The 51,675-nt window shown below is 41.5% G+C and overlaps 2 protein-coding genes across 2 annotated transcripts; both read left to right on the forward strand.

The window, feature by feature from the left end:
- Nucleotides 1–2,386: 2,386 nt before the first annotated feature.
- Nucleotides 2,387–22,979, forward strand: st8sia7.2 (ST8 alpha-N-acetyl-neuraminide alpha-2,8-sialyltransferase 7.2). Its single transcript, XM_084428554.1, has 7 exons — nt 2,387–2,527; nt 7,833–7,913; nt 9,237–9,323; nt 9,546–9,690; nt 12,585–12,697; nt 17,898–17,981; nt 18,673–22,979. The coding sequence occupies exons 1-7, from the start codon at nt 2,421–2,423 to the stop codon at nt 19,184–19,186; spliced, it is 1,131 nt and encodes a 376-aa protein (XP_084284680.1). The 5' UTR covers nt 2,387–2,420; the 3' UTR covers nt 19,187–22,979.
- A 4,407-nt stretch (nt 22,980–27,386) lies between these two features.
- LOC311302568 (alpha-2,8-sialyltransferase 8F-like) lies at nt 27,387–44,890 on the forward strand. Its single transcript, XM_084428557.1, has 7 exons — nt 27,387–27,460; nt 34,092–34,172; nt 34,256–34,342; nt 40,555–40,699; nt 41,497–41,609; nt 41,711–41,788; nt 44,296–44,890. Exons 1-7 carry the CDS (start codon nt 27,393–27,395, stop codon nt 44,786–44,788), a joined length of 1,065 nt encoding a protein of 354 aa, XP_084284683.1. The 5' UTR covers nt 27,387–27,392; the 3' UTR covers nt 44,789–44,890.
- The last annotated feature ends 6,785 nt before the right edge of the window (nt 44,891–51,675 follow it).

The following is a 51,675-nucleotide window of genomic DNA, read 5'->3' on the forward strand; positions in this document are numbered from 1 at the left end:
TAAGTTGCTTCGAGTGTTTCTCCAGAGACATGGCCGCATCAAAAACAACACCTAAGCTCCTGAGACTCGGCTGAACAGACGAACCTAAGGCACCGATATGCTGTTTTATCTGAGGGATGCTCTGCTCAGGGGCGATGATTAAAGTTTCAGTCTTGGCTGAGTTCAGCATTAAAAAGTTATAATTTAGCCACTGCTTGATCCTACTCAGACAGTTGATTAAAGATGACAGTTTATATAACTCAGTAGGCTTAAAAGAACAGTATAACTGAATGTCATCCACATACAATTGATAAGAGACATCCTGAAACTGGCTGATTATCTGTCCTAGAGGGAGTATATACAGAAGGAAAAGAATCGGTCCCAGGACAGAACCCTGAGGAACACCACTCGACAAACCTGCAGTATCTGACATGATCTGATTTATAAAAACACTAAAACTTCTGCCGGTAAGGTAAGGTGAAAACCATTTTAAAGCTGATCCAGATGTCCCTAATAGATCCTGCAGTTTATTAAGCATAATATTGTGATCAATAGTGTCAAAGGCAGATGTAAGGTCCAATAAAACTAACACTATGCTTCCCAGAATCAGCTGACATCAAAATATCACTTGAAACTTTCACCAGTGCAGTTTCCGTAGAATGTTTTTTACGAAAACCTGACTGATATTTGTCAAAAAATCTAAACTGGGCTTTTTAAGAACAGGTTCAACAATAGCATGTTTAAAAAAGTCAGGAACCACACCAGTTAAAAGAGAAGTATTGATCATTTCTACAACACAGGGGCCAATACTATCAAAAACCTGCTTAAACAGCGTAGTCGGAAGAACATCACTGTGGCCATAAGAGGGCTTCAACTTATCTAGCAGAATGGTAACATCATGTAATGTCAGTAGTTTAAAGGAGAAACACGGATGGGAAAGAGCCAAAGTGCAAGCCTTGTATGCAGGAGGAGGTAAAATGCTAGCTCTGATATCCTTAATTTCAAAATGCAGTCTTAGGGCCCTATCTTACACCCGGCAGGGCCAAGCGCGGCGCAAGTGTTTTTTGCTAATTTCAGCCCGACGCAGTTATCATTTTCACGTCCTGCGCCACGTTGATTAAATAGCAAATGCATTTGCGCCCGTTTGTGCGCCCATGGGCTGCTGGTCTGAGAACGAGGTGTGTGTTCAGGCGCTTTGTTGGCGCGGACGCAACAGAAATAGTCTGCGCCATTGACCAACTGAACCCTGGTCTAAAGTCAATGGCGCAATATTTTTTATTTTTTATTTTTATTTAATGAGCGCGTTAGTAATGTGCGCCTATAGGCGGGTCCGCAATGTGCGTACACTCTGCTTATTACACACACAGGGACGCACAGCAGCACACAAACATGCCAAATATTAAAATTAAAAGAATTACAATGTAAAAGTTTTTATTGTGTACATAAAGATATGGTGAATCCGGCTTGTCCCGTAGATGTTCTGCTTGCGCACTTTTACCTCGCGCACGAGCAGATCCGTTTGCGCTCTGGAAACGCTTTGGTCTTTCCACTATCAAATTCCGTCATGTAAATAGCGAATCTGCCATGGCACGAGCGCAACTGGCATTTAAAGGGAATGGGAGATGAGACTCTGATTGGTTTAATGCACGTAAATCCCAAAACACACCCATTACTCATTATGAGAATAGAGACAACGCTTTTAGACCATGCGCCGGGAGCGCCGACCATTTTCCCCGTCGTTAAACTAGCAGAAGTGGATTCGGACGCCCTAAGTGAACTTGCGCCCTGCACTTTAGACCATGAGCTTACATCGTTAAAATAGGGCCCTTAATGTCCTCCTTAGTAGCATGACGTGGAACAGCTATTTTAAAGAAATCAGCTGTCTTTCCTACAGCGATTAAACTCCTCAGTAGAAGACAAACATGGTTGAATAGAAAAATAAATTTATTTTTATTTATTTTAATTTTTTATTTATTTTTAATTATTTCACTTTATTTATTTGTTTTCCGGCTTGGTCTACCTAAAATGGCACAGAAAATGTTTAATAGAAAATTATAGTAAAACATCAAATTGTGTGTGTGTGTGTGTGTATGTGTATATATACAGTATATGTGTGTGTATATATATATTCTAATATTGATATTATAGTCAGGGACATCAGATTAAGACGTGAATGACTAATAGATGTAATGAAGTCTGTTTGTTTACAGAGACAGGATAAGAATGAAATTTATTTGAAGATTGTGCTTTATCAAACTTGACACATCATTCATCATTACTGCAGAATATCACTTTATCACATTTATGTAGTGAGGAAGCTTTTAAAGTGAGAGGGGCGGAGCTAAGAACAGGTCTGCATGAGTGTGTGTGTGTGTGTATGTGTCATTTTTAATCTCTCCATCTCAGTCACACACGCACTGGCTCCAGCACTCGTGCTTCTGATGGCAGTGGTGTTTCTCCAGTGGATCTTCAGGCTTCTGATGGTCCTGGTCATCTCTCAGAGTGTGTGTGTGATGTTCTACTACACACGTGACACACACTCGTCCAGGTGAGTGCGCACACTCAATACTTCACCTTTATCTCGGCTTTGAAGACTCGCTCGTATCTGGATATTTCTGTGAGTGCGATTGGATTTTTCTCATGAAAATTGAAATCTAATCATTACTTGCTTTTGAAGAAATAAGTCTAAGATATTGAATTAAAAAATGTATGAATTTAATGTTTCTATTTTCCATGACACTATAATAACAATCATCATTCTTCGCATGTTATTGTGAACGGTGTTGTCATTTAGATTTTTATTGAATGATTTAAGGATTTAAAATCAACTAAATTTGGAAAAGCCTGACAACTCAACTAATTAGCCTATTTATTAGGGCCCGAGCACCGATGGTGAGAGGAGCCTATTGTTTCTGCTCCGTTTATTATTATTCTTCTTCCGCTTCTTCTTCTCCAAAGTGAATCGCTTTTTAGAGGGCCTTAACATGCTCGAAAACTCATGAAACTTTGCACACGCTTCAGAAGTGGTGAAAATATATGTGTGATATGGGTTTCAGAATTGTGTGGGGCAAAATGGCTCAATTATAGCCCCTACGTTTTGCCCCGGCTCTATGTTTCACGTACAGGTATGAAATTTGGTATATACATGTAATGACCCAATACCTACAAAAAAGTCTCTTGGAGCATAGCCCTAAACACAACAGGAAGTCAGCTATTTTGAACTTTCTCCTAGATTTTGTGCAGTTTTCGCCATTTCCTGATGTTGTACTTTAATGAACTCCTTCAGATTTGATCTGATCCTCTTAAAATTTGGTGAGTGTAATCTAAAGGCCTTTGCGACGTTAAATTGCGAAGATCTTGAGTTTACGTCGAACAGTGTGCCCTCGGCGGCCTGACAAATGTGTGGGGCAAAATGGCTCAATAGCGCCCCCTACATTATTGCCACGGCTCTACGTTTCACGTATAGGTATGAAATTTGGTATATACATGTAATGACCCAATACCTACAAAAAATTATCTTGGAGCATAGCCCTAAACACAACAGGAAGTCAGCTATTTTGAACTTCCTCTCAGATTTTGTGCAGTTTTTGCCATTTCCAGACGTTGTACTTTAACGAACTCCTCCTACAGTTTTGATCTGATATTCTTCAAATTTGGTGAGTGTGATCTTGATGTCTTTACGACGTTAAATTGCGAAGATCTTGAGTTTTCATCGAATGGCGTGTCCTCGGCGGCCTGACAAATGTAGATGTGCACACCCAATTTCAGCCTTTGAGTGATATATGCATCATCAGATAAGTTCTATATTAAAATTGCTTGTAGTTCCGATGTTGCTAGGCAACCACACACAGCCTGCAGTAACTCAGGCATACAATGTCCAATCTGCCCCAAACTTCACTTGTTTGATAAGAGTCCTGTCCTGAACACATGACAATGCTCATATTCGGTTATAGTAATAGCGCCACCTGCTGGTAGCAGGAAGTGTGGCAAATACAAATTACTTTAACATACAGTGCTATGCATAAGTTTAGACACCCATGCTAAAGTTGACTAAAAAGAGGAATAAAAAATCATCTTTTGGAAATTGAACTTAATGCCTTAATTAAAAAAATTAGGAAAAATCCAACCTTTAAGGACACCAATTTTCTTTGTGAATGAATTATGTATCGTAAATAAATAAATGTTCTTCCTTAAAATACAGGGTGCATAAGTTTGGACACCCCTATGTTAAATTCCCATTGAGGCAGGCAGATTTTTATTTTTAAGTATTTAAAAAAAAATTTTTTTTAGGATACTATGCATCCTGATAAAGTTCCCTTGGCCTTTGGAATTAAAATAGCCCCACATCATCACATAGCCTTCACCATACCTAGAGATTGGCATGGTTTTATTTCAGGTAGCCTAATAGCTAGTTTGATTTGCATTGAGAGATGATCTTATGGAAAGTACCCCATGCCAATCTATAACAGTTTATAACAGTTATAAAAGGAATTAAAAGAGATATAAAAATGATAGATAAACTTCTCATCTGGCTAAACACTGGTGTATCATATTCTTCACAACTGTATTTTGAAAAGCTTAAGCAAATAGAGTCGCATTGCTTAGTTCACACAGGTGTTCATCACGAACTATGGAAATAATCTACTAGCCACAGTCAACATTGACTAACTATCTTCCCTTCCCAAACACACGTTTGGCGTTTCAGACCTACAAATTTATTCTGTGTTTATATTTCTTCCAATCAACTCTTCAAATGACATTCAAGTGTCCACACACTTCTTGAGACCGATGTACATCACATCCTTTGTGTTAGTTATTCTGTCAAGAAGGACTGGAGATTAACTTGATGTTTTGTATTTGAGGTGTGTTTCTGTATTTAAATACAGATGGTATTCCTTGGAAGCACTGGGGTGAGGTTTACTTTTTTTTAAACAGTATTTCCTGAAGGAAAATTACTTTACTGTATTAGCAGACGTGCTAGTGATTTAGACAAGATGATTTAAAGGGATACTCCACTTTAAAATGAAAACTCTGTCATCATATACTCACCCTCATGTTGTTTCAAACCTGTATGAATTTCTTTCTTCTGCTGAACAGAAAGGAAGATATTTAGAAGAATATCAGTAACCAGACAGTTTCTGGTCTCATTGACTTCCATAGTATATTTTTTTCCTACTATGGAAGTCAATGAGACCAGAAACTGTCTGGTCTCAGAAGGCGAAGCACTGCTACTTGGGCGGAGTTTCGCCAATATTATTTTATTACGGAGCAAACTGATCCTAGACCAGCATTTATGGACAGCTTTTCCCTCTAAAAGCAATCAGGAAGCATAAGCTTGTTTTCGTTTTCTTGTTTTCGTTTTTTTAAATTAAAAGATAAATGCGACTTTTTATCTCACAATTCTGACATAAATTTCTCACAATTGCGAGTTTATCTCACAGTTCTGACTTTATAACACGCAAATGCGATTGTATATCACGCAATTCTATATATATTATATATATATATACTGTATTATAATAATTTGACACTATATAAGGCCGTGGCCACTCCGGGGCATCCGCTAGTATGCCTGTTCCCCGCTGGCACACATCAACTGAAGTATTTGGCTTCTTCCATTTCTTTGTCTCTGTGTAGAAAAATAGAAGCACTGATTACTGTAACTGCAACATATCCTTTTTACAAAATGTAAGCATTCAGAAAACTCTATCTCTGATGCATTTCTTTTTATTACAGTAGTATAGAGCTACAGCTACAGTACATAGTGTTGTATGAGCACAGTGTACAGCACTCAACAGTTACAGTAGAGAGCAGTCTGAAGCACATCTACTGTACCTGTGTTTCTCCATGAAGGTTCTTATGATCGAGGCGACGGTGAAGCGACTCAAGTTTGGCTGAACTCATTGCCCAGCCTCCCTCATAGTCATACCATGGACAAAGACATGGGCAAGAGAGTGGCACTGCTTATCTCTTTGGCCTTGCCCTTCACCTTCCTCCTCCTCCTCATCATCCTCTTCAATATTCTATGGCAAATATTCTGTGAACTGATAAGACAATAGTTGAACTTTTTGGAAGGGTGTGTGTCCCATTACATCTGGTGTAAAACTAACACAGCATTTCATAAAAAGAACATCACAACAACAGTCAAACCTGGACGACTTGCCATCATTTATGGAACCTTGAATTCTGCGCTGTTCCAGAAAATCCTGAAGGAGAATGTCCGGCCATTAGTTCGTCACCTTAAAGCTACACTGTGTAGGATTTTCTCCCATCTAGTGTTGAAATTGTTTATGACTACCAACTGAATATTACTTTCCAGCCCCTCCGATTCCGAGGGCGTTTTAACTCCTACGGTGGCCGTATTTCAAATCTACCGGCAGTCACGCGTAATCTCCCCCTCGCATTCGTCACGGCGCCACTGAGTGTCAAAACGCAAAAGGCGAAGCTTGAATTTCCAGGTATGTCCCCCTCTTTGGCTAATTTATTTTCAAGATGGAGGTGCAACATGGCTGCCGCCATTCCAGCGACTCGCTCGTATGTATTCTAAATGGCAGATTCTACGCTTACGAGAATACTTGATTAGTTGGTGTAGGTAATTACACATTAATGAGCACATATGATTTTGAAAGAATAAAGTGTTTTTTGCTAAGAATCAACTTAAAAAATTACACAGTGTAGCTTTAAGCTCATGAATGGCAAAAAAACAAAAACATAATTAAGGTTTTGGAGTGGCCTAGTCAAAGTCAGAGGCGTCGCCAGCCGATTTTGCCGGGGCTTCAGCCCCGAATGTTTTGAGTGTAGCCCCAAATGTATTTTGAAAAGTTGACAGACATATGAAACCGGACAATAGCCTATGTAAATCATAAGTTGCCTTATTTTCATTGTGCTTTGGCTTTTGCATTACAATGTATTCCTATTTAACACAAATGTTCTTTGCTAATTACAGAAACTATTAGCAAAATTCATAAGTATAAATATATATTTATATTTACAAGTTGATGAATTTATAATATTTGTATGGTCCTCGAATGTGTTTGAATATTTCACCTGTCATCTGCTTGACAAATAATTTATGCTACTGCCCACTGACATGCTTTTAAAGCTATTGTTATCCAATTTTTTTTGGCCTTCAAACACCTTTAAATGCACATATGTAGGTCAGAGAAATCCACATTTTCACGGGGGAGCATACCCCCGAACCCCCCTAACTACGTCACATTTGAGGTAGTGTGGGCTGGTGTGGCTACAGTGCCAGGGCTGAATTTTTAAACCAGTCTGCCCCCTGCATACAGGCCTACAATATACATTATTCTCTGTATCATGTTATCTAATTACCCACCCCCAGCCCCTGATGTTTTTAAAACCTAGAAACGCCCCATGTCAAAGTCTGATTGAGATGCTGTGGCGTGACCTTAAAGAGTCTGTTCATACTCTAAAACCCTTCAATGTGGCTGAATTAAAACAATTATGCAAAGAAGAGTGGGCAAAAATTCCTCCACAGTGATGTAAAAGACTCATTGCCAGGTTTAGCAAACACTTGTTTGCTGTTGTTATCGCCAAGGGTGGCAAAACCAGTTATTAGGTTTAGGGGGCAATTACTTTTTCACATAGGGCAGCTTTTTTCCCCTTAATAAATGAAATGATCCTTTAAAAACTGCACTTAGTATTTACTCAGGTTATCTTTCAGTAATATAAATCTGTTTTGTAATCTGAATCATTTAAGTGTGACAAATATGTTGAAAAAAAAAAAAAATCAGGAAGGGGGCAAATACTTTTTCACAGCACTGTATATGTTTGATAAAGACTCTGGTTTAGTGCACAAGACAATTCATTTTATGCTCTTTTTCTTTCAGAGATGCGATGACAGAGGCGCTTCAGCAGCTGCGCTGCGCAAACCTCAGACGCAAGTTTTCCGTTATCAAACCGGCCAAAAGGTGCGTGAGAATGAAGATCAACCAGCGATCCTGATAATTCAGAGAATTACCTTCTTAAAGGAACATTCACGCTGCTCGATTCTGTACAATAAAAGTGAATTTTCTGCCCAAATTTCTGACTTCCGATTATAAACTCGTTTAATTGTCCGATGCTCAGTAGATGATGTTAAAATAAAAAATAAAAAAAACTTTTTAGCTTTACAGCTTTTCATTTTGTGAGAAAAGAAATCATAAAAGTAGTTAGTTTTGAAAAATCATATAAATTCAGTACTTGTATAGGCCTACTGCAAATATATATAATAACTCAAATGCGGCGTATTATGAAACAGATTAGAAAACTCTTAACTATTTCACATGGAAACCTGTAATGCTATGATGGAAGTGTTTGATTGTTGTGCTCTTTTTTACCCCAAATTGTATCACATTAGATATTCTTAAATTACTGAAAAACTTGATTTAATTTGACGACTTTGAACTAAAATCATTGACAGTCTTGCAATTGAGGAAGTGTAATTTGACTATTACCCTTCAATGTAAACAATGAAGCTTTATCTTTTATCTTTTTTTTTTTTCATCCTGGCAGATACTGTGCTAAATGAGAATTTGTTCATCATCAGCTGAAATGTATTTCACTTCCACGCCCCTGCAAACATTTTAATCTTTATTATATTTGCTTTAAATGTGAAGTTTATCATTAACTATGTACTGAGCTTTGTATGCCGTCATACACATGCAATTCACCTAACCTATAGACCTGTGGTGCAGTTAATGTAGATCAGACGGTTAGTCACGGAGATCACAAGACACCCCCCTCCACACGAATAAATATTAGTGAAAAAATAAATATCACTAATAATGGCTATTCGGATGAGAATCTCTGGGAAAACAAATAAATACTGGCTATATAAGAGGTTTTTACGGTACAAAATATTTACCTCTAAATTATGCACCATTTTTCATCTGTAATACCATAGTGTAACCACTAGATGGCTGTGTAACCATATAAATATATAAACCTGACTGTGTAATCCCTAGTTGCTGGAAACATTATTTTCAGATTCAAGTAACTATTTAGTCATTGTCAAATTTACAGACAACAATGAGCAGTGTAAGGCAGTGATTGACAGTGCTCTGATCCAATGGCGTTGTGCATTGTCCCTGTTCTTGCCTTGCGGCAGTTTAAAAAACAAGCGCCCGCCACTAGCATTGGAGACCTGAAACTGACTTAGGAAGGGGTGATATAACATTAATCTGCCCCTGCGCCTGAGGGAGTAAATAATGAGAGTGATTGTTTTCAAACATCTCATGTGTTTCTTTCTATAGCATAGACTTGAAGAGTTTTACCCAGGAACTCTCCGATTTCTTAAACTGCCCTTACAAACTGAACACGACTGAACAGGACATAAACAGGTGTGTAATTTAATCTCCAATCCAGTTATGCTATACTTTATTTGCCGATTAACAGGTTATTAAATTAGATGTGTGTCATAGTTCTCCTAGTCATGTAAACTGATCAAGAGGTATAGTGACAGCTTAACGCTCATGTAAAATGAGTCCTCGTAAACTTTTCATTTTTAAACTCTCTCTCTCTCTCTCTCTCTCTCTCTCTCTCTCTCTCTGTGTTTATGACAGAATCCAGCTGCAGTTTTGTTGTAACGCCACAGGATCATTCATTCTCACCCAACGCAACACAGCCATCAATCAATCCATCCAATATGAAACAAGCAAAACAAGCACATACAAAATTAATGAAGCACTTCACAGTATGCTGCCCAAGGTGTGTGTGTGTGTGTGTGTGTGTGTGTGTGTGTGTGTGTGTGTGTGTGTGTGTGTGTGTGAATGTGTGAATGTGTGCGAGAGACACAAACACCTCGAGACACAAACACCTCGAGACACAAACACCTCAAGACACAAACACCTCAAGACACAAACACCTAGTCGAACACCCTTCATATCTGCTCCACCACCTTGGGGTGGGGTCTCCATTGCCCGGGTCTCAGCCCCTGCCTTGACAGGACATCTGCTCCCTGGTTTTGGCACCCAGGGATATACAGTGGGTACGGAAAGTATTCAGAAAATTCTTAAATTTTTCACTCTTTGTTATATTGCAGCCATTTTCTTAAATCATTTAAGTTCATTTTTTCCCCTCATTATTGTACACACAGCACCCCATATTGACAGAAAAACACAGAATTGTTGACATTTTTGCACATTTATTAAAAAAGAAAAACTGAAATATCACATGGTCCTAAGTATTCAGACCCTTTGCTGTGACAGTCATATATTTAACTCAGGTGCTGTCCATTTCTTCTGATCATCATTGAGATGGTTCTACACCTTCATTTGAGTCCAGCTGTGTTTGATTATACTGATTGGACTTGATTAGGAAAGCCACACACCTGCCTATATAAGAGCTTACAGCTCACAGTGCATGTCAGAGCAAATGAGAATCATGAGGTCAAAGGAACTGCCTGAAGAGCTCAGAGACAGAATTGTGGCAAGGCACAAATCTGGCCAAGGTTACAAAAAAATTTCTGCTGCACTTAAGGTTCCTAAGAGCACAGTGGCCTCCACAATCCTTAAATGGAAGACGTTTGGGACGACCAGAACCCTTCCTAGAGCTGGCCGTCCGGCCAAACTGAGCTATCGGGGGAGAAGAGCCTTGGTGAGAGAGGTAAAGAAGAACCCAAAGATCACTGTGGCTGAGCTCCAGAGATGCAGTCGGGAGATGGGAGAAAGTTGTAGTAAGTCAACCATCACTGCAGCCATCCACCAGTTGGGGCTTTATGGCAGAGTGGCCCGATGGAAGCCTCTCCTCAGTACAAGACACATGAAAGCACACCTGAAGGACTCCAAGATGGTGATAAATAAGATTCTCTGGTCTGATGAGACCAAGATAGAACTTTTTGGCCTTAATTCTAAGCGGTATGTGTGGAGAAAACCAGGCACTGCTCATCACCTGTCCAATACAGTCTCAACAGTGAAACATGGTGGTGGCAGCATCATGCTGTGGGGGTGTTTTTCAGCTGCAGGGACAGGACGACTTCTGAGCAAAGGGTCTGAATACTTAGGACCATGTGATATTTCATTTTTTCTTTTTTAATAAATGTGCAAAAATGTCAACAATTCTGTGTTTTTCTGTCAATATGGGGTGCTGTGTGTACAATAATGAGGGGAAAAAAAGAACTTAAATGATTTTAGCAAATGGCTGCAATATAACAAAGAGTGAAAAATGTAAGGGGGTCTGAATACTTTCCGTACCCACTGTAAGCAGCCCTGATGGAGAGCAGCTTTCCTTGAGCCCACAGGAGGATCTGGTGTGCACATTTGCAAAGTGGACGTGAATGCAGACCCCCCTGATGGTTTATATAGGGAACCACCGCTGTGTTGTTTGTACAGACAAGAACATGGTGGCCCTTGAGGTCTGAGAGGACATACTTTAGAGAAAGAAACACAGCCATCACCTCAGGCAGTTTATGTGTGAGGAGAGCTGATGACCCCTCCACAGACCTTGAGTCGAGCGACCATCTAGGACTGCTCCCCAGCCTGTGAAGGACGCATCCGTAGTTAGCATTACGCAATGACAAGGTGAAGGGACCAGGGCTACTTCTACCTTGATCATGCGAATCGGATTGACCCTCGGGGGAAAACCCCCTGGTCTTGAGCCTTGGGTGGCGAGCTTGACGATGAGACCTGAGAGTGGCGGGGGAGAAACTGCTTGTTTGCCTCCTGAAACCTCTCGATGACTGTATTGACTCGTTGAAGAAGCCAGGAGGTGAAAGCGGGGTGTCCATGAGGAAACCTTTATCTTTATCATTTATCCCTGAGAGGTTTAACCAAAGATGCCCCTCCACTGGCACCAAGGCTGCCATAGAACGGCTGATAGATTTAGCCGTCTCCTTGGTGGCCTGGAGAGAATGATCTGTGGCCCGGCGCAGCTCTCTCAAGATCTAGATCTCCTAGCAGGTCAGTCTGGTATGGGTCATGGTGTGTAGACATGCCACAGCCTGACCTGCTGCCAAATAAGCTTTACCCACCAAAGTTGATGTTGTTCTGACCGGCTTGGTGGGTAACATTGGGGCCTTCAGGGAAAGATGCTGACTCGGGGGAGAGATAGCTGGAGTTAGATATCTGAGAACTATACACATGATAAGAGACTGGTTGCGACCGTTAGAGTTCCTTACTGGCCAGTCGATGTTTTGAGTCACAACCTCCATGAGCTCCTCATATGCAGGAGTGTGAGGTGGAACGTCCTCAACCTCTCTTTCCATCGATGCTAACAATATCCAACTCTTCAGAGCTGACCCTAAGAAAAGGCACTGAATCCAGCAGGTGAGGGCAGAGAAAAGGCCAGGCCTGTTTCTAGATCCCCATCTACAGACCCCCGACCTGAATCGCCACTCCGCCTCGGCAGCAGCAGGACCAGAGCCGTAAGGAACACGAGTCTGAGCAGAGTGTCTGTAATGGAAGCTTTTCACAATGCTCAAAGCCAACCCCCTCAAGAGCTAACTATGCATGCTCCACTCTCAAACAAACTATGCATAAATCATGTGTATGTGTAAAACAGAGTCAATTCTTGATGCAACGCAAGTTCCCTTGCAATGGAACTATGCAATGTCATCGTTAATATAGTGTGTGTGTGCACGTGTGTCTGTGCGTGTGTGTGTGCAGGACTACCCCTGGTCCGGCCGGCGTCTGGGTCGGTGTGCTGTGGTCGGCAGCGGGGGGATTTTGAAAAACAGCAGCTGTGGACGTGAGATTGACAGCACAGACTTCGTCATACGGTAAACACATCCCATAATTCCTTGCTCCCTCACTGGCTACAACAATGCACTCAACCAGAGTGATTTATATGGAAAACAGGTGAAAAAATATAGATGTAAGCTGTAAATTCTTAGAAAATATGTTTTGACAGAACATTGGTAAAAATTGATCAGGTAAATATGGTTTAAAAATGATTTTAAACACAAACCTTTGTTTGGAAATTCTGTAACTAAGCATAATGTGTCACAGAGATGACATACTGTATATTAGGGCTTCGACTTTTGCCCAAAAATCATATTCGAAGTTCGTTTGTTTATTAATATTAATATTCAAATATTTATTAATAATATTTTGACCTTTAAAATGCCTTCAGTAGGACCTATATTGGTATCAAACTTAAGTTGTATATGTTCTGTCCACCAGAGGGCAGTGTATCAGTCAATGTCAATAGGCAGGCAATGATGTTTTCACTTTTACGACTTTTTTCACTTTTTTATGTTTTTTTTATTATTATTAAAAAATGGACTTACTCATGATTTTTCCCTGTTTCTTTGGTAACCCAAAGTAGAGCCACACGTTGCTTTTCAAATTGTCAGGAGTGTAGATTTCGAACTCCTCGTCAGGCGTGGTTGTTGTAGGCGTTGGCGCGGCCATTGTTTTGGTATACAAAATAAGCGCTAACCAGGACGCTAACGCCCGTTTCACACATACTCCGTTTGCAGTGCGTATGCGGCACAGGAGCAGCACGCGCTATAGTGCTTTCACATATGCTGCGTTTGCAGTGCGTAACTGATCCGCAGCTGTACCACAAACACATACTCAATATTTGTATTTCAAATCCAGAAGTTCATGCCTTTTCTTTTGCATTTAAATTTTAATACAATAAATCTTGCATGTCACAAAGAACTTGTTTTTCCACACATTTACAAAAAATAATGCCCATAACAGGTTAGAATATTAAAGGCAGTACGGAGTACGGAGTCAAAGCCCTACTGTATATGGATATGGAAGAGAAACTCAAGGTGAGAATGAACATTTTTAGACATACTTGGCCAGGGGTGGGCTGGGGTGCGTTTCCCAGAGCCAACTATGGTCGCAAGTTCTGTCGTTACCAATAGAGTTCAATGGAACTTGCGACCATAGTTGGCCAATGATGCTTTTGGGAAACGCACCCTTGTTCGTGGAGATCTACCTACCTGCAGAGTTCAGATCCAACCCTGATCCAACACAACTGTCTGTAATTATTAAGTGCTCCTGAAGATCTTAATTAGCTGGTTCAGTTGTGCTGGATCAGGGTTGGAGCTGAACTCTGCAGGAAGGTAGATCTCCAGGAACAGGATTGGGCACCTGTACTAGGCTATTTGTTACTTTAAAATAACAGAAAACAACAGTTTCAGTAGAGAGCCAAATAAACTCTTGAATGTACTCGTAACAATTTGGACATTTCATCATATGGGATTTGAAGCCCCAACTTCCTAGTCAAGTGTTCATTGCTTAAAGAGCATACAATTATGAATATATAGAAAACTTAAGCCATTTATATTTCTTTGCATACATTGCAATCAGAATAATTGAAAGTAAAAACTATGATCATACTATTTGATCACACAACTTTCTGGGCACTAAATACTTCAGGTGAGAATAAACATGGAATGAACAAAAACAAATCCATGTAGAAGTCTAGAACAATGCTTACCCAAATAACAAAGGAATCAAAATGACACAACAATACAAAGACTTTTTTAACCCGAAACAGATCAGGTGCTTGTCACTTCACACCACGTGCCACTAGAAAGATTTTCATGAAAATGGGATGAACCGTCTAGGAAGAGTTTATATTAAAAATTAAAAATGGCGGAAAAATGTTCATGATGGAAAATGATGGCATATTGTGCAATTTGGTATCACTTTATAATACGCTGCACGCTATTAATCATAATTTAAGCATTAGTAAACAGTTAATTAATCATTTATAAAGCATTAATAGACATTAATACGCAGTTTATAAATACAGCTATAAATGCTTTATTCTTGATTTATAAGGATATCTATAATGTGATTAATAATTGTATTTTCATACTTTTTAAAAATGTAACAATTTATAATTTCTAAATGTATAGTATAGTTGTATAGCATTATTTACAAACCAGTTATTTTGGAGTTGTCAGTGATTCATAAGATCACTTAGAAAGTGTAAGTTTATCGTTTCTTCATTTAGAAATGATAAATTGATCATTAATAAAGTATGAAAATATTAAACACTATATAGATATGCTTTTAAATCAAGGATAAAGCATTTATAGCTGTATTCATAAACTGCTAATTATTAAGTTGGCTTGAGAAAGCCAACTTACTGATATTGTACTTAAACTTATTATTATTCTTCTGACCTAAAAATATAAATTGAATGCAGCCTAGAGCTTTAACTCTACATACTCCAAACTCGGCTCAGACACTCAGACTGTTCTGACTCGGTATGCTATATCTTTTCTAACTGATCGGACTTACGGTTTTCCTAAAAATGACGATCAAAACTCGGAAAAACTCCCATTGACTTAACATTGGGCATTCTAAAAAAATTCAAATCCAAACCGACGTTTTCACACACACAGACACAAAGGGCCTGACAGCCCTGCGTCTCTCCCTCTCTCTCTCCCCTCAGAGGATTTATATTATCGAGCAGCCAATAAGCAATGGCCTAAAATCTTCATAGCAACCACCCAGGACACCCTAGCAACCGCCTAGCAACCACCTAAAATACCCTAGCAACCGCCTAGCAACCACCCAAAAGACCCTAGCAACCACCCAAAATATCCTAGCAACTGCCTAGCAACCACCCAGAAAACCCTAGTAACCACCCAAAATACCCTAGCAACACCCTAGCAACCACCCAAAACATCCTAGTAACCACTCATAACACCCTAGCAACCGCCTAGCAACCACCCAAAATACCCTAGCAACCGCCTAACAACCACCCAGAACACCCTAGCAACCACCTAAAATACCTTAGCAACCGCCTAGCAACCACCCAAAAGACCCTAGCAACCACCCAAAAGACCCTAGCAACCACCCAAAATATCCTAGCAACCGCCTAGCAACCACCCAGAACACCCTAGTAACCACCCAAAATACCCTAGCAACACCCTAGCAACCACCCAAAAGACCCTAGCAACCACCAAAAATATCCTAGCAACCGCCTAGTAACCACCCAAAAGACCCTAGCAACCACCGAAAATATCCTAGCAACCGCCTAGCAACCACCCAGAACACCATAGCAACCACCTAAAATACCCTAGCAACCGCCTAGCAACCACCCAAAAGACCCTAGCAACCACCGAAAATATCCTAGCAACCGTCTAGCAACCACCCAAAAGACCCTAGCAACCACCAGAAATATCCTAGCAACCGCCCAGCAACCACCCAGAATACCCTAGCAACCACCCAGAACACCCTAGCCAACCGCCTAGCAACCACCCAGAATACCCTAGCAACCACCCAAAATATCCTAGCAACCACCCAAAAGACCCTAGCAACACCATAGCAACCACCCATAACATCCTAGCAACCGCCTAGCAAAAAAACGTTCTGCTCCAAACTTTCTCAAGCCAACTTAAAGTTTGTCTCGACGAACTTTCGCATCTAGTTGTCTATTAATGCTTTATAAATGATGAATTAACTGTTTACTAATGCTTAACTGATGATTAATAGTGTGCAGTTATTACAAAGTGTTACCTGCAATTTTGTTTCTAGCCCTTATGATTCAAAAGTTATTAGCATAAACGTAAGTGCAACTTTGGACAGTTGGTGGTGCTAGAGGGAATCAGTAAGAGACTCCAAATTTGCCGTGTTTAATGTTTGGACTGATTCAGTAAGTGCCATCACACCTTCTGTTCTTGGCCCCTACAAACCCCACAGGCACACGTTATGGGGGGACCTGAGCCACATCTACAGACCAGAAGATCACATAGACTTTGAACTCTTTTAAATCTAGTTTATCAGTTTCATTCATATTTTGATTAAAAGACAATTGTACTGATGTGCGCTCACTTGTGTTTTTTACAGCAGCTTTGAAACGCCGAAACAGCTGCAGACAGTTTCTCTGTGAATAGTTAAAATGGTTAATCACTGTACAGGTTTTTTTTAATAGTTTACACAGAATCCACAGGACACGTCATCTCTTATTATCAGCTCAGCTGGGCGCTTTATATTCAACCGGCTATATCTGCTGTTACTGTGCAATGGGTGATGGGTACATTGTTAGAGCAAATTCTTTTGAAAATGCTTATCTAGGTGGCCTAATAAAACGCAGAGAAGATAGTGTATATGCACAGAGTTAAGCAATGACATTTCACTGTGAACACATCATATACTTCAGGACGTCACACTAGCAATGACTGTGAACATGAAATTCACACACCACGAACTAGCAGAACAAGGTGACTGATGCTTTAATCCAGAATACTCGAAGGACAAATGTTAGATGTTGTTGTGTTTGTCAGTAGGAGACGATTTTAAAATGACAACCCTGTTAATATGATTTTATAGTAAAGTGATTATTGAAAATGATCAATAATCAGCATCAGATTCTCTTTCTAATAAACACATTGAAGGATAATGACTTCCCAACATTAATTTAGCTTGGACGACACACCATTTATGTTTTAGATCCTATGGTTTACTTTTAAAAGGTTGAAGCTGCTAGCCTGGTAATACCAAACTCTGCTACTTCGCTTTGCTTCGTAGACAGAGTCTGGAAGGGCATAATTGAAAAGCGTTTTCTTTCTCGCGGGGGGGGCGCTTGTCTGAAGTTTAAAATCATTGGTTACCCGTAAGCCAATCACGTAACGTTTGGTTATGGCGTGTGTTATGCGCATGCTCAGCCGCATCTAACTTCCACTGTAAACACATGTATGATGCAAAAACAAAAACCATCGAGCGAAATACCGGAGTGAACATGGCTGTGAATGACTTTTGCAGATTATGTGAAGTAAATCTACGCATCCACGGTACAATCAGCGTCTACATCACGGCTCTCAGCCCGCCCTCTGTTCGTTGATTGGCCGGCTGTTTTCAGGCCGGAGGAAAACTGGGAGATAGGTCGCTATCTCAGTATGAGTACAGAAGCGAACTGAAATTGAGCGGAAGTACGAAGTCTGACGTAGTCAGGCTATGAAGCTGCACCTGTTTCACAGAAATCAAAGATTTACTTTTCTCTTTCAGGTTTAATTTGGCAGCGGTTAATGACAGTGATGTTGGACTGAAGACGGATCTGATAACCATTAACCCCAGTCAGATTTATAGAGAGTCAGTATCCACACACACACACACACACTCCTCTCAGTGAGATTATTTTAAAGTATTATAATATAAGACACTTTTATTCTCATATGTCCAACACATCTATACAGGCATACAGTTGGATTTGTTTTTACACTTTACAGTAAGGTTCATTAGTTAACATTAGCTTACTACCTTAGTTAACATGAACTAAGAAAGAACAATACGTCTACAGCATTTATTAATCTTAGTTAATATTAGTTTCAACGTTTACTAATACATTATTAAAATCTAAGGTTGTATTTGTTAACATTAGTTAATGCACTGTGAACTAACATGAACAAACAATGAACAGCTGGATTTTTATTAACTAACATTAACAGAGATGACTAAATACGGTAACACTTTATTTTACAGTGTCTTTGTTACATATGTTACATGTACTTACCATAGTAATAACAGTAAATTATGCATAATTACATGCAATTAACCCTCAACTAAACCCTAATCCTATAGTAAGTACATGTAGTTGCTTAATATTACTATATAAACACACTGTAACAATGACACCTTAAAATAAAGTGTAACCCTAAATACTGTAAGAAATGTATTGTTCATTGTTAGTTCATGTTAGTTAATACATTAACTAATGTTATTGTTAACTAATGAACCTAATTGTAAAGTGTTACCAATATTGTGTGTGTGTGTGTGTCTATAGATACAAAAACCTGGAGAAGGATCCGGATCCGTTGGTGGAGCGGGTCAGTGTGTACGGAAACGCCTCCCTCATTATTCCTGCCTTCGCCTACACGTTCTGCACATCAGTGTCAATCAAAACACTCAAAGTCCTCCAGCCAATCAGACCTCAGCAGCCGGTGGTGTTCTTCAGCCCCTCTTACCTGCGGACACTGGACCGGTTCTGGAAGGGGCGTGGCCTACGGGAGGTGCGCCTCTCCTCTGGGTTTATTTTAATCAGCACTGCACTGGAACTGTGTGAGCATGTTCACGTTTACGGATTCTGGCCGTTCGGCAGCGACCTGCAGGAGCGTCCGGTTCCGTACCATTATTACGACCAGATGATGCCGCACCCCTACATGCACAAGATGCCGGAAGAGTTTGTGCGACTACTGCAGCTCCACAGCCAGGGGGCGCTGACACTGCACCTGCAGCCCTGCTCCTCACAAACACACACGCGGACTATGACCAAAAACACCCCGGATAACCTTATATAGTGCACTGTATGAGGGCACAGCCATATGTAGTGGTCTCCGAACCCATAGCGCAGGGTCTCCACGGGTTCTTAGTCTTAAAGGTGATATATCATGAAAATCTGTCTTTTTCTGTGTTTAAGTGCTATAATTGGGTCCCCAGTGCATCTATCAACCCAGAAAACAGGTGAGCCTTTCTCTGCAAGCATGTCAAAAATAAGCCAATCAGATTTCACTCCCCTTCTGACGTATGAAGAGGATCTTATTATAATATTACCAGCCCTTAAAGGCACACTATGCAGTTTCCGTTTTTCTCAAACAGCGACCCTTAGAGTCCCTGCACTCTTCCGACCGCGCTTTCTTCGTTGACTCTGTCATGATTCGCATCTGAAATGCGTGCTAGTGTCTTCCATAGAGGCTGCTTCATATGTTGTTGATGTATGTGACGTCGTGCCGTAAAGCAAGTCGTGATTCTCGCGAGATTTGGCAGGGCGCCACCCCCCCCCCCCTAAATTCGCCCTACTACGAGTTCGTTTGCCATCAAAATGATTTCGAAGCTGTTATATTAAGGTACAAATCTTGCATAGTGTGCCTTTAATCTGCACGTTTACACCCACGGCGCCCCCATTTTGTTTTCCCAAGCGACAACAGTGTAACAAAGTTCTAGCAAAGCCTGAAACTGCTCTGTGGTTGAGCACAGACGAGCACTGAACACTATTGACCAGAACATGTCACCGCTGTCTTATAAACACCTCAGGAACTGTGGACACTTGTGGAGAAGTTCAACATGATGATGAGATGATCAATGTAACTCCACAACAACTACACAAATGTCTCCACTAACATTCAGAAACTCTTCCTGAGTCTCTCCGTAAGGCTGCACTTGCTACTGGTTATTCTGGGATTCTGGATGAGTGAGATTGGCCTGTTCTGTTATTGCCGCCCTCTTCTGAGCGGAGGCGGAGCTAAAGCTCATTTGCATTTAAAGGGACACACACAAAAACAGTGTGTTTTTGCTCACACCCAAAAAGGGGCAAATTTGACAAACTATAATAAATGATCTGGTATTTTGAGCTGAAATTTCACAGACACATTCTGGGGAAAAGGGGCATAATATGTCACCTTTAAATCAAATTTAAGGCCATAAAAAAGTCTTAAATATCTTAAATGCTTTAAGAAAAGTCTTAATTATAATTTCAAGCACTTTTAAATTTGGGGACGGAAAAACAGGAATCGAGATATGGCTTAATATTAAAGTTAAACTTCAAAAGGCAATGATTTAACTGTAAAACGAGGTAAAAGTAATACGAGGCATTGTTGCACATTCTACAGGCTCACGTTTTCAGATCATTTCGCAATCAATGAGATACTGTTGATGAATTATGAAAATGTTTACCTGTGGTGTTTATATCATTCCTGGAAACTTGTCACATTTAAAAAAAAAAAAAAAGCCGCTGCGTTGTTTACAGGGTTTACCAGGGTAACCGCTATATATTTCTGCAATTTTTTTATTTCATTAAGCTGATGGATCTAAAATAATCTATTGTGCATTCTAAAAATGTGAACAATTAGGATAAGATATTTATAAAATCTAGGGCTGGGGGAATTAACGCGTTAATGTTTGCGATTAATTTGAGATGTTTAACAGGTAAAAAAAAAAAAAAAACGCAATTAACGCAGCACTTTTTTTTTTGCCTCGTTGTAATGATTTCCTGTTGCGGCTGCTATTGAAAAGGCCGAAAATATGCCGTCCCGCCGCTCCGTGTTCGGCGATCAGGTTTCATTCTCGCGCAGCTTTCATGAGCGGGTCTTTTCCGCACTGTGTGTGCGCCGCATTCTCCGTTGTGTGTGTGTGTGTGTGTGTGTGTGTGTGTGTGTGTGTGTGTGTGTGTGTGTCGGCGCGCTGTGCTCTCTGTTCAGTGTTCCGCTTCATGTTTGCGCTGCGCGTTCTGCTCTGTCGTTAACGGCCCAAACGCTCCAATCCTGTACCGATCACGCACTGGAAAAGCAAAGTCTGCTCAAATAACGTGAAATTTCTCAGTAGTAGACTTCTGTTTGCAATAGCCCTACTGAGCTGGTATAGTCATGCTGGGCAACAATGGTAAAATGACCTTGCTCTGATCACATGCTCTGGTAATAATAGCTTTGTAGGACTATATTTTATTTTGATAATTAGTAAAAAACAAACAAAAAAACAATCCGTTAAATTGATTATGTTGATTGATTATTGAAAAAGAATAATATAGCCTATTTTATCGATTCCCAGCCCTAATAAAATCATATTTATATGAATATAAATATAAGAATGGCTTAAAGCTTGAAATGTGAGATTTATTTTTATATAAAACTTGTTTAAATCGTTGTTTTTACAGTACTTTTATGGTTTCGATGTTACCATACACATTGCTCTACTCCACCTGGATGGTATAATTTGATTTAAAATGGTCTTTAAAAAGGTCTTAAAAAGCATTAAATGTGATTTTAAAACCCTTGCAGATACCCTATTATTGAGTGCGCTAACCAAACACTGTGAGCTAGGGTCACTCTGAATTCCTGTGTCGGCAGAAGATGGCGTACGCATTGTTCACACATTCAAGTGTACCAAATTAATTGACTAATGTAGGGAATAGTAAAGTAGGGGATAGGGAGCGATTTTGCATACAGCCATTGCGTATTTGTGATTTTAGATGAAAATTTATTTTAAAAGTAATTTTATGTAGGCTAATGGTCTCGACATAGCGATATTTCAACGAAATTTAATGGACCAAAAAAGCTTAGAGTAGCGTCAATAGCGTAGCGATATATAGGCCTAAAGCACAGTTCACACATAAGCCACTCACTTTCACCCTTTTGTTGGTCAATGTGGTGAGTTCGCGTGACCAACTTGTACATGAGGGAATAACTGTGCGGACCATTTTCGTCTTCACGGCAAACTCCCGAACTCGCAAATTCCTACTAAAGGCCTATTTATACTTCTGCGTCGAACTGCCACCGTAGCTACGTCGTAGGCTGTGTGTAGTGCGCGTACCCTACGGCGTACCCTGACGTGCACCTCTCCAAAAATGTAACAACGCGTCAATTCTATGCGGACACAAGCGCTGTGATTGGTCTGCCAGAACCCCTCCCTCGGGGTTTCACATGCTCCCTAGGTGCACGTCAACGCGGACAACGACACAGAAGTATAAATTAAAACCAACACGTTGCCTACGGCGTATAGGCTCCGGCGTAGGTCCGACGCAGAAGTATAATGAGGCCTTTAAAATGACCAATCACAGCGCTTGCGTCCGCGTAGAATTGACGTTACATTTTTGGAGAGGTATGTGCACGTCAGGGTACGCGCGCTACGACGTAGTTACGGCGTGAGTTCGACGCAGAAGTATAAATTGGGCTTTAACAGTGCGTTTTCACTGGCGCCGGAGTATAGTGACGTTTTTCATTTCATTCCTATGGAAAATGAGCTTCACGCTCGCGCAGTGGATTGTGGGATTGACAGCGGACTGGAGAAAGCGTTAAGAGTAAAAAATCAAGTAAAAAATGTGGGCGGCAGCCAATCGCTGTGAGGTTCAGGTAGTGGCGTGGTCACAACTCGAATAAAACACTTTCATTGTGTGAAAACTTTTTTTTATGCGATAAAATACTTTTTATTTTATCATTGTTTAGGTGTGCAGAATTGATTCAGGGGTCTTATTCCTATATTGTCACAGGTCATAGTTTATATTGTTTTGTTCTTGTGAGACACCGGTGAATCTGAATGTAATCAGATTAGATTAATAGACTCAAAATATTAAGGATTGTGGTTATTTCTGTAGGAAAAGTCATGCAAATAAATATTCTTTTAAAATATATATGGAATACAGTGGAATATTTTTGTGTATTTAATGTGTTTTCGTGTTATATATTTAAATTTACTTTTGAAAATAATTATTAAGATGTGTACACTCACATTAATTCAAGGAGTATGGAAAATTTGAGTCCTTTTTACTTGGTTACACCACAGCAATTAAAATGAAACTTTTCTGAAAAATTATTTAAAAGTTTTCAAACCCATAAGAATCCTCTGGTGTGGTCGCCATGCATTCTCCATCAACTCTCAATAACAATTTGTCTCCAAATGAGCCTCAGTTTTCTTGACGACACTTTCTTTTTTCTTCTTTTTTTTTTTCTTTCTTGACGACACATGCACAAAATGTTACATAATCGCTGACGTCCGTAAGGGCGGGAATCCTCTCCCGGGAATTCTTTCTTGACCAGCTGGAGTGTTTTCTCTGCGGTTCGGGAGACAGAAAGCCCAACATGCCCGTGATTATTGCTCCTCCGTAACAAGCTTTATTCATTTGCTGTCGTCAGGCCAAGTTGTCATCATGAGGCTTGAAAATTCCCTGGAAGAGAGTCGCACGCCTGGCCTTCGCCCTGTTAATGTTGACCACATCTCCTCTCTCTGTGTGACAATTAAACAATCTTGTTTTCCCATCCGACCGAAACACCCGAGATGATAAGTAAAGAGCTAAAGGGGAAATGTGTGCTATATGCTTCCTAATGTAGGCTAATTACAATAGCACGTTTACTGAGAGAGAGAAAAAACTGGTGTAGGATTTACTTTGCAACAATTTTCGGTAACACTTTACTTTGATAGTCCGTTTGTTGAGATTTTACTAGTTATTAGTAGCCATTCAGTAGCTTGTCAACAGTGCATCAGTTGACATTCAACAACACTGTTTCAACTGACAAGTAACATACGTTCAACTGACTGCCTATAGACTATAAGGTACAATTCAAGTGTTAATCTACAGATTTTACGAAAAAGTGCCTGTTGACTGTCAATGTTATTTTGCAACAGGTTATTAACCAATTGTCGACTAACTTTCAATTGTCAACTAACTTTCTGTAGATTGAGTACCAACAACTCAAGATCAATCTGTCAGTTAAAAGTCAACAGTCATGTCAGCATATGAAGTATATGATACTGTATATCCTACTCAAGGGGTCTCATATGCATCAAATTAATGATTATTTTAGCTGATTTAAAAATGTTTTTAAAAATGTTTGAACCATTTGTAGATAATCTGTTGATAGTCAACTAAAGATTACATGTAGTTGCTTATTTGTTGCTTGTCAACAAAGAAATTGGGTAACACTTTAGAATACTGTTCCTTCATTAATGAATAATTACACAGGAACAAACGAGTAACGCATTATTAACATTCTAGTAACTACTATTAACTAACAAGAAACTCTGATTAACAAATTAGTAAGTATACAGTGCTCAGATGAATGTAGTAGTTCATTATTAGCTAATCAATAACTACTATTTTTTTCATACCTCCCAGAGAACTACTATCTACAGGTTCATAATTAACATGAATAATGCATAATTTATAATAAAAGGTAATGGTAACCCACTAGTAATGACTCAAGTATTACTACATAATTTTAAAGGAACTACTAATTATTTGGATCAGTATTCTAAAGTGAAAAACATGATAACTACCTAATATTGACTGAAGTCATTGTGAGCTTTTGAGATTTTTGTAAGATTTTGAATAGTAATTCCTTCCAATGGATTTGGTAACACTTTAGTCATTACTAGTGTGTTCCCATGATCCTCACTTTAGAATACTGATCCAAATTATTAGTAGTTCCTTTAGAAGGATGTAGTAACACTTGATTAATTACTAATGGGCTACTATTACCTTATATTAAACATTGTGCATTATAAATATTTATGAACCTGTATATAGTAGTTCTTATAGTCTTCAGTGAGGTATGAAAAATAGTAGTTATTGATTAGCTAATAGTGAACTACCACATTCGACTGAGCGCTATTACTTACTAATTCGTTAATCAGAGTTTGTTGTTAGTTAATAGTAGTTACTAGAGTGTCACTAATGCATTACTCATTTGTTCCTGTGTAGTTATTCATTAATGAAGGAACAGTATTCTAAAGTGTTACCAGAAATTGTTTATGATCAGTTGACTATTAATAGACATTATCCACTAAGTGTTAGTAGATATCTTTTAGGACTATCTAATTAAAGTGAAAGACGCAGTTGATATCAGTAGAAAGTCTATAACCTATCAACAGATTGCATACCTAACCTGACTGAAGTAGAACAAACACTATGGCCAGCACATCAGAGAAAAAAAATCACTTTTATTAAAAAAATAATACAACCCATTATTTACTAGGATATCACGATCACATCTGAACCATCTGATTATGTGAAAAAAATTATATTGAGCATTCCAAATGAGAAAACTCTCAATAGTCTACATCATTTCAAATGCCCGAGGCCAAGATCAAAAGTTATAAACAACAAATAACAATACATTTAGCCTTTCATGACAGTAAGTTTTACAGAAAATCGCATTTATTAAATGCAGTTTAACGTTATAACAGTTACTCATTTAAGAAATAATCTCTGTTCCTGCTGCAAACTCGCTTCGGAGGATTAACAGACAAGACTATAGTTTAAACCCTTAACAATACCTTCTTTAATCGTTTAACCATTTTGTAACATTTAGTTTATTTAACGTTACGGTGAGACACAAATTGGCGTTTTCTCCTATAGAACCACAATACACCAAAACACAATATAAATGAACAAAATACATCATTTTTATTAGCTAACGTAACGTTAGATGTAATCCAAATCTTTATAATCCATACGCAAGCAAGAAACAGATCCAAATTCAGCCCTTCATCCACATCCAGCGATCTCCATCTCCATTCTCAGCAGCGACCGTAAATGTCAAATCCCGCGCTCGTGATGAATTTAAATTCAAAAATTGCGCCCTCAAGAAGCGTTACGACATGTTTTACGGCAGTGATATCAAACGCTCATTGGCTGTCGCCTGCTTCGTCACAGATTGCAGCATGCCGTGTTTCAGTTGAAACAACATTGAAATGCAGAAGCGCGCGCGCCGTCTTCACGCAGAGGGAAGCTGGGTTAACATTTTCATGGATTAATAACTTAAATTCTGCTCTGTCCCTTATACAAAACTATTATATACTGCCAGAGAGGACTGCAACACATCGTCATTTGAGCGACTTTTGGTACCGATTTACATTTTCGCAATAAATTATTATGATTACACTGCACATCTGTTGTTTTTCTTCATAATTTTAGCCTGCATAGTTTTAAGAAATGGTTATGGGTAGGTTTAGGGGCAGGAGTAGGATTAATGTTAGTGGCTCAAAATATATTTTAATGCTATTAATAAAACTGGCATTTCCCTACACATCTCTGTCCATAAAGTGTTTTATTCTTTTTATATTATTCTGTATAAAATGAGTAATTTATATTTAGGTTTGGGAGTAGGGTAAAGGGAACTTACATTTATCTATAAAACAGTGTAAGGGAAATGATACAAATATCTTTATGATTCGTAAACGTTTTGTAGCTGTGAATTCGTAAAAAAAACATTTTTTTACAGTGTTGAAATTACAAATCGCAAATAATTGTCATTTGAAGGAACATTTCGATTTGTATACCTTATTTCACTTATGATATTTTTGACTTGTGGATTTTGATATATATTCCAATTTAATCATTTATGATTGGCTAATGTATTTGTAATTAATAGTTTATATATTGGTTTAGTCATGTTTTTGGTGAAATATATTTTTCTTAGTAATATCTGAACTTTCTCTCTTCTGTTTGTCCTGCGCGTGACCAGTTGATTGTCGTGAGATTAATTGATTGCTGTTTAAAAGAACTCTGATTGTGTTTGTCACACACACACACACACACACACACACACACACACACACACACACACACCCACCCTGATGGCTCATTAACCACAATGTGTTGTTGTGCCGTTGCTTGTCACCTGTTTTTAAAACTAAGCCATTAAAATTGTGAATCAGTAGTAGGCTACACTGGATTGCAAATGTCTGCGTGTTTAGGGCTTTTCCAGATATTATCGTTGTTTGGGCTTATAATAAAATAATGCGCATCTTCCCTTGACAAAATTGCACAACGCAAATTACAGTCAATATCGGGTTTAAAATCATTATGACCATTTTACAGGAGAAGAGCGAGTTTGAGAGGGGCGGAGACAAGTTGCGTGTGTGTGTGTGTGTGTGTGTGTGTGTGTTTATAGCCTTTAACCCATGAATCACGCTCACGCTCTCTCTCTCTCTCTCTCTCTCTCTCTCTCTCTCTCACACTCACTCACAAACTCTCTGATGGCATCGGGGTCTCTCCAGTGGATCTTCACACTGCTGATGGTCCTGGTCATCTTTCAGGGTGTGTGTGTGGTGTTTTACTACATACCCGACAAACACTCGTCCAGGTGAGCGCTTTTATCTCAATATTTCATTATAATTCAATAAACGCTACTTAAATGAATTCAAATCGGGCTCTGTATTGCTGGTTTTTAATTAGCCTAAAGTGTATGACTAGTTTAAGATTTGCATCTTAATAAGTGATTTATTTGTATTTTTATTCTAACTGATGACTGTATATTGTGCATGCTGTCATGAAGTTGTTAAATTGTTTTCTGAAGAGTCTAAGAAACACACAAGTGATATTTAAATGTCATTAGTTTAGATGGAAACGTCATTATAATTTTAATCAGAATAGAAATGTTTTAGATTTGTTACGCAGGAGAGTAGAGCTGTTCAGGACTGAATCAGAGATAAAGGTGTTTCACTCTATCGTGCTTCAAATAAATCCTTCAGTTTAGTGCGGTGAAAATATTTGAACCATGTGCTGTATAGGCTATACTCCTGTAAAATGGTCATAATGATTTTAAACCCGATATTGACTGTAATTTGCGTTGTGCAATTTTGTCAAGTGAAGATGCGATTTTATTTTTTTATTTTTGTAATGTATTTGACTGTGGGATTGCCTTTGTCGAGAACGGTGTTTAGATTATTTTCGAAGTATAGACGCATTATTTTATCATAAACCCAAACAACGATCTGGAAAAGCCCTAAAAACACGCAGACATTTGCAATCCAGTGTAGCCTACTACTGATTCACAATTTTAATTAGTTTTAAAAACAGGTGACAAGCAACGGCACAACAACACATTGTGGTTAATGAGCCTTTAGTGTGTGTGTGTGACAAACACAATCAGAGTTCTTTTAAACAGCAATCAATTAATCTCACGACAATCATTTGGTCACGCGCAGGACAAACAGAAGAGAGAAAGTTTAAATATTACAAAGAAAATATATCTCTGTCACGTCAGAGCCTGCCAAGATTGGCGTGGCTTAAGTCTATAAGAAGCCCATTTTTAGGTAAGAATTTAGGTTAAATCGACTGAAGCGATCGACCCGGTCTAAGCACACTTGCACGGCGGGTTACGCAATAGTCATTCCCTTCTCTCAGGGAACCGAGGTTACGTTTAGTAACCGAGACTTTCCCTTTCGAGAGTACTCGTATTGCGTAAGGCTAGCTTACGCTATGGGAACCCCATTTAAAACGCTGTGCGTGCTTATAACCCACACATACTATGAGTAAGTTATGACCCCAAAAAGAGACCAACGTCAGTGGGCCTTATAAAGGAATATGTATAACTAGACCAGACAGCGCCATTTTTCTATATGGAAAGAACCTTAGCTTGCAAAGCGGGAACCCCCAAGTTATAGAACTTGATAAACGTGGACGGAGAGGCCCAGCCTGCTGCCGCACAGATATCTTCAAGTGGTATTCCACTGGACCAAGCCCAGGATGAGGCCATGCCTCTAGTGGAATGAGCTCTGACACCCATGGGGCAGCAGAGACCTTTTGACTCATATGCCAGCGAGATAGCATCTACTATCCATCGCGACAATCTCTTCTTCGTGATTGCGCTCCCCCTGGTGCGACCACCAAAGCAAACAAAGAGCTGTTCCGATTGCCTGGATGCAGCGGAATGCTCCAAGTAAACTCTAAGAGCCCTGACAGGACAAAGTAGATTCGCGTCTCCTTCGTCCTCAGACGAAGGAAGAGCAGATAGCGAAATAACCTGTGCTCTGAACGGAGTGGAGAGCACTTTAGGTACATACCCATGCCTTGGTTTAAGGACGACTCTGGAGTCGTTAGGCCCAAACTCAAGGCAGGAAGCGCTCACTGAGAGTGCGTGCAGATTTCCAACTTGCTTGACTAAAGCCAGTGCAAGGAGGAGAGCAGTCTTAAGCGAGATGTTCTTCAGGCTCGCGGACTGCAACGGCTCAAACGGAGTACCTTTCATGGCCTCTAAGACCGTGGAAAGGTCCCATATAGGAACCGATGGGGTTCGAGGAGGGTTCAGCCTCCTGGCTTCTCTGAGGAAGCGCACGACTAGGTCGGTTCTCCCCAGTGACTGTCCGGCCACATGAGCGTGGAACACTGCTATGGCCGCCACATAAACCTTGAGCGTGGACGGGGAGTGACACGCGTCCAAAAGCTCTTGGAGAAAAGATAGCACTACTGCCACTTCACATGAATATGGGTCCCAGCTCCATGCTGTGCACCAGCTGGAGAACACTGCCCATTTCTGGGCATAAAGCCGCCTAGTTGAAGGCGCTCTTGCCTCAGAAATGGTGTTCAGCACCTCTTCAGAGAGGTTCCCGGGTAACCATTGATGGGCCACACATGAAGAGCCCACAGGTCTGGACGGGGATGCCAGATCATTCCCTTCGCCTGCGTGAGGAGGTCTCTCCTGATTCAGAATGCCTGGCACATGCGCTGCCCTTAGCGAGCAAGTGTCCAAAGGAGGAGGCGTTCGGCCATGGTGTGCAGGTTGACCTGAGCCCACCCTGGCGATTTATGTAGGACACCACCGACATGTTGTCCGTTCGGACCAGGACGTGTTGGTCCTTTATGTATGGGAGGAAAGCCTTTAGCGACAATTCGACCGCTTTCATCTCTAGACAGTTTATGTGCAGCCGTTTCTCTGGGCCTGTCCAGAGGCCGGAGGTGAGTCTGCCATCGTGCAGGGTGCCCCAACCTAGGTTGGATGCATCTGTCGAGATCACTTTCCATTTTGAGACTGAGCCCATACTCACGCCTGACTGAAACCAGTCGGCTATTTTCCACGGAGCCAGGGCTCTGATGCAGCCTTGGTTTACTTTTTTAATGCGCAACCGGCCCGATCACCACGCGTGCGCCGGGACCTGGTTGTTCAGCCAGCGCTGAAGGGGACGCATGTTCAGCAGGCCTAGTTTGAGAACTGCTGATGCCGAGGCCATCAGGCCTAACATCCTCTAAAAACGTTTGAGAGGGGTGTATGAGCCGGCTTTGAACGAAACCGCTAAGCGCTGGATAGAGAACGCTCGCTGTGACGTCAGGCGCGCTTTCATCTGTACTGAGTCTATGACTGTCCCCAGAAAAGAAATAGTCTGGCTGGGAGACAGCGCACTCTTGGCAGTATTGACCCTGAGACCCAGACATTCTAGATCAGTGGTTCTCAACTCCAGTCCTCAAGACCCGCTGCTCTGCACATTTTGTATGTCTCTCTTATCTGACACACTCAGTTCAGTTCATGGAGTCTCTCCTAATGAGCTGATGATCTGATTCAGGTGTGTTAAATAAGGGAGACATACAAAATGTGCAGAGCAGTGGGTCCCGAGGACTGGAGTTCTAGATGGCTGAGGAGCCAGGACCTGTGAGATATTAACTGCGCCTCTGACTGGGCTATAACTAGCCAGTCGTCGAGGTAGTTCAGAATTCGCACACTGTGAAGTCTCAGGGAAGCGAGAGTGGCATCCATGCACCTCGTAAATGTTCGAGGTGCCAGGGATAGACCGAATGGTAGGACTTTGTATTGATAAGCCTGCCCCTCGAAGGCGAATCTCAAGAATGGCCTGTGGCGAGGTGCTATCTGGATGTGAAAATAAGCATCTTTCAGATCCACTGAGAAAAACCAATTCCCCTGGGTGAATTTGCGTGAGGATTTGTTTCGTTGTCAGCATCCTGAACGAGCGCATCATAAGCGCTTTGTTCAGATGCCTGAGATCTAGAATGGGTCTGAGACCACCATCCTTTTTGGGAACGAGGAAGTAGCAGCTGTAAAAGCCTGACTCGCTTATTGTCAAGGGAACAGCTTCTATAGCACCCTTCATTAACAGTTTCGAAACTTCAGCGCGAAGCACGTGACTCACGCTGCTTTTCACCGATGTCTCGACCACGGCGCGAAAGCGCGAGGCTCTGCGGACAAACTGTAGTGAGTTCTATCCTCGTTCTATTATGTTCAACACCCAATCTGAAATACCGGGGATAACCTGCCAGGCCTTGGCCCGCATAGCGAGGGGTTGAATTATATCTGGGGTCGGGTCGCTTTGTGATAGGGACCTGGTTGGCCAGTTGTTTTGTGCTTGTGACACTGTAGGGACAGCACTTATGTGTAGCGGCGCGCACTGAATAATGGGCGCGCCCTTTACAGGCGTGCATGTTTTATGACAGGCTCGTTTGCTGCAGTGTTGAAATCCCCAGCCGCCTGAATAGAGGGGACTGGGAGAAGTGCAGGGAGAGTTTGTGGTGTTAATCCGGCCGCGGCGGGATTTAACCACGGTCTCTTTCTTCCTGTGGCTAGGAAGGCTTTGGAGGCTCGGAGTTAGACGCAGCTTTGGGTCGAGGTCCCCTTCGGTCTGGCAGCCCACGGCTCATGGAGCAAGAGTAGTAGCGAGACTTTGTCACAGGACGCGGCTGAAAAGGCGGCGGTGCTGTTTTAGAAGGCGGAGGAGGAGGAGGCGGCGGCCCAATGCAGAACTGGAGCGCTTGGGGAGGAAATGGCGCATGGCTTGTGATGCCTTCTGTGCTTCGGTGTAGTGCTCAGCAAATCCTTTCACTGCTGGGCCGAAGAGGCCGGTGCTGGAAATGGGAGAGTCCAGGAAGGGAGCTTTGTCAGCGTCCTTTATCTCTGTGAGGGTTAGCCAGAGGTGGCGCTCTAGCACAGTCAAATTCGCCATGTTCCTGCCGATCGCCTGGGCGGTAACCTTCGTAGCGCGTAGCGCTAAGTCAGTGGCGCTACGCAGGTCCTTAAAAGTCTCAGGATCAGGGCCGGACTCATCCATGGAGCGGAGAAGTTTCGCCTGAAGCACCTGGAGGATGGCCATCGTGTGAAGCGCTGACGCAGCCTGCCTGGCGGAGGCGTATGCTCGACCGGCGAGAGCTGATGTGGTACGGCAGGGCTTCGATGGGTGTGTCGCCTTTGACTGCCATCCTCTAGCGGAGAGCGGGCAAAGGTGCGCGGCGACAGCTTCTTCCAGAGGCGGATGGCTATCATAACCCTTCTCCTTCGTGCCGTCGAGTGTCGAGAGCATCGAAGAAGCCGAGGATTTGAGACGAGCTGAAAAAGGAGCCTTCCATGACTTTGTCAGCTCGTCATGATCTTCAGGGAAGAAGGGGGCAGGTCTTTGCGGAGGAGCTTGACGGCGAACTTGCAGGAACCACTCATCCCGCCTGCTTCGCGAGGGTTCTGCGGGCTGAGACCAGTCCAGCCTGAGGTCCTCCACGGCCTTCGTCAGGAGTCTCAGAAGCCCTGACGCCACTGGAGCAGTCCTGAGTCGAAGACACGGGGTCCGCGATAGAGCCCGGCCACTCCTCACGCAGCAATAGAGAAGCTGTCGTCTTCGTCATCCTCCTCTTCCGGTCCACCGAAGGAAACAGGAACAGCCGCTTGCTGGGAGGGGCGCTGTTCATCCTGTGTGAACAAGACCGGTGAGGGAGGTTCAGTGAGCGATGCATGCGGGGAAATATCCGGCGCAGGCTCTCTCATGCGCTCTGGCATTCTCTGTCCGCGGCGCCTCTTCCTGCGTAGCCCGGGCGGAGAGCGGGGGGGACGGAGTCCTCGTTGAAAATGGCGAGTCGAGCCCGCAGGGTTGACAGCGTTATTTCATCGCACTCCTGATAGGTTCACGTGGCTCAGCCACCTCACCATAGGTTTGTGTAGTTGCCGCAGCACAGCCAATCAGCGCACTAGAATGCTCTGCTGTGGTCTGCTGTGCAGCTGCACTGCGTTTTACATAAAATTATAAGGATAATTTTGGCTTCAGTATTCTCGAGAAAAGGAGTTTTCCCATAGTTTAAGCTAGCCTTACGCAATACGAGAGTACTCTCTAAAGGGAACAAATGTTAGTTGATTAATTAAAGTTGATTAATTTAAAAAAATCCATCACAGTAGCTACAGAGATGTTCATCAGCGGCTGGTTTTAGTGCATTGATGTTTTTGAGCATTGTGTTCAACATTAGGAAAAGTCTTGCTGAAATGCACACATGTATTAAATCAATATTCCTATCGAGCAATCATCTGATTCCATTGATAATTTAGGGTTATAATATGTTTTATCATTGGCATGTTCTAGCTGAAATTGTGCATCCTGCTCTTCAAGAAGAACTGTTAACCCTCTGGTGCTCTGCAGTCATTTTTATTTTATTTTCATTGTTTATTTCTTCGAATGTTTTACTTCATTGGAATGGTACGAAACAGAAAAGTAAATGGTTTTGGCACTTGCTATGTGAAAAAAAAAATCTACAAAAAAAAAATCTAACTGTGCTGTAAAGCATTCAAGATTTACGACAGTTTAAGTGGGAAATAACATTTTCAGGCCGATGCTCAAAGAGAGCAAAAAGAGCGAATAAATTGATTATTTATTATTAATAAAAAAGACCCAAATAGAAACAAAAGGGGGGCTGGTGTCATAGGTAATCCTGTAAAATTTCCAAAGAACTTTTGATTCTCTTATAGGTCTGTAGAAAAGAACTGGTACTGAAACATTATAGCCAGCCAAAAGTTAATTAAAAAGAATAGGGTTCTTTGCTGAAAGTAAATATGTATATTTGCTGAAACCTTTATTTTTAAGAGTGAGGAGGAACCCATTAGACAGAACCTACAGGCGCATCAAGAATGTAATAGATTGTGTGCAACAGGGTTATCGGCACTTTTGATTATGTTGATCATTTAGAGGAAAGTTAATGAGCAGCAAAAAAAATGACATTTGCTCTTTTTCTTTCAGAGATGTGATGACAGAGGCGCTTCAGAAGCTGCACTGCGAAAAACTCAGACGCAAGTTTTCCGTTATCAAACCGGCCAAAAGGTGCGTGAGAATGAAGATCAACCAGCGATCCTGATATTTCAGAGAACTGATCATTTAATTAAATGCCTTTGTTTCCCTCTCAGTATAAAACTCAAGAAGTTCACGCAGGAGCTGTCAGATTTCATGAGCTGCCCGTACAAATCAAACAAAACTGAGCAGGAGCTAAACAGGTGTGTCTTTATCATCTTTACATTCATGCTTATGCATTTGGCAGGTCATCAGGTCCAACAGTTGTTGCCTTCTCACCAAGCTGCTTGCCTATTGTCCTGTAGCCCATCCCAGCCTTGTGCAGGTCTACAATTTTATCCCTGATGTCCTTAACCAGCTCTCTGGTCTTGGCCATTGTGGAGAGGTTGGAGTCTGTTTGATTGAGTGTGTGGACAGGTGTCTTTTATACAGGTAACGAGTTCAAACAGGTGCAGTTAATACAGGTAATGAGTGGAGAACAGGAGGGCTTCTTAAAGAAAAACTAACAGGTCTGTGAGAGCCAGAATTCTTACTGGTTGGTAGGTGATCAAATACTTATGTCATGCAATAAAATGCTAATTAATTACTTAAAAATCATACAATGTGATTTTCTGGATTTTTGTTTTAGATTCACTTTCTGTAAAGCTGCTTTGAAACAATGTGTATTGTGAAAAGCGCTATACAAATAAATTTGAATTGAATTTAATTCCATCACTCACAGTTGAAGAGTACCTATGATAAAAATTACAGACTGCAGGAAAACCTGCAAAATATCAAATACTTGTTCTCCCCACTGTATGTGTATATATGTATATGTACAGGCGTGTAGTCTTTTTTTACAAATTGACCTCACCAAATTACTTGTTTGGCCTTAATTCATAATACAGAACTTTTTGTCGCTTCTGCGTATCCATGTGAACTGGAATCATTTTGTTAACATTTTATCTGTACTGAGGTAAAGGGACGGAGAAGGGGCCTTCACAGGGGAGAGACTAGTTGACACTTCAGGACTGTGTTGTTGTCGTGTCCAGGCGCAGGTACTTCATCAGATCCGGATACGCCCTGAATCTGGCGGACTGCGGTAAACATTGGGATGAACAGAGAGACTTATATTAGTGTAGACGCCATTCTTCTTATGATGCAACGAGTACATCAGGATTTATGGGAAGTGTTCCCGGTTCCAGCTGACCTAACCTGTAGAGCATTACAATAATCTAGCCTTGATGTCATGAATGCATGAACTAACTGTTCTGCATTTGTCATTGAAAGCATACTGTATGTCGTAATTTAGATATATTTTTAAGATGGAAGAATGCGGTTTTACAGATACTATAAATGTGACTTTCAAATGAATGATTGGTATCAAAGAGCACACCCAGGTTCCTAACCGACGACGAAGACTTGACAGAGCAGCTGTTAAGTGTTAGACAGAGTGTTAGTCTAGGTAATGACGTGAGGACGTTTTTTTTGTCCTATAATTAGAATCTGTTTTTTTTTCAGAATTAAGTAGTAGGAAATTACTAGTCATCCAGTTTTTTATATAAGTTTTGTCAGGGCATGAAGAAATATAGAGCTGAGTATCATCAGCATAACAGTGAAAACTAATGCCATGCTTCCTAATGATATCTCCCAAGGGTAGCATGTACAGAGTGAACAGCAACGGTCTTAGTACTGAGCCTTGTGGTACTCCACACTGAACTTTTGATCGATAAGACATCTCTTCATTCACTGCTATAAACTGATAACGGTCAGATAAGTATGATTTATGCCATGCTAATGCAATTCCACTAATGCCAACATCATTTTCGAGTCTATTTAAAAGAATGTTGTGGTCGATAGTATCAAATGCAGCACTAACATCGAGTAACACTAATAGCGAGACAAAACCATGATCGGATGATAAGAGATCGTCCGTCCATGTGGGGTTGCTTGTGGAGTAAGAAGGGATGAAGGGAAGCCCCGCCCACAACACAGTCGACAACATATTCTCATCCACAACATTGACGAGTCTGCATACAGACAGGATGCTGGACAACTGGCTGTCTGGAGCAGTCATTACAATCTGGAGCTGATCACGCTCAAAACAGTGGAGATGATAGTGGACTTCAGGAGAAACACCACCCCCCCCCCCCCCCCCCCCCACACACACACACACACTCACCACCATGAGCAGCACTGTGGCTGCAGTGGAGTTATCCAGGTTCCTGGGCACCATCATCTCTCAGGACCTGAAGTGGGACAATCACATTGATTCCATTGTGAAAAAGGCCCTGCAGGGGTTGTACTTCTTTCATCAACAGAAGAAGTTCAACCTGTCACAGGCACAGATGACACAGTTTTACTCATCTGTTATTGAGTCGGTTCTGTGCACTTCTATGACAGTGTTTGCGCACACTTGGCGAATAAAGCTGATTCTGATTCTGCCACCTGCCACTGAGGATTAGTTGTGCCTGGCCTCTGGACAGTTTTAGGATGATTTGGAAGAGGATGTCTCGATTCTCCCGTCCCTGCCCAGTCCCTGCCCAGTCCCTGCCCAGTCTGTTGTGTCTCCGCTTGATCCACCCAGCTCGAAGTCTCCTGTGTCTCCAGAGTTCATGTGCATCCTCCCTCTCCCACTGCCTCTTTCTATAATAGCCAGTTCCTCAGCCCCGCCTCCGCTGGTTCCCTTCAGCCCCTCGACTCCTCCTCTGACACCACTCCACTGTGTGGATTTGCCCCAGCATCGCCAGGCAAGTGGATCACCCGGCTCCGCCTCCAGCCGCTAATCACATCACTCCACCTCAGCCTGTCAACTCCACATGGGCTCTTCCCTCCCTCGGCTCCACCAGAATCCATCATCCTTGCGGCTCCACCGGGCTCCCTTGTCCCTCCGTTTCTGGCTCTGCCTTGGTCAGATGTTGGTCAGATGCACCACGGACTCCCCTTCGGCTCCATCTGGCTCCGCCTTCCCTCCGGCTCCACCTTGGCCCTCAGTCCCAACGGCTCCACCTCAGTCCTTTAGATACCCTGGATCCACTTCTGACGCTCTTCACTGCGGCTCAGCCTCCAGGACCATCTGTGTTGCCCATTCTTGCTGGCTTTTTGTCTGCACGTAGGACTTCACTTCCATCGTCTCCATCTCTGTCCATCGTCCTCTTAGTGTCAACAGCCAAGCCTCCACCATGGCTCCTCCCTCCCTCTATGCCCCCGTGGGCCAGTGTCCTGACTGCACTCTGGCTCCCCACTTATCTGCTCCTGACTCCTCTCACCATCATCGGCACCCTGATCTCTCCCTCTGTTATTTCCCCAGGTTTCCTGCTCTTCACCTGCTGTAGTCCTCTTCCACAGTCCCCACCCTCCCTCCCTCCTCAGCTGCAAGTCAAGTCAAGTCAAGTCAAGTCATCTTCATTTATATAGCGCTTTTAACAATGTAGATTGTTCCAAAGCAGCTTTACATTGATAATAGGAAATTAAAGTAAAGTGTTTTGGCTGCTAACACAACACCGTTTTAACAGAAAACTCTTAAGTTCTTTCTGCGCAAATTTCAAAAACGCGAACCAGTGAGAACGCCGATAGCGTGCACATGCATATTACGAGTTCAGTCTATAGGTATGTGCGTTTGAATATATGTGCGCAGGTGTGTAGTCCTTCCCTACAAATCAACCCTCAACATACTACTTGCCTGGCCTTAAAATTAATAATACAGAATTTGTATCGCTTCCACGTAGCCACGCGTACCGGAATTATCCCGGCAACGCTTTATCTGTAGATAGGTAAAGGGAGGGGAGGGAGGCCTTCACAGGGAAGAGCCTAGTTGACATACAGCTGCACTGTTATGGTGTTATGATGTGTCTTCTGGGAGTAGGGACTAATGTAACTGTAGCGCCCCCTAGCGTGTCTAGCTATTAGTGTGGAGTGCGCTCCCCGAATTCTTATGTGGCGAGAGATCTCTCTCTCTAATATTAATTAATGCTCTACTGTAATTCCCTAATTATTAGTTACTTGTTAACATTTACTTCAATGGTATCTTTTAACTTAATGCAAAAATGGCAATACAGTGTCTTTATAGCTAAATGAAAGTGAAACACTAATTGTATGCGGCTATCTCAAGTGCTTGGTTAAATAAGCATTAACTTTTAAAGTTACATTATTATTCTACCCTTTTTGAATGGCTATCAATACTATAAGTGCAATAAGCATCAATTGAAATGTCACTTAGACTTAGGTTATCTTACTCAGCGTTAATAAACACTTTCACTTTAAACCAGGCTACTGTAAACTCAATATTATCTTGCTTTAAGTATCAAAATTATCAATATCATAAACATGAAAAGAAAATCTTCAACAGAAATACGTTTAAACTATTTACTGAAAAAAATATATATATAGTATTTACAGATATACAGTTAAAATATCAAAAGTGCAATTCAAATGAAACACAGTTCAGTCAAATGACCAATTATACAAAAACACTCAATTCCCCACAATTAAAGCTAAGCCGGCAAATGACTAAGTGGCCAGTGGCCACTCAATAAAATAAAATGAAATGAATACCCAGACAGTCAGAGAAGGACGCGTTGCAGGCCTGTAGCGTGGCTTGGGAGCGGAGAGACCTTCAACACAATGGTCGCTTCGCGCAGTGGCGCAGCAAACAAAAAACTCACTGCTGTCGTTGTGCTGGTCGTTGTCGTCGTTCACGCCGCGGCAACGCGGTGCTGGCGATGCTGGTGGTTGAAGACGTCGTCCGACAGCTAAGCAGGGAATGGCTCTGGAGTTAAAGCAGGGCTCAGTAGTTTCGGGATTTCTTCGCTGTATTCTCGCTTTTTGCTCGCAGGTTTCTCTCTAGAGCTCCCCCCACAGCTTCAGAATAGATATTTGACAGCACTGTTGTAAAAACTCGTTGGCGATTCTCAGACACCAGAGGCTAGTAGATCACGACATCAAAGCAGATGGGACATTCTTTAAAACGTCTTCTTCATTCGGGTTCGAACAGCGTGAGGGAGCGCAATAATGACAGCATTTTAGCAGATTTCTTTTGGCCGTAAAGCAATTGTTTACATCGCGAGACCTGATATCACGCGAGACTTCCTGACGCGGCGGCCGGCGGCCCGCCGGCTCAAAGTTGCAAGTGCGTATTTTCTGCTCACGGGCACCAGGGGGGTGCGAAACGACCAGCATTCAACCCGAAATAAGTAATATAACCATTCCAATGACTCCGAAGCTGTTCAGTTAAGGTAAAAAAGTTACTTAGTTCACCTTTAAGTGTTCTTTCAGACGATGCACAAAGGGCAACCGAGCAGGCTACTCGCTGGCATATTGTCTTTATAGCTGACTAGTCGTCCACTCATTCTATTGAAAACTCTAACCGAGTCCTTCACAACCATTAACTATTACACTGTAAACTTGGTCAAAATGTCTGTACCTCACTCTTCGTGCAGTATACAATTACATTTCATTTACCATCACACGCATTAACTTGGTGTTTTACCAATTTTTAACGTGGCAGTCACAGCGCAGTTCTCACTCATGTGTCTCTCCCCTTTTTCTCTCGTGTCGGTCTCACAACGTTATCTCCCTGCTTCCTCGCGACCTCTCACCCTGACCCCTGATTGGATCTTTCTTCTAGGTAAGTGAATTTTAACTAACTTATTTTTTAACACACATAAACATAATTTAAACATTTTTAACAACATGAAATGTACATTTTAAAGAAAATAACCAAAATAAAAATAATGATTTTAGGAAATACCCAAATTCCCATAGGGCTACATAACGTAGTCCTGTTTGCCTGTGTTCCCTGTCATTGTTAATTGAACTAGTTTTCTAGTGAGTGCCAGTTTGCTCCCAAAGTTATTGATTAGTTTCACCTGCGTTTCATTTAGCTCCTTTTGTTTTCCCTGTGTATATAAGCACTGAGTTTTCCTAAATTCCTTGTCCAGTATTTAATGTGATGCTAGTTGTTTGTATGTATGCTCTTGCTCCTTGTGTTAATTAAATGTATCTTGTTATTCATTCCATGTCCCGTTCTTTGCTCCTTGGATTATACATAGCAGCACGTAACATTCATACAGTACACAATATTTTCTCCTTACTATTTGCAATTACTATATATGATATTAGATTACGATTATTTACTGTAATCTATGGATGCTGTTCTCCGTTTTTTTGATGTAGAGTCTAATGAATGATCTGTAGTGTTTATATATTGACTGATGTGTGTATGATCTGAAAGCATTGTTTGAGTACAGGTGAAATGGTTTTGACCTGATCTGGCAAAATCAAACGTAATGTTTAAATAGTGTTTAAAGAGACAAGCTTGTAAAACTGTTCAAACAATAAATCGTAGCATACTGAACTGGGTCGTTTTAACAGAGATGATTATGTAATATGAATCCTCATAAACTCTTCTCTTTCTCTCTCTGTGTGTTTATGACAGAATCCGGCTGCAGTTTTGTTGTAACGCCACAGGATCATTCATTCTCACCCAACGCAACACAGCCATCAATCAATCCATCCAATATGAAACAAGCACAACAAAAACATACAAAATGAATGCAGCACTCCACAGTATGCTGCCTGAGGTGTGTGTGTGTGTGTGTGTGTGTGTGTGTGTAAATGAGTGTGAGTGAGTGTGAGAGAGAGAGTGTGCTTGTGTGTGTGTGTGTGTGTGTGTGTGTGTGTGTGTGTGTGTGTGTGTGTGTGTGTTCTTGTGAGTGTGAAAGAGAATGTGTGTGTGTGAGAGAGAGTGTGTGTGTTTGTGTGTGTGAGAGAGAGAAAGAAAGGGTGTGTGTTTGTGGCAGTGAGTGATTGTGTATGTATTTTTGAGAGAGTGAGAGAGTTTTGAGCTGGACATTTTTGGTGTCCATGAGGAAAACAGCTTATAAATCACACTAAGTGAGGTTTCCTGAAAATGTAAAAATGCTGAAAGATTTGTGTGATGGGTAGGTTTAGGAATAGGGTTAGTGTAAGGGGAGAGAATGTACAATTTGTACAGTATAAGAATCATTATGTTTTTGTAAAGTCCCCAAAAACCCCAATGTGTGTGTGTGCATGTTAATGTGTGCATGCGTGTGTATGTGTGTGTTTGTATGTGTGGTTACTGAGGACCCAAATATGTGGTATAAAAATGTAAACATGGTTTATGAGGACACAAGCATAGTAACAGGTTTTTAGTTTTTTTTATAAAAAATTGCATAAAGTTTTGTGTAATGGGTATGTGTAGGGGTTGGGTTAGTGTAAGGGGAGAGAATATACAGTTTGTACAGTATAAATATCATTATGCCTATGTAAAGTCTCCATAAACCACATATTCAAGTGTGTGTACGTGTGTGTGTGTGTGTGTGTGTGTGTGTGTGTGTGTGTGTGTGTGTGTGTGCAGGACTTCCCCTGGTCCGGTCGGCGTCTGGGTCGGTGTGCTGTGGTCGGCAGCGGTGGGATTTTGAAAAACAGCAGCTGTGGACATGAGATTGACAATGCAGACTTTGTCATACGGTAAACACATCCCATCATTCCTTGCTCCCACACTGACCACAACACATCCATCAGTATTCATCCATCCTTCCTGTTAATATGATGTTTTCTCTCTCTTTCAGGTTTAATTTGGCAACAGTTAATGACAGTGATGTTGGACTGAAGACGGATCTGGTAACCATCAACCCCAGTCAGCTTCAGTCAGTGTTCACACACACACACACCAATAAAAACACAGCTTTGATTATCATTTAAATGAAGACTTTTCAGGTTAATTTTTAACCCTCAGAATCTTTTTTTATTGATTGCTATTTCTAAATAAAATTCTAACTACTGCTTTAATAAAAAAACACATTCATTGGCCAATACTGGCATCTCTATATTCTTGGTTTCCAAATGGAAATAATTCAGATTTAATTAACTACATTCAGGTCCTTTTTAGACTGTATTGTATATTTCTTAAAAATGTATTCTGGTTAAATATAATTTATACTCCAATCTAAACCAATCTGTGACTGGTCGCGTCCTAAACAATTTTGGGGGGATTACAGTAATGGTCCGAAAATGCTCATTTTTTTATTTATGCAAAATTCATTTATCTTTGTTTGAATCATGACGTAACCTGAGCAGTATTTTATTCATCTTGATTAATATTCTTTTATAAATGTACTATTGTTTGTTTTGTAAATCATAATGCATAATCTAATATTAAAAAACTAATTCATTTTCAAAATAACAACAGTTGTGTATGTAGAAATATTAAACAAGGTTATTCAATGCTATAAACATATTGTTTATTGTTACTTGTCCATTAATGTCAGCATATAAAACTTTGTCATAAATTGATGGGAAGGGTAGGTTTAAACAGGAAGACTGGAGATGTTATGTCCAAATGTGGTCTCACTTGGGAACCCCAAACATCTCTGAGTTTAAAAAACGGTCAATGGAATTGGCAAGTGGAATTTGCATGCCAAGCCACTCCCCCGTACAAATAGGTAAATAAGATGGCGGATCGCATCCACTCGTTCAGGATTTTGCTGAGGAGGCCATTTAGCTGGGTGGTTCAGGGTTGTGGCACAGGGGACATAAGAGGACATCTCCGTTCCCTCCGTCAAAGAATGAGGGTTACGTCAGTAACCAAGATGTTCCCCATCTATTACAACTATCCCCATTATGTCGACTGACAAACAGGGTCCCTGTGGAAATCGTGCCACAACCACTCTGTTACGAGTGTTGAAGACGCAGATGCTGGCAAGTTGAATGTGCCCTTGTGGCAACTGCTCTCTTTAAGTCGTTAAGTCGGCCGCACGATTGAGCTAGCCCGGAATATAAATGGTGCGGACACGAGACACTGCTAATTCCGGAGGAGGAGATGGTGGGCGACTTGTGACGGTTGACGTGAGCGTCCACCGCCTTGATATACGCCACCATCGCAGTGTTGTCTGTCCGGACCAACATGTGCTTGCTCTACAGCAATGACCAAAACTGGCGCAGGGTGACAACTCTAGGCAGTGGATATGCCAATGTAGTTGAGGTCTCGTTCAGAAGCCAGTGGCTGTGTGTCCATTAAATGCAGCGCCCCAGCCTGTTCTGGAGGCATTGTGACAACAACATGCCTGGACACTTGTTCTAAGGGTACTCCAGTCCGTAGAATGGCAAAGTCTGACCAAGGGCTGAACAGACAGATCAGTGTGATGGTCACACGGAGTGCCTATCTCAGGACTTGGCTGTGAAGCCAGTGCTGTAGCGGTCTCATATGCATCAACCTGAGCAGCGTTACTGAGGCTGCGGATGCCATAAGCCCCATGAGCCTCTGAAAATGTTTTAGTGGAGCCGCTGTTTTCCCCTTAATGTATATTCAGGCATTTCAATTGAGCGATGGTGAGAAGCGCCAACTCCATACCGAGAAAAGAGATACTGTGCATGGGTGAGAGCTTATTCTTTTCCCAGTTGACCTGAAGCCCCAGATGGCTGAGGAGCCTGAGCACTAGTTCCCTGTGTTCACACAGCAGATCTCGAGAGTGAGCTAGAATGAGCCAGTAGTCCAAATAGTTTAAAATGCGAATGCCCACTTCCCTTAAGCTGGGCAAGGGCAGCCTCCACGACTTATGTAAAGACGCGGGGAGACCGGGACAGCCAAAGGGGAGGACCTTGTACTAGTATGCCCAACCCTCGAAGGCAAACTGATGAATCGGGCTGTGTCGAGGTAGAATCGAGACGTGAATGTATGCGTCCTTCTGGTCAATTTCTACGAACCAATCTTGAGGACGTACGCACATGAGAATGCGTTTCTGCATTTGCATCTTGAACGGGAGCTTGTGAAGTGAAGATTGGCCGTAACCCACCGCACAGACTGAAAGGCATTTTTTTTAAAAATTGAATTGCATTTTGCAAACACGCTGGAACACCGCTTAATGCGCCCTTTTCACCAGTCTAGAGAGATCGGTTGAATGAGTGGATGTGGGCCGCCATCTTATATACCCATATGCATGGGGGAGTGGCTTGGCATGCAAATTCCAGTCACCAATTCCATTGGCCGTTTTTATAAAACTCAGAGATGATAGGGGCTCCCAAGTGAGACCCCATTTGTCAGTCAACACAACGTAGTATTGACAGATGGGGAACAGAGACATATTTCCCTGGCATACACATATATGATCATCTAGTGTTCGGTCATTAGTGTTTATTAAAAACTGTGTTTCTGTAGATACAAAAACCTGGAGAAGGATCCGGATCCGTTGGTGGAGCGGGTCAGTGTGTACGGAAACGCCTCCCTCATTCTTCCTGCCTTCGCCTACACGTTCTGCACATCAGTGTCAATCAAAACACTCAAAGTCCTCCAGCCAATCAGACCTCAGCAGCCGGTGGTGTTCTTCAGCCCCTCTTACCTGCGGACAGTGGACCGGTTCTGGAAGCGGCGTGGCCTATGGGAGGTGCGCCTCTCCACGGGATTCCTTTTAATCAGCACTGCACTGGAACTGTGTGAGCATGTTCACGTTTACGGATTCTGGCCGTTCGACAGCGACCTGCAGGATCAGCCGATTCCATACCATTATTATGACCTGAAGCGCCCGTCCCGACACATGCACAAGATGCCGGAAGAGTTTGTTTGGCTACTGCAGCTCCACAGCCAGGGGGCGCTGACACTGCACCTGCAGCCCTGCTCCTCACCAGGGGCGGATCGAGAAAATCATTTATAGTCAGAAAGAGCTTTATTTGTAGTAACAGTAATACAGCATTTTCTCTACCATACAATATATATATTTTTTTATTAATTGCATGCTACTTAGAAACACAAGTCATCCAGCTTTTATTAATATGATATTCTAGTGCCGATCTAGCTTTCTGCAATGTGCAACAAGTGTCTCATAGCAGCCACCGAGCGAAGGCACAGAGTAACATAACAACTTTCAACATACTCAAATGTATTTATAGTATGATTGTTTTGACCAAGTAAAACAGCGCTGCGTTACCCCACAATTTTAATTTGTCAGATAAAGTGACGTGTATGAGTAGTAATTCAGCACTTGTGGGCTGTTTCATTAGAATGAGATAAAACAATGTGAATTTAAGGGATCAAACGTAATTGTAACAAAACATAACTTTAAACGGCACCTATTATGCAAAATTCACTTTTACATGGTGTTTGAACATAAATGTGTGTTGGCAGTGTGTGTTCACAACACTGAAATCCACCCAAAAATCCACCCAGTGCTTTTTTTATAATCCCCATAAATCATAAACACTGTCTCAGAACGAGCTGTTCTCAGATTCGGGGCAATGTGACGTAGAATTGCGCAGGCCCCTCCCACGACTGTTGATTGACACTTCAGTTTGAGCATAGACCCGCCCTGAGTGATCTGGACACAGAGTCCGCCATTGTTCGACGCTTGAGCAGCTGTAGACAAGAATGTCTCCTAAGCGATTGAGGTGTGTTGTTGTTGGATGTAAGAATGAACATAGCAGTCTTCATTTACTCTCGTTGTTATCGAGGATGGATCTGTAAGCTACTGTTTGTGATCCAGCTTACGGTCTCCAGAGCGACAGGACTAACGTTACTGACCATGGCAGAAATGAAAGTGAGAGCACGCACTTTATCACAGCTCATCGAGTCGTTTTACGGATATAAGGTTTACCAGTTTATTTAGCACCCACTGAAAAGGTGTGTATATATTTGTTTACTGTTAGTTGTAACGAGTGTTTTGTGTACTTCGCTGTGTATGTTGTTGATAATGAAAGGGAGAGAGAGAGAGTTTATGGATAAGACTTTAATGCTCACTTCTTATACTGTGTTTATTCAGCTCTTACTGTGATTCTCTGGAGTAAAACTAACGCTCATGTTTTGTGTGATGTACAATTAACTTCACTGAACTCGTCAGTATATTTTGGTCATCATTCGGACAGGGTCTGCTACAGCAGGCTTGAATTAATAGTGGATAAAAGCAGATGACAAATAAGTTATAACCATAATTAAACTAAACTATACCTGTTCTATCTCCATACAGCATATATTCTCTGGCTCTGTGGGCATTATTGTCCGACGCCGAGTCGAAATGAACACCGCAACTGAGAGTTTCTGTTCTGATGTTATCAGATGAGATTAGCCGCGTTTCCACTATCGGGCCAGGGCCGGGCCAGGGCTTTAAACGGGCCGTGCCGGGCTAATAGCCTCAGGCCAATAGCACCGGGCATGCGTTTCCACTGTCGGGCCAGAAGCTCCACAGCGCTTCACTAAAACACGCCCGTAACACGCCTCTCTGGAACAACGTCACACTAACCCATCATTTCACCAACAAATGGAAGTTTTATCAGAAAACTAATCAGAAATCACTGGAAACAGCGTTGAAAACAAACACGATAAAAGCGGCCGTTTGCGAGCTTTTTTTGTTTGTTTGTTTAGCAGCTACTTGAATATTTAAAAACCCAAGCATCGATGTTTTACCACAGGTTTACAATAAAAAGTGATACATTGATCATAATGAATTAATTTATGTAAAAATTGCACATTAGTCACTCAGAAATAAATTACCGTTAGGTCTATTTCACAAAAGAAAGAGGACACTTACTTTTTCAGTCGCGTCTGTTTCTTTATCTGGTAACTTAGTTACAGGACATATTTACATCACATTTAGAAAAAATGATAATTTCTACAAATATATGCCATACGACCTGAGGAGCTTTAGCACTCTCTCGACTCCCATACAGATATTTTCAGTCAGAGAAACAGAGGAAGCTCCCGAAAAAAAAAGTTACTTTATTTTTTGATAGTCCGGTTTAAAGAGACGAGACGTAGGCTATGACAGATCAAATAAAAACATGACTGTGATAGCCTTTAAGATTGGTCTGATTTCTTCAAGCGTTCGCTGTTTTTTTTACTATGCGTATCTTCAAGCGTTTACTATGTTTACTATGGTAACGGTTAGCGCGCATAGTCTTTTGCATCACAAACAGAAGGCATTCAAACATGAACGCGATTTAAATTATTTTATTTTTAAGTCTTAAATGCTGACAGAATCATCCGGCGCTGCCGTCTCCCAACGGTAAACTCCTCCTCTGTTGGTAACCACTCCTCTAGCCCGAGCTGGCCCGCTTTGGCCCAAGGTATTCGACGGGCCAGAAATCCTGGCCGTTGGCCCCGAGTAAGCCCCGATCAAGCCCCGGAAGTGACAGTGGAAACGCGACTGGCCCTGGCACGCACTAGCACGGCCCGGCCCTGGCCCGACAGTGGAAACGCGGCTATTGTCCTGGCTCTTGAGTAGGAGCTCGTGAGGCTCCGCCCCCTGGGCCGGCAGCAGCAGTTAATTTGCATTTAAAGGGATACACACTAAAACAGCGTGTTTTTCTGAGCTCCAAAAAATGACAATTTAAACATGCTGTAAAAAATTATCTGTTGGGTATTTTGAGCTAAAACTTCACATACATACTCTGGGGACATCAGAGACTTATTTTACATCTTGTGATAAGAGTCATAATAGGTGCCCTTTAATCGTTAAAATAAACATAAACAACTAAATGAAATGGGTGGCGACTGTGGCATATACGCGTATATGCGTAAAATGTCCCAGACTCTCGGCCCGCCCTGCTTCATACTACAGTAACATTAATGCAACTTTAATACTATATAGTATATAGTATATGCATTTGTTAAAGTCATCAATTTGCATTAAATATCATCATATTTTTTAAAGAATACTTATATTTTTATTTATTATACTTAGATTTATTTTAACTATTCTTTTTAACTTATATTTTATTTATACTTAGAGTATACTATATTTATAATATATTCAAGTACGTTCAGTGAACATTCAGATCTGCGTTCTATCCCAGAGAGAGCAGTTGTCATGTATAGATTACATAGTTACTTTCTCAGTTTGAGCGATTACGTGAGACATGATGTTGATTAATACGTTTTATCATTCCTTCTAATTTTCAATCATGATTATTTAGAAACTAGTAGCAAAAAGGAAGAAATGGAATTTAGTCAAGAGCCGCTTGAACTTGAGATTTATTGGATAGGTGCACTACAATGTTCTGTTCATTCATCAACTAAAACATTGACTAAAAGATTGATTCTTAGGATTTAAGAATTGATAAGCGATTAAAAATGATCTATTTTGAATCAATATTCATATGGATCATTCAAAACAAAAACACAGAATGGATCAATAATATTTACCACAATCAGCAGAGATTTATTGTGATAATGCTTTGTCTGCATTAGGAGTACAGCAATTACACGAAACAAGTAGAATGAATGTTTGGAGATCAGTGTTGACTTTTATACCAAATAATACTGCTCTGGGAGGAAAATTTAGCGCATTCATGATGGTGAAAACCTTTTTTATGAGATAAAATACTTTTTATTTTATCATTGTTTAGGTGTGCAGAATTCATTCAGGGGTCTTATTCCTCTAAATCATTCAGGTCATAGTTTATATTGTTTTGTTCTTTATTTGCATGTGAGACATTGGTGTTACTTTCATTTTGTTAAATCTGCATTAGTTACTGACTCAGGGTTAAAATATAAGGGATTTTTGTTTATTTCCATAGGAAAAGTCATGTAAATAAATATATTTTACAAATATATTTGAAAAAAAATCAAATAAAAAATATATAAATATGGAATATTTTTGCGTGTCTTTAATGTGTTTGAGTTATATATTTACATGTATTTTAGAAAATAACGATTAAGAAGTGTTCACAAACATGAATTCAAGGATTATTGAAAATATGTTATTCTTTGGTTACACCACATGACAAGTAATTAAAATGACACTTCTGGAAAATTATTTTCAAAATGTTTTTCAAAACCATATTTCTTCGAATCTTTTGGTTTGGTTGCCATCCAAACACATTCCTGCATTCTCCACCAACTCATAACAATTTGACCTGGAGCATCTCCAAATGGTTCTCAGTCATCTTGACATGCACAAAGATGTGCGGTGATGTTACATCATCGCTGACGTCCATTAGGCGGGAATCCTCTGCCTGTTTTCTTTCTTGACCAGCTAGAGTGTTTTCTCTGCGGTCTGGAAGACAGAAATCCGAACATGCCCGTGATTATTGCTGACCCGTAACAAGCTCTAAATTAATTTTGCTGTCAACTCCACTGTCCTTCACAAGACTTCCACTCGAAAGGGCATGCCTGTTGAGGAGCAAGATGCGAGCTGGAGGAAAATAAACACTGAATCACATCTCCTCTGTTTGGGTCCCTCACTCACATAAAACAAGCTTGTTCCCTTTCAGTCGGTCACTCCTAACGCCAGGTCGGGTCTAGTGAACCGATGAATTGGGATCTCGCTTGAGAGACCAATCTGCTTTGAGTTTAACTAAACGAGCCAATGCACACTGGCATGCGGGTTTTGCATCCGAAGCTCTGCCCCGTAGCGCGGGTATAAATACGGAAGGGGATGCATCGCATATTTGCCTTTTGCCTTTTTCTTTTTAAAGATGTCATTCCGCCCGTGTGTTTCTGGATACGGTAGTCATCTGGCTCTGGCTGATGGTCACGATCACGGTCTCTCGTGTCTGAGTCTTAAGCATGCTGAGGCAGCATTCGAGGATGTGCATGTTCTCACTGTGGGAACATGACAATCTCGGTGTTGAGATTGAGGCTCAAATACATCTCTCGAGGTGGTGTTCCTTTGCCCATTCCCCCATCTAGTTCTGGATCTGGTGGCCACCGGTCACTTCGGTCTACTTCGGCTAATTGCACTGGTGATATGAGGATAGCAGTGAGGACTTCCCCGATGAGACCACCTCCTCGGGACCCTCACTCCTGTTTCGCACCGCAACCATGGGGGCTTCCAAGGGAGCGTGCTGGCCTCTCCTGGGGGTACCAGTCCTTACCTTTGGGGCTCCACCGGATGACACATGTCTATCGCTGCATCGGAGGCTGAGCTGGACTCCTCTGGGGATGAAGATTCGGCTGCGTTACCCCCTTCGGGGACCATAACGTTGCACGGGTCAGACCCAGAGTTAGCCGCTATGCTTTCATGGGCCACCGCAAGCGTTGAGCTCAAGTGGAACCCTCCACCGTGTCCCGAACCCTTAAGGCTGGCGATTGGTTTCTTGGGGCGGGTCGTGCTGGTTCTCAGCGCGTGAGGATCTGGAGGTTACCAGATCATGGACGGGCACCTTTAACTGTCCAAAACCGGTCTGGTGCCGTCTCCCTCCTCAATACCCCTCGATGGTGGAGCAGTCAAGGGTTACGTGGAGATCCCCCCAGTGGAGCGGTCGGTAGTGATGCAGTTGTCAAGTCACCTTCATTTATACAGCGCTTTTAACCACATAGATTGTTTCAAAGTAGCTTTACAATGATAATAGGAAATTAAAGTAACAGAGATTGTTTTGGCTTTACAGCAGCTCTAAAGTTATTGTCCAGCTTAAGTTAGTTTTGATTGATTCACTTCCGTTGCAAAGATCATTAGTCGTGCACACTCCCTGGGTCGGGCAATGTCTACTCTTGTAGTCCAAGAACTTTTACCGAAGCTGAAGCCTTTGCTTTCTTTCAGAGACCTAGAGACAGTTATTCACGCTAGCATTTTTTTCACATCTGGACTACTGTAACACTCACTATACAGGAGTTAGCCAGAAAGCCCTAGCCCGTCTACAGACAGTTCACAATGCGGCTGCGAGATTGCTGACAGCCACTCGAAAGCGTGATCATATTACTCCTATTTTATCTTCTCTCAAATGACTGCCGGTCCGTTTGCGGATCGAATTCAAACATTTATGTGTTTGTCTTTAAGTCTTTGAATGGGTTGGCACCAAAATACCTGGAGACATTAGTGAACTGGCACTCCTCTGTGAGGCCCCTGAGATCCTCTTATCAGTTTCTCTCAGTTGTTCCCAGATCCAGATTAAAACTCAAAGGGGATCGTGCTTTTTCAGTTGGCGTCCCCAAATTAATTTACTTTTTGTATTAGATCTGCTCAGACCATTTCCAGTTTTAAATATTTGCTAATAGCTAATTTATTAACGACAGCTTTTAATTACCCGGGTTATTAATTCTTATGGTGTGCGGTTTTTTTTATGTCTTTCCTTGTTCTATGTTTGTTATATTATTATCTCATTATTTATTATTATTGATGTACAGCACTTTGGGCAACCTTGGTTGTACTGAAACGTGCTTTATAATTTATTTTAAAAAAGAAAAGAAAAAAAGAACGCCATCTTTGGCTGAACCTGACTGATATGCGGGAGGCCGACAAAAATCGGTCCCTAAAGTCCCCCATCTCACCGACCGGCGTCTTCGGCACCTCCGTCAAGAACTTCGCCCAGCAGAACTTCGCCTCCATCCTGCCTTAATAAACATCTGTGTTGTTGGACACTTCCTTGGAAGATGTTAATGTGTTGCCATCACCTGAACCAGCTAGTTCTGTACCTTCAGATGACGGTGTTGGAGAGCAGACAGGTGATATTACACCAGAGGTTACGATGTCTGAGACTTCATGTGTGGAGGAGCAGCCTGAACTCAGAAGGTCTAAAAGGATGAGGAGGCTACCCTGTTATCTGAAAGATTTGGCTTAGAGCTGTGGTGAGTTTCCCAGGCACAGGGCAAGAATGCGTTCTGGAACTCATT

This window comes from Rutilus rutilus (genome assembly GCF_951802725.1).
Source record: "Rutilus rutilus genome assembly, chromosome: 13".
NCBI classification, from domain to species: domain Eukaryota; kingdom Metazoa; phylum Chordata; class Actinopteri; order Cypriniformes; family Leuciscidae; genus Rutilus; species Rutilus rutilus.

What these genes read in the sequence shown, in the direction of transcription:
- st8sia7.2 (XM_084428554.1), top strand. Translation starts at nt 2,421, where the DNA reads ATGGCAGTGGTGTTTCTCCAGTGGATCTTCAGGCTTCTGATGGTCCTG. An exon ending in GTTATCAAACCGGCCAAAAG is followed by an intron (nt 7,914 to 9,236) that starts GTGCGTGAGAAT and finishes TTCTTTCTATAG; the next exon opens with CATAGACTTGAAGAGTTTTA. An exon ending in TTCACAGTATGCTGCCCAAG is followed by an intron (nt 9,691 to 12,584) that starts GTGTGTGTGTGT and finishes GTGTGTGTGCAG; the next exon opens with GACTACCCCTGGTCCGGCCG.
- LOC311302568 (XM_084428557.1), top strand. Translation starts at nt 27,393, where the DNA reads ATGGTCCTGGTCATCTTTCAGGGTGTGTGTGTGGTGTTTTACTACATA. An exon ending in GTTATCAAACCGGCCAAAAG is followed by an intron (nt 34,173 to 34,255) that starts GTGCGTGAGAAT and finishes TTTCCCTCTCAG; the next exon opens with TATAAAACTCAAGAAGTTCA. An exon ending in ATCAACCCCAGTCAGCTTCA is followed by an intron (nt 41,789 to 44,295) that starts GTCAGTGTTCAC and finishes GTGTTTCTGTAG; the next exon opens with ATACAAAAACCTGGAGAAGG.